The sequence below is a fragment of the Malania oleifera genome, chromosome 12 (assembly GCF_029873635.1).
Source record: "Malania oleifera isolate guangnan ecotype guangnan chromosome 12, ASM2987363v1, whole genome shotgun sequence".
Lineage (NCBI taxonomy): Eukaryota > Viridiplantae > Streptophyta > Magnoliopsida > Santalales > Ximeniaceae > Malania > Malania oleifera.
The window spans coordinates 87,692,608-87,764,696 of NC_080428.1; the positions used below are offsets into that span (position 1 = coordinate 87,692,608).

The 72,089-nt window shown below is 36.9% G+C and overlaps 3 protein-coding genes across 4 annotated transcripts in view; 2 read left to right on the forward strand and 1 right to left on the reverse strand.

Moving 5' to 3' along the window:
• Positions 1 to 18,162: 18,162 nt before the first annotated feature.
• Positions 18,163 to 27,833, reverse strand: LOC131144464 (probable protein S-acyltransferase 7). 2 transcript variants are annotated; one of them, XM_058093134.1, is made up of 6 exons: positions 27,464 to 27,833; positions 26,681 to 26,881; positions 26,163 to 26,345; positions 24,932 to 25,240; positions 19,209 to 19,442; positions 18,163 to 19,113 (listed from the first exon to the last, which is right to left on the reverse strand). In XM_058093134.1, exons 2-6 carry the CDS (start codon positions 26,795 to 26,797, stop codon positions 18,673 to 18,675), a joined length of 1,284 nt encoding a protein of 427 aa, XP_057949117.1. In that variant the 5' UTR covers positions 26,798 to 26,881; positions 27,464 to 27,833; the 3' UTR covers positions 18,163 to 18,672. The 2 variants fall into 2 exon arrangements, with proteins under 2 accessions (XP_057949117.1, XP_057949116.1); XM_058093133.1 differs by having other exon boundaries at positions 26,681 to 26,911; positions 27,464 to 27,817.
• Positions 27,834 to 41,474: 13,641 nt separating this feature from the next.
• On the forward strand, positions 41,475 to 58,858 carry LOC131144060 (zinc finger BED domain-containing protein RICESLEEPER 2-like). Its single transcript, XM_058092407.1, has 4 exons — positions 41,475 to 41,659; positions 56,660 to 58,202; positions 58,304 to 58,610; positions 58,755 to 58,858. Exons 1-4 carry the CDS (start codon positions 41,475 to 41,477, stop codon positions 58,856 to 58,858), a joined length of 2,139 nt encoding a protein of 712 aa, XP_057948390.1.
• Positions 58,859 to 64,990: 6,132 nt separating this feature from the next.
• The window catches only part of LOC131145025 (DNA replication licensing factor MCM2), an 11,419-nt gene continuing 4,320 nt past the window's right edge, over positions 64,991 to 72,089 (forward strand). Inside the window, exons 1-15 of the mRNA XM_058094052.1 lie at positions 64,991 to 65,272; positions 65,385 to 65,563; positions 66,718 to 66,893; positions 67,012 to 67,201; positions 67,404 to 67,623; positions 67,707 to 67,914; positions 68,015 to 68,149; positions 68,257 to 68,448; positions 68,537 to 68,709; positions 68,794 to 68,982; positions 69,091 to 69,207; positions 69,615 to 69,699; positions 69,780 to 69,932; positions 70,045 to 70,170; positions 70,273 to 70,455. Of these exons, the coding sequence (XP_057950035.1) occupies positions 65,031 to 65,272; positions 65,385 to 65,563; positions 66,718 to 66,893; positions 67,012 to 67,201; positions 67,404 to 67,623; positions 67,707 to 67,914; positions 68,015 to 68,149; positions 68,257 to 68,448; positions 68,537 to 68,709; positions 68,794 to 68,982; positions 69,091 to 69,207; positions 69,615 to 69,699; positions 69,780 to 69,932; positions 70,045 to 70,170; positions 70,273 to 70,455 (2,568 nt within the window). The 5' untranslated portion in view covers positions 64,991 to 65,030. The remainder of the gene's footprint in view (positions 65,273 to 65,384; positions 65,564 to 66,717; positions 66,894 to 67,011; positions 67,202 to 67,403; positions 67,624 to 67,706; positions 67,915 to 68,014; positions 68,150 to 68,256; positions 68,449 to 68,536; positions 68,710 to 68,793; positions 68,983 to 69,090; positions 69,208 to 69,614; positions 69,700 to 69,779; positions 69,933 to 70,044; positions 70,171 to 70,272; positions 70,456 to 72,089) is intronic.

Here is a 72,089-nt window from a genome sequence, read left to right on the forward strand (position 1 = left end):
TATGTTAAAAGCAGCAAGATGATTATATATTTATATATGTATACAGTATTACACGATATCAAATCCTTGTAGAAATTACAGACAGATATATATATATATATATATATACAGTATATATACAGCATAGCACGGTGCCGTTGCTAGTTTTAGACACGTGTAACCACATGACTCAAATAGCATGTGGATTCCGTCTAACTGTGCTATGAGAGATTTGCAATCTCCCCAGCATGTTGGGTTGAGGTATCCGGTTAGACGATGACAGAGGTTTGAGATAGCCCGGAGTGATTGCAAAGGGCCAGGATCTACATAGATCATTACAGATTGGCGGATGTTAGAGATTGACTTACCTGGACGGCCGACTAGAGTAAGTTCAGCCTATGGGCCGCACAACCCTATCATAAGGGGATATATCATGGTATACAGATCCCAGGGTATAGCAAAAGTTCCTATGTACAGATATATCACACAGCAGAAGTTTATACTATTATATTAGTAGTACCTTCAGATAGCAAACTCAGATACACAGTTATATTTTAAAATTACATGATAGATATATATTCTGTACAGTTTACCAGTTTTCTCATAACAGTATTATTTTAGTATTTTAAATGATTAACTCAGCTGCCACACACTAGTAATAGCATATTTCCACTTACTGAGCGTTGTCTCATTCCAGTGACTTATCATTTTTCAGGAGATCCAGCTAGGCAAGCAGATTAGGCTCGCGGGTAAAGGTTGAATTGTGCTGCCTTTACAGAAAAGGGTAGGTTTTTGAGATACCAGAGTTTTGGGATAGTTTTCAGATTATAGTGACATCACTGGGTATTTTGTATTGTAAACATATTTCAGAACTCTATAGTTTTCTGATATTGTATTGTATATAATAGTTCCCAGTTTTGTGTACCGCTGCTTAGTTATGTATGACAAGCAGAGTTTCCTCAGTACTCTTTGGGCCTGAGATGTTGTTAGCAGTATTCAGACAGATGACATGTAATAACCCAAGAAAAAAAAATGAATAATAATAATAATTGTTAGTATTAAAAAAGAAAGTGTTTCTCTGTTAGGATCCTTGATTCCATGTTTGATGCCTAAGAAAGACCTTATCTAAGCGAGTGCTCAGAGACCATTGCGGCTCAGTCGCTCCCTGGAGGTCGGCCTGGTCAAAATGGAATTTCATAGGATAAACAGGGTAGACACTGTTTATATACGTAAATAAGTACATAAAATAATGTTTTGACTGACATAATTTGTAGAAATATATGATAAAATAATAATAATGTAAGTATCATATGCGGGGCCCACAAGACTGTGTGGGGCCCACATGAGTCCCGAAACCGTATGGAGGTTTACACGAGTCTCAAAGCTATTTAGGATGTATAAAATCGTATAACAATTTTTCGAATTACGTAGGATCCATTCAGGTCTCGAAGTTGTGTGGGGCCCACATGAGTTTTCAAAATTCAAATTTAATTCTTGTTCAAAAATAAATAATAAAATAAATAAATACTAAAAATAGTTTAAAAGTAATAACAATAATAATAATAATGATAATAATGATTAAGAAAAATAATAAAATAATTAATTAACTAATTGATTAATTAATTAGGTAAGTAGTTAATTAATAATTTATTTAATGGGAATGGTGGCAAGCACTCCCACATGGCCTCCATCCCCATCCCATACTCAACCCATACCTTACCCATACCTTGCCCATTCTTTAATTTTTAATAATTATAATTTCACCCATCTCCCCACACTTTTACAAATTCCATTTCTTCCCCAAAATTTTCCTATAAATAGGGAGCTCTCAACCTTCATTTTTCACAACAATTTTCCAAAGAAGAGAAGGATTAGTGAGTGAAAGAATTTGTGGTGGAGAGAGAATATTTGAATAAATTCTCAATCACCCACTTTTTCCGATCTCATTTCTTAAAGATAATTATTGTGTTCGTAGCACACGGTAAAAGAAAAAGGTAAGTAAATTTTGATTATGTTAGTTTCTTTTTATTTTAAATTCATACCCGAGTTTATTTTGTACGTAAATTTTAATTATGTTACTTAGTTCCACAAAATTTCCATGAGTTTATTTTTACTCATATTTAATTATACCAGTTCTATCTTTAATATACTTGCATCTATTTTTGGGTTAAGAAATGTTCCAATCCCCTCGGGTAAATTTTCAGCATTTCTTTCTATTCAAAAATAAAATTATATATATATATTTAACACAAAAATTGTGTGGCATGAGTTTATTTCTACGTTGCATTTTTATGAAAATATGAGTAAAGATGAGATTTTCACGATATTATTTTTAAATTGCATAAATTATAATAAGATGATTTTAAAACCCCTTATGGCAACGAAAGTTCAAAGTTACAGATGCTCGGTACCGCAACTTAAAGTTTATACGGATCAGAGTGCACCCACACTGTTTACAGAGTGGTTATTTATGTTAGTGGATTTCTCCTGAGTGCACACCTGGTTCCGGACCAGGACTTAATAAGGAAAATCTCACTTAAAGTTTACGTACGTTGATTTAGTTTGGTCGGCCAGCCAGCTAAGTCCAGTCTTCGGACCGCACAACCCAGTCATGGGGGTAAACATGACTTACGGCAAACAGGCCTAAGGGTGGGTTTTTACAATATATGTTTATACATATTTAATTACGTGTACAAAGTTACTGATAATTTGAAGGAAAAGTGTAAGTTTACGTGAAAAGGATCATTTTGGTGCTTATATGACGATCTAAGGAAAACGTATAAGGAAAAGTATATGTATGTTTATCATTAAATATTTTTACAGTTTTAAAGTTAAAAGTTTAATTTAGTAGTTATAGTATATGATTTAAAAATTTACTGTTGAAATTGATGACAAAAGTTTTATGCAGAAATTGTTAAATTTATGTTTATTCTAAAAGCAATCTTGAAGTTATAGTATTCATTATTGTTTTACGAAATTCTTTAAAAACTCATTTTGGCCACACACTAATAATAATCTTATTTACTTACTGAGCGTCGTCTCATCCCAATCATATTTTATTTCAGATAACTCTAAAGGACATGTCGGAAATCAGGCTTAGCAAGCATGCGGGTGGGGATTAGAAAAATAAAGATTGACTAGAAATATTAGTATGATTTCAGATATTTACGTTTGTGTAATTTTCTTCTTTTGAAATAAGTGAGTGTAATATGGATGATTAGTGCTCTGGTGTAATAAAAATTGAGTTTATTTGCTTCCGCTGTAAATCAGTAGTAAAAAGTTAATATCCCAGGCCCCTCGGGGTCGGGGTGTTACATGACATTTATTATATTCAGAAAGAAAGAAAAAAAATATTGAATAAATAGCAGGTCGTTACAGTTTGGTATCAGAGCTTAGGTTGCTAGGTTCTGTAGACTCTGGAATGCAGCGTATATAATACAAGAATACAGGAAAAGATTTTGAAGATTTGTTCTGTGGTCTTAATACAGGATTATCGTGGTGGTTTCTGTATTTTTCCTGAGGTGACGATTTTATGAAAATCATAGTAAACTATCGACAAGTCGTGTGTTTGGGTCACAGGATTGGATTTTGGGGTAGGAACAAGGGAAATAGTTGACAATGAATTTAAGGTTTCAGTTGGATGAAGTAAAGTAGATCTGTATAGGATCTTAAAATAGCATTTTGTGTATTTTTAGGATGGATCCGGGTAGCAGTGGTATAGATGCTGCAGGTGACAGACCAGGACCCTCCAGTATGGGAGGAGAAGATATAGATGTCGTACTATACAGCGTCACTCAGCAGGTAATGGCTGAGATGGCTAGGAGTGGAGGAGAGCGTAGCTGCACGATCGAGCAGTTTACGCAGATGAGGCCTCCTTCTTTTGCTAGAGGACCTGACCTAATTATGGCTGAGAATTGGGTTTAGGATGTCGAGGAGATCTTGGCAGTACTGCTATGTACAGATGAGCAGAAAGTGGCATTTGCGACATTTAAACTAACAGGAGAGGCAAAGCACTGGTGGAGATCAGCGTGTATGATTGAGGAACATAGGTCGGGTCCAGTGCCAGTTTCGTGGAGTCAGTTCAAGGAATTGTTCTTTGAGCGAAATTTCTCTGCTATCATTCAAAGAGCAAAGGCAACAGAGTTCCTACATTTGTCTCAGGGGTTGATGACAGTGACATAGTATGCTGCATGATTTCTTAAGTTATACTGTTTCGCCCCACATTTAGCACCAAACGAAGAGAAAAAGGTTAGGAAGTTTGAAGAGGGATTGAAATAGAGTTTATTTGAGCAAGTTATCGGCTTTCGAGCTCAAACGTTTGCAGAGGTGGTGGATAAAGCTAATATTACTAAGAGTGGTATGCAGAGGAGCGTTGCAGCTCAGGGTCAGAGGAAGAGGTCTGCGCCTTAGGATTTACAGGTGATCTCTATCCGAGGGCCATGGAGAGGAGATCGCTATGGAGGTGGTCAGGGACAGATGACGGGCCGTGGTGGTTTTCATGGTGGACGAGTTGCCTACCTGTCCTAGATGTGGCCGCAGACATCTAGGTGAATGGAGGATGGGTGAGGACGTCTGCTATCAATGTGGGAGACCTGAGCACAGATCTTGGTCATGTCAGGGATTGACAGCTCAGGCACCAGCTCTCAGACCATACCGGAGTGGTTATTAGGTGCCCCGTGGAGGACAGTAGAGGAATACGGCACCGACGAGAGTGTACGCGTTGACGCTGAGTGATGCCGATGCAGCTGGAGACATAATTACAGGTACCCTTACTGCTTTCTCATTTATAGCTATTGTTTTATTTAATACAGGTGCCACTCACTCTTTTGTTTCTGTGGTGTATGCTAAATTAACGGGGTATGAGGCACAGTTATTAGATATTGAGTTAGCTGTAGCTACGCCGACTGGGTTAGTGGTGAGATGTAGAAAGGTACTCAGGAGATTTCTAGTAACTATTTAGGGAAAGATATTGCCAGCTGATTTGGTGATATTAGATATGCAGGGGTTTGACATCATTCTGGGTATGGATTGGTTGGCAGATAATCATGCTAGTATTGATTGTCATTTAAAAGAAGTGATTTTCAGACCTCCAGGGGAGCCAGAATATAGATTTTTTGGTTCGCGGGTACGTTCTTTGCCACAGCTTGCGTCAGCTGTTCAAGTGAGAAAATTGATCCAAGAAGGCTGCCAGGGATTTGTTGCTTACATCAAGTAATTTCTGAAAGAAGAATTGAAACAAGCAGATGTCCTTATAGTTAGAGAATTCTCAGATGTATTCCCAGAGGAATTACCTAGTTTGCCACCAGACCGTGAAGTTGAGTTTACTGTGGATCTTCTACTGGGGTTAGTGCCAGTATCTAAAGCTCCTTACCAAATGGCCCCAGCCGAGTTAAAAGACTTAAAAGATCAATTGCAAGAATTACTAGATAAGGGATTCATTAGGCCCAGTGTGTCACCCTGGGGAGCACCAGTCTTATTTGTGAAAAAAAAAAAAGATGGAACCATGAGGATGTGTATAGATTACAGGGAAATAAATAAACTGACAGTTAAGAATAAATATCCTCTTCCCAAGATCGACGATTTGTTTGATCAACTTCAGGGGACCCAGGTTTATTTTAAAATCGACCTGCAGTCAGGTTACCATCAGGTGAAAGTGAAGGCAGAGGACGTCTCGAAAACGGCGTTTTGAACTAGATAAGGGCATTACGAGTTCTTAGTGATGCCATTTGGGTTGACTAATGCACCAGCGGTATTTATGGATTTAATGAATCAAGTGTTCCATCTGTACCTGGACCAGTATGTGGTTGTATTCATTGATGATATACTGGTCTACTCAAGGAATTTTGAGGAGCACAAACATCATTTAATGCTAGTATTGCAGACATTAAGAGAAAGAAAGTTATATGTGAAGTTCAAGAAATGTGAATTCTAGCTGAAACGGGTTTCTTTTCTCAGCCATATGATCTCTGTGGCAGGAGTATCTGTTGATCCGAGTAAGATAGAGGTAGTGATAAATTGGGTAAGGATAGGAAATGTTCAAGAGGTTAGGAGTTTTTTGGGATTAGCAGGCTATTATCGGCGCTTTGTGGATGGTTTCTCCAGTTTGTCAGGTCCGTTAACGCGACTTACAAGGAAAAATGTAAAGTTTGAATGGACTGATGACTGTGAGTGGAGCTTCCAGGAGTTGAAGCAGAGGTTGGTTACAACCACAGTATTGACCGTTCCATCAAGAGAGGATGGGTTTGTGATATACAGTGATGCATCCCTAAAGGGGCTTGGGTGCGAATTGATGCATCATGGTAGGGTCATTGCATATGCTTTTTAAAAACTTAAAGAATATAAGAAGAATTACCCTGTGCATGATTTGGAGTTAGTTGCAGTGGTGTACGCTCTTAAAATCTAGAGGCATTATTTGTATGGTGGGAAATGCGAAATCTTCACAGATCACAAGAGTTTGAAATATTTCTTCACATAGAGAGAATTGAATGCACAATTCCTAAACTATAATTCATATATCATTTTACGTGGGTTCCTGAAATACCACCCATTGAGGTCCTCAACCCTTGCCTGCAGGGTCCCAAAACACCCTATTCTTGAAAATATAATATCCTAATTTTACTTCACAAAACTCCAGTATATTCGCATATAATACAAAATATGGCCTCAAATGAACTGGGTAATACTGAAAATGCTCAAATAATCCACTCACCCTAGTTTTGGGATGGTTCCCAAACTTCTCAAATCAACATTTCGCTCTAGCTATGTTGTAGAGAATCTCCTCAAGATCACCTTGATAGCTTCTGATCGTCGAATCGGGGAGAGACGAAGTCCGATTTCTAAAGAGAAACCAGAGCAGCCATGTAGAGAGAGAGAGAGAGAGAGAGAGAGAGAGAGAAATGTAAAAATAAATTTATTTCATTAAAATCTGTTTTAGGGTTATATATAAAATGTTGTCCACGTGGCCTCGTCGACCAGTCCAAGCAGTAGTCTCATCGATGAACGCCTACTCCTTATCGACGAGATTCAGGCCCTAAAAATAGCTCTCTTAGTAATTTCACGTCGACAAACCCAAGAAGGATGCTCGTCAACGAGCGCCCTATGTTCGTCGATGAGACCCTGTAAATCCCCTTTAAAAATTTTCCTATTTCTCTCTTTTCTTTTATTATTTAATTATTATAATTCTTCGGGCATCTACACATACTAGAAGGTCCCACATCATCACCACCTCCAGCATGATGGTTACTATTTTTAGGGTCCATCCTGAAAATAGAAGAGAAACAATCTTAGAATCCTATTACCATAACACGTCTATGCACTTATCTATCTAAGAACCATAACATATCCTCTTATACCATTCATCTTTACATCCTCATTCCTGGTTTAAGATTCGGTCTTACCACTAAGAAACAAGAACCGACGATAGTTTATCATGACTTTTCTGAAGTTGTTACCCCAGGAAAATCACAGAAACCACCACGGAATTCTTGCCTCCAGGCTGCAAGACAAAACCCTAAATTCTAATCTTAATCCTCACCAAAATTCATTCCTATACTCTGGTATTGTTATCCGTTGTACCCTAAATTCTGTAGAACCTAACAACCTAGGCTCTAATACCAAACTGTAATGCCTTGTTTTTTTTTTTTTTTTAATAGTCCAATACCTATGATACCCTAATAATAATAATAAAGTCCACCCGGACCCAAGGTGGGGTACCGGGGATACACCTGTCCATATCCATTTTTATCTATGCAATGGAAAATAAAACCCAATTAAACTTTAAATACAATACCAGAGTACTACTATCCCCCAAAAATATACATACCGACCCCCGAAAATCATAAAATCCTCAAAGTCTATAAAAACATATACCCAGTCCCAAAATAAAAACATACCCTCACTAATAGAAATCTACTCCTCCTCTATCTCGAAGCTCGGTCCGCCTAACATCCCAAATTTCCTAAAATATTAAGATCTACGGGGTGAGACACTTCTCAATAGGTGAGAATAAGTTATTAGTAGTGTGTGGCAATGAGTTTTAGTATAACACATCATTTTCATAAAAATGTCAATTTAACTTAGGGATCATGGAAATTTGTTCTCATATCCATATACATACACACATACATACATACATACATACATATACATATATATATATATACATTTGTAACCATATATTTTTCTCAAAAATATAATCATGCTCAAATAAATATTTCTGTGTGTAATGCCCAAGAAAAATAATATGTGTGGAAGTGTAAAAATAAAAAATTATTATTATTATTATTATTATTATTATTATTATTATTATTATTATTATCATTAATTAATAAAATATTATTAAACTGAATTAATTAAATAAATAATGTAATAAGATATATATATATATAATATTAATATAATATTATAATTATATATTATATACATAAACTAACAATCAGGAAGAAGCTTCCTGATTGAAATTGAATCTTGATTCAATTAGGAACAAAGAGCCCCCCTCCCTCAACGTTTCTTCACGCTCTCTCTCTCTCTCCTCTCCCTCTCCCTCTCTCCTCGATTTTCTCAGCCAAACGTGCGCCGATTGAAGAACGAAAAATACCATTGAGTTTCATTATCCGCCACCGACATTTTAACTGGAGTGGATTTGTCGTAGAAGCATCGTAGGCACCACTCCTAGGATAAGGTAAACCCACTCTCTCTCCTCAATTTTTACCCAATATTTAGCCAAACTGACAATCAGAAACCACCACGATGGTCTAGGAGCGTTTCTCTACAAGTCTAACGGAGTAGATTTTTAAATTAGACTTTCCAGGCACCACTCTCTAAGGCTAGGGTAAGATTTAGGGAATTAAGAAAATTTGATGTTTTTGGGAGTTTAATCATTTATTTGGAATTTATGGGCTTAGGGAATGTTAAAATAGTATTTTGCCTGAGATTGAGTTGATTAAACTAGGATTTATGAATTTAGGGTTAATGTGAGCTCCGCATGCGCAGTTTTGGGATCCCTGCAGGCGTAGCTTTGGGAAAACAGGTAAGGAGATTAAGTTAAGTCGTATTTTTATTAAAATTGAACCGATTAAACTGCTATATATATATATATATATATATATATGATCTCAACGGTTATTTTGAAAACCGACCGTTCAAAGTAGACTTTATAAATTTTGAATATATGATATGGTATTTTGGATCAAATGAACGGTGGAAAATTGGGTTTTATCTTACGAACCTCAAACTATGCTTTCCTGGTTGTTTAAATGGCTATATTCAAATATTGAAGTTGTGTGGTAGGTGAATAATCGGTATGGGTTATGATATGACTGAATTTGGGTATGGTTGTGAAAAATATTGAATTGTTTATGAAATATACTGGAACTACCTTTGTAAAATACTAGGTTTTATTTAATGGCTACAGGTCGGGTTTCACTTAAAGGCCAGGGGCCAGGTTATATTTAACGGCCGAGGGCTGAATTTTATTTAACAGTTGTGAGCTTGGTTTTGTTTGACGGCCAGGGCCGGGTTTTATTAAATGGCAGGTTGTAAATGAAATGGGATTTATATTACAGTTTTTATAACATAAATTACATGATATGGTTTGAGAACCCTGAAAACCAGTTGTATTGTGAGCATGGTACCGTTGCTAGGGAATTATTAAGACCATGTGCAACCACACTATACTGAGAGGTGTAGGGTGGTCTCCGCCGTTTAGCCTGCGTAAGGATGAAGTACCTTTCCTGGGGGTCGGACCAAGAAATCATAAGACTAGCATTCCTACAACTGAGTTTTGGATGTCTGTAGATGTACTTGCAGATGGTTACTTTGACTGTGTCTGTAACGTCCTCAAGATTCTCACCATTATATATATATATATATTAAGTGTTCTGATACCCCCTACTATAGAACCCGAGGCTCGGAAGGCACCGGGGTAAATCTGAATATATAATCATACCTATGCAACGAAAACATAATTCATACATCTATACACATCATATAATACTAGGAATCTGTATTTCTAAACCATAACTATATAATACATCTCTCTCCAAAATATCTGTCCCAAAATACAAAACCCTACACAAACTTACCCTCTAAACCAAGGTAACCAATATACTCTCTATCCGCGAGCCTGGTCTGCTCGCCCAACTGGCTCACCTAAAAAATGTTAAAGTCATGGAGTGAGTCGACGCTCAGTAAGTGGAAATATGTTATTACTAGTGTGTGGCAACTAAGTTAGGAATACTGTTTAAATAACAACTGAACTATAATACAATAGTAAACCTGTAAAGCATATCTTTCTTTTCGCAATTTAAAATATAATTATATCATTTGTATTTTCTACTTTTCATACTGTTAATATCATACTATACTCATCATATACTGTAAAACTGTATACATATACATAACTGTGCTTTATCCCTAGAACTCTGTATGTCATAATTTGACCCCTCATGACAGGGTTGTGCGTCCTGTAGGCAGGACTTAATCTGGTCGGCCCTCCAGATAAGTCAATATACTCTACTCTACCTCAGCCTGGTCAAACTGCATACTCTCCTAGGCGCGGGACTGGCTGCTACCTCGTCAAATCGGCCCCCTCCACCCAGCGAACTGGGGAGCTGCATACTCTCCGAGCATGGTCAACGATACTCACACTATCTAAGATATGTGGTTGCACTCTATTTGTATCTAGCAATGGTACCATGCTCTGTATTCTTTATCTATACTGTATCTGTCTGTAATCTTCCTCAGGGATCTGATACTATATATATACATATATACTCTTTTACTGTTTTCATCATATTTCCAAAATTACCATAACGCTATATTTCTGTACTGTAAACTTTGTAATCTCTATATTCTATATCAGTAGCATCTTGATGCTATCTCTGTATATCTTTCTGTATACTCTATAAGAACCTGAACCGTGATATATGGGTCTATATAAATAAGAGAGGGGCAACTTGGGGATTTAGTAGGATTCGTCGACGAAGCCAGAGTTCGTCGACGAAGTCCATGTAAGTCTTGTCGACAAAGTTCAAAGGCTCATCGACGAGGAGAAGGCAAGAGATTTCGGGAAACCAGGGATCTTAGGCTCATCGACGAGGCCACCGCTTCGTCGATGAAGGCAATGACAAACTTGTCGACGAGGACGCCAATTCGTTGATGAAGACGCTCGAGTCAAAGGGCTATAAATAGAAGTTTCATTACTTCCAAGCTAAGAAAACTCAAATAACTTCTCTCTCTCTCTCTCTAGAACTCTCCCTACTTTTCATCTCTCTAGATTTCTTCGACGTTTGTTGTAAGAATCATAAATCTGAAGTTACCACGCGGATCGTGGAAGGATTCTCTACAAGTTCTACGAATCAAATTTTCGATTCGATCGATTTCAAGTTTTGGTGTAAAATCGAGGTAAGGCTCGATTTTCAATTCTGATCTGGTAGTTTAGTAGAGAACAGTGTTGTGAATATCTTTTGTACTGTTGATTGTAGGTTTTGGAACTCGGTTTGCTGTTTAGGGGCCTTAGAGTTCGGGATTTGCTGTTTGGGAAAAGTTCAGGGGAATTGTGTTTATATCAGTTATTTTTTAAATCAGACTCGGTGGAACTGTGGTTCACGGTCCTGTGTGTGTTTTGGCTACTCATTTGGGGGGATCTAATGGGGAAAACTATGGGTTTTTCATGATTATAGTTTTGGAAAAAAGGAGGCGACGAGTTGCATCCCTGGTTTTGTTGAAAATTGAGCGTATATGTTGATTTATATTGTGTTATAGGGATGGTCGTGCCTTGACTTGTTTAAACTGTATTTTTTTGAAAAACCATAATTTTAGATTACCAAATGGGTGTGGTTTATTTGGTTATATGAGCATGCATGTGTGTGTGATTGGTTGAAATGCTAGTAGGAAAGCGGTTCCGAATTGTTCCAAGTACTAAGAGTGTCCAACTCTATATCCGAGGGCATATGAAATCGTTGGTCATAAATTGGCAGAGGTCCGGCTCTATATCCGAAGGCGTGAACCAATTTCGGTAAATCAAGCCGAAGGGTGTAGATCCACCAGTTTAGCGTTGGTACGATGCCATAGGAGTCGGGGACTAGCTATGTGCCGGTGGCGCCGTGTTCACGGGTTGGCTATGGGCCAATGCCGTATGTCGTGGGCCGGCTTCGAGTCGATGGGTGTGACAACACTGGGATTGCTAATCATGTGTTTGTGTGCTTGTATGCACTGTGTAAAATTAGTATTGGAACTGCATTTAACTGCATGTATGTTGCATCATGATAACACTCAAATGTCGCACATCGATATAACTTGTGTTCTTCCTTACTGAGAAGTGTTTCACCCCTATTGTACGTAAATTTTTACAGGTCCTTCGAGTAACCGGTACTAGCGTCCTAGTGTAGGGAGCATAGTGGCCGGTGTATTGCGATTAGCGCTTGGGTAAGTGTTAGGACTATATTTTGGTGGGTTGACATTTTGAGATGTATTGGGCACCCGTTTGTACATTTGTGATATAGCCTTGTTTCTACTCTTATGTAGACTCTGGTATGGTACTGCATATATATATAGAATGATCTTTTCCCGCTGCGTACATTTTGTTATGATTGGATGTGTATAGGGTGCCTGGGAACCCCACGGGGTCGGACCCTCATCTCTTGTCTTGTATTTTTGGATGTTTTGTATAATACAGGGACTGGTTGGTTTACATTTTCACCCCTGGGTCCCGTTTTCGGGTTTAGGGCGTGACATACTTTGTCTATATACTCTGTCTATGTACTCTGTATGTTATGGTAATAGGAAACATGGTAAACTATAAATATTATATATACTGTTCTGAATAAAGCTGTAATATACTGATCTGAATAAAACTGCAATATATTGTTCTGGGTGAAAATCTGTAATATATTGATCTGTATAAAACTATAATATACTGATTTGAATAAAACTGTAATATACTTGTCTATATCTGTGTATTCTGTATAGTATGATGTACTGTAGAAATTGTGTAAGTTCTTCATCAAATAATTATCTACTCGGGCCACACAAGCATTTAAAACTCATATTCTGTAAAACTGGGTAAAAAGCTGGTATATACATATGTGCAAAATCTCTGTTAAGATTATAACAATTCCTAGCATAGCATATTTCCCTTACCTTATCTCTGAAAAGTCTCTACTATACTCTAGCTCTATACCCGCAGGGTTCTCCACTCAACACCCTGAAAATCAAATCCCCCAGAACAAAATATCGGTATTTCTTCGTGTATTGTATTTCTTATAACTGAGGGAAAGACAAATATTGAATAAAATGCCTTATCCTGAGATTGGGACGAAATCCAAACCAACTCCAGCAACGATCAACTCCAGCAGACTTGTAGAGAACTTCGCCAGAAGGGTCATGGTGGCTTCAGATCGTTGATTCGGTGTGAAACAGGGCCGGAATCGAAGAGAGAAGGAGAGAGAGATGTAGAGAGAGAAATAGAGGGTTTCCTGTGCTGAAATTTCATCAAAAATTTGGGTTTTCACTATTTATAGAGTCGAATTCGTCGATGAGACACGTCACCTCGTCGACGAGTCCTTTAATAATTTCGTCGACAAACTTCCTCCCTCATCAACAAATTTCGGACTATCCAAAAACCCTTCTCGGTATCTTCTCGTCGACGAACTCCCTGTGTTCATCAACGAAGCCCTGTGGAAAAATCTTTCGGGTTATTATCTTCAAAGTGCAATGTCATCGACGAATGCTCGCCTACTGCCTCCTTCTGTTTCTATTTCCATTTTCCTGTCTCTTTATTATTTAAATATCATTATTTTTCGAGTGGTTACAGTGTCTGGGCTAAACCCCCAGGGCATAAGTCCAGCCTTCGGGTCCCACAACCCATACCATGGGGGAAGTAAATGGTGTTTAGTCCCAATGAGTGTCTTTTATGCATATCTGTTAATTTATGTAAATAGTGTTATTATTTATTAAACGGGTTTATACTGAAGAAGCAAATGCATATTTTTCAACTGTAAAGGTGTGAGTATTTTTATATGAATTAAAATGCATGAATGTTTATAGCGAAGTAAACTCTCCGCCCGAGGGCTTGCTGAGAAAGGCGAGTACCCTGATAAGTATTAGTTGTAGCCATACCAGGTTGTATAACTTATTAGAGTAAAAGGAAGCTACATGTATGGGCGTGTAATCTCCCCTATCCTCGAGAACTTTTGCTGATAAATAAGTTTGTGTGTGTGTGTGTGTGTGTGTGTGTGAGTATGGTCGGAGAATGATTTTATAACTGTGGTTAATTAACAACTAATGATATTTTGTATACATTAAAACTCATGTTGGTCACACATTGATATTAACTTAATCTGCCTTACTGAGAAGTGTCTCACCCCAATATGCAAATCATTTTTCAGGACCATCTCGAGATCGAGCTTAGTGAACTCCAGGGTGGGGTGAAAGCTAGTTTAGTTTTTGTGAGTGTCTGTAAGAACTCTAATGTATTTAAGTTATGTTTGAAATCCTTGGATATGTAATATGGGCATATGGACTGAGTTAGGTTTCTTTCTTTTGGCTTGGATGTAATATGGATAGTGGGAGACTTCTATGTATGTTAGCAATTTAGAACTCTGGTAATGTTTTAGGAGAATGTATCATTTATTTCCATTGCTTTTATGTGATGAATATGGTATCAGGTACATAGACGTTACTAAAGTAGCACCTCGGGCCCTACCTGGCGGGTCAGGGCGTTACACTATGTACAAAGTAGCATATCTTTCAAAGTACAGTTATATGAGTGTAATGCATCTGTAATGAGGAAACTCATTCATATCATCATCATGTAATAACCCCACATGACCGGGTTATGCAACCCAAAGGAGGGACTTAACCCTGGTTGGCCTACCAGACTAAGTCAAATTACCTTGTCTATAGTACGATTGGCCCGCCGCAGCCTGGTCCGGACTTAGGGGCAGTCAACATCTCTCCAAAGGCTCAATCGACTTCCATTACCAATACGCTCCCCAAGCTGTGTGGTTACACTAACACATATCTATATAAAATCTCATTTCATCATATTAGTGTAAAACATATCTATACATATCTCATATCAACATAGTTGTTTGCATCTTATATGTTTGTATCTCGACATAAACCCCATTTCGTCATATAAAATATTCACAGATTTATTTTTCAATAATCGAAATCATTTCTCATGTCACATAGATTTTCAATAATATTTAACCATATAATAATTATCCAGTAAAACATTGGACATTTCCAAAAATACCATTTCATATATATACATATACCCAATAAATCAGAAAATTCACATATAATATTTTCATATCATACTTCAATTTAATCAAATGGACTTCTCAAAACTCCTGACATAATTTATTCTCCTTACTTGTTTCTCAAGGAAATGCTCGCAGGGATCCCAAAATCAACGCTTGCGGCGTTCGCACAAAACCCTGGATTCCATAAATTCTAATTTTATCAACTCAACCCCAGAATGCATACCATCTTAATATTCCTAGATCCATACAATCCCAAAAAAGTAATTGAACTTAAAAACAACTCCCTTACCCTAATTTTGGAGTGGTGCCCAAGAACCCCAAAACACAATTTCGCCCCAATTAATTTGCTAAGGGTCATTCCTAGGACCCCATAGTGGCGTCTGATCGTCGAATCGAGCTGAAATTAGAAAAAAATCGAAGAGAGAAGGGAGAAGTTGTTGTAGGGTTAAGAGAGAGAGAGAGAGAGAGAGAGAGATTATTTTTTGTTTAAATGAAATAAGCTTGTAAGATGTTCCTTTATTCAGCACTGCCAGACAAAACCGTCGACGGTTTGGATTTTTAACCCCTCCGTTTTTCACCGTTTTACTGTTACTGAGCTACGATTAAACAAAACTGTAGACAGTTTTCTGTGCTCCCACAAAACCGTTTACGGTTTGGTTTACACCAAACCAAATTTTCCTCTTTTCTTACTTATTTTTATTCTTATTATTTTTCGGGTCTCTACAAGTGAGAAAACCAAAGAAAAATAAAGCTTTTTATATTATGCAAGTACTCAAAGTCTCTCTACTCTCATTTAAAATCTTTGTGTTTTAACTTGCTTATTTTGACAAATAATCTAGAAAAACTATCATGCAAACTCCAGCTTATTCTTGGAGAGTTATTCTTGTGCTTTCATTTGTATATAATTTCTTGCAAGAAAATTTTCTTTTTATTCAACTTTTGTGATTGGTGTCACTACCTCCGTCAAAGCAAGTGTATATTGGTGTTCTTTTCACTATTAAAGTAAGGAATTTAGTAGAACCTCAAGGTAATTGGCCTTAAGAGAGTGAATGTAGGTGGAGACAGCTAAACCAGTATAAGGAATTTTCATCTCTCTTCCCTATCTTTTCAGTTAATTACTTTAATATTTGTGTAATTTGCTTGTGTTGTCTTGATTTGTTTTAAATTTGATATCAAGCTCTTAAATTTCACTAAAGCAATTCATTTCACCTCTTGGATTGCCATTTGGGCCAAGACTCTTTACTAATAGGACCTTCACCCCTATTTTGCAAATTCATCCATGCCTACAACTTCTGCTCTATATATTCATGTTTTGCATTAACCATGTCAATCTTAACTTGTATTTTTACCTTCTCTTAGTTGAAATCAAATTACTCAAACAAAATTTTAGATCAACCAACTCCTCATCACTTACACAAGACAAGTGAGATGGATAATGAATATCATCCCCCCCCCCCCCCCCCCCCCCCAATCCCCTCATTAATTAGTTGTCATATCTTCCACCTCCTTAATTAGCTCTCTTTTCACAACTCTCATCAATGTTTGTTTATGAGTCGGGCTTTTGAAAAGAAAGAACAACAATGCATTGCATTCATGACAACATGTCTTTTGTTTTATGCATTATATAGGAAGTAACATTTTTCCACATTCACACGAGAAGCATGAACAAAATATTTTTTTCCTATTTCTACGAAACATTTTTCCTACTTTTACTTTGGTTGTCTGATTTGACACATTTTTCCTAATTTAGAAATAAAAGATTCATCTTTTTCATAGTGAAACTAGTAAAAAAAAACGAAAAATAAAGTAATAATCTTAAAATTTCATGCAATCAACGAAGAATTCTTTTGCCTTTATAAGCTTACTTTGATTGTCCGAGTAAGACGTCAATCGATCAAGACGAAAATAAACTTCTCTGTAATGTAAAATAAAAAGCTATCAAAACATACTTTTGGAAAGTTGATTTTATGTAAGAGTGCGACATTATATAGGTACAAAGCAAAACCGTCTTTTAAAATGGTTGGTTCCCACTACTTAAACCGACTTTCCATAAATCAGTTTCACCTTACATAAAAATTTTAGCATGTTGCATATATGGGCAACAAAACTGACTAACGGAAAATCATTTCTTACAGCATAAACAACTTTCCATAAGTCAATTTAGGTTATGTCATAACAACTTGTAATTTCAAATGAAACCGACTTTTGAAAAGTTAATTTTCGTTGTACGAACCAACTTTCAATAAATTGGTTTCAATTTAGCACAATTCTATAAATAATTCTCCTATGAGACTTTTGGGAATTGTTAGAAAAGGAGCTACAAGGCCTTCAGTTCTCTATAAAGTACCAATTTAGAGAACGTAATCAGGTGGCGGATTACTTGACTCGTCAAGGCGAAAGAGGCAACACGAGAAGAAATTTTGTTAGTGATGTGATGCCGAATAAAATGAGATGTCTAATTCAGATGGATAAGATGAGTATTCCAAGCCTTCGCTTTTAAATGTCATCATTTGATTCTCCTACGTTTTCCTCAGGTTATGTTTTGCAGGTATTTGTCTTTAGTTTATTGGTTAGGCTTGTTTTGATTTTGTTGTCTGGGATGATTTTGTTGCTTGTTTTGTAAATCTCTAATGGCATGTTTGTAATCACGGTTTTACTCCGCCAAAAGTGAGAACTATTAATAAAATTGAAATTTTTGTTAAAAAATATATATATATCTTCTTGAAAGTCTTTTTTTCGTTTTTTGGTTGTTTTCTAGCTTCCTCCATGGCAGCCAATCCAATTACCATTGCGTAAAGTACACTCCAAATAGTCAAATGAGGGGCGTGTAATATTTGCGGAATGCAGGGTTCGGTAAAATATGAACTGCGCTCCACAATAACTTCCCTTCAGAGTTGAGATCAAAGAAACCAACTTGACGATTGTAAATTAAATTAAAATACTAATAATAATGTCCAGCACAATGAGTCACACCCCCAGCCGTCAGAAGGCCACAAAAGATAATATGAGCCTCCCAGCCTTCTTCTGCCATTAAACATTCAAGTAGAACTTTCTTCTTCTTCTTCTTCTTCTTCTTCTTTTACAAAAACAAAAAACAAAAAAACAAAACAAAAAAAGTTTAGTGGGAAATCTGATTTTCCCTGGCACACACTGAAATCCAGTACAAGCACACAACTCATCCTCCAAGCAATCATTTATAAAAATAGTCTTTAATATACAAAATGCACCTCTCCTTATCCCCAATCATATCAGCACTTCCTCCTAGGGGAAACTACCCTAATTAAGGCCATCATGTTTCAATAACAGAATTCTAACCCCATTCCAAGGTAAGGGTTCCAATCATCTTATCCGGGTTAGCAAGTTCTTTGTTGGTTCTACAATCAGTACTGTAATTTTAGGCCATGGATGGGAGACAGTTTTACTTTTAGTGGCCTCCATGATTCTTATCCCTGCCAGTTGAACCATTTTCAATTCCAAACTCAGCAGCCAACATTTGCACATCAGGTGTGATCTCCCAGTTGCTTTTGCGATCCCAGTTCGAATGTCTCGATTCAGGCCCACACCTTTCCAATCCACCTACACTTTCTATCTGGCTCTGTAGATCTTCAAGATCCTCAGCAGCAACAGCTTTCCTTTTCCCCATCTCCATGTCAAAGCTCCTTTTTGGCATCTCCGGGCTCACAGGATGGCCCAAGGACATAGAGGCTTCAAACACAGAAGACAAATCTCCCTTCACTTCTGCCCTGAAGTCATTTTTGGATTTCGGAATTTTAGAGAAGAAGATCTCCCCAATATTACGAGCACAACCAAGGTTATAGGGATTTGTCTTCCCATCATACCGATAACGGAAATTCTCATATGTCGTCTGCATAAACCATAACAATTTATCTTCTTGAAAAATGGACAGCCAAGGAGAACAGAAAGAATAAGTGATAAACAATATATAGGCAAAAACCTAACCTGGTTTGTGAAAATTAAGTAGAGATGGAACACAGTTAGACCTCCAACAAACCAGGCAGCAATGAAAGTATATAATATCAGAACTCCTGCAAAAGGGGCCTTCACGAGAGCCCTCCAGAGGTTACAATTGTATGTGTTCATTACTTCCTTGATGTTTACCCAGCAGAAGGCAAAAACATACAGGCAGAGCATGGTTGTCGAGGACACGAACATGAAAAAGAATCTGTAATTCCTCTATAGAACAATTTAATCTATTAGGCCAGTGAGAAGAAACAAACCATCTGGACAAGGTAGAGTAACCAGAATTCATCTCTCAAAACTGACTTGAAACAATAACTATACATTATGCATCTTGTATGTCATGCATGTGGAAAAAACCTAGAGTACATGCATAATAAACATTTAACTCAGACCTCTAAAAGCACAGTATAATTCCTTCTCTGTAGCTACTTTTAAATCAACTTCCAGAGAACATTACTAAATCAGATAGCAAAAAATCACCCAATCATAAACCATTGCTGTTGAACTCCCAAACAAGTCATCAAATCAAAATTCTTAGTCCTAACTCCTAAGTGTTACATTTTAACGCATCCATCATTCAAAAAATGGACTGTGCAATCCCAATATAAGTTCTAAATTAGAGGACATAAATAAGTTTTTAAGAAGGGTTCAAGCACGTAGAATCAAATGTGACGAGCACTGTAACAAGTGTGAATGCTCCATGCTGAGAGAAAAAATCTGGCAGGCACATTTTTAGGCACCAGATTATGCCTTGCACAAAGATATTCAAATGAGAGAGATTTAGAAGGAAACAAGTTATGCCTGGTCATCTTACTCCAAAAGTCTTCAATGAAATTGAATAGAAGGCATGTTAAATAATGTAGCAGATGATAAACAATTGAATGTGATTTATTATCCTAGATTGGAGTTGTTGTATTGCCCTGATTTCATGACTCAATATCGCTATGCTTGGGGCTGAAGTTAAGATTATTATTCAACTCCTCGGAAGGAGTGTTTGCAACACCACAGCAGGCACATAAGATATGGGTCTTCAGTCCACAGGCAATCTGACTAGGCCTCCTAGCATTGGTTCCCAAGCAAGTAAGGGCTTCATCAATCCCAGGAGGGGGTTGCCACAAACCAGTAGTCCCACTCTCTTTTTTGCCTTGCCCAAAAAAAAAATGCATGTGATTAATTAGCATCAACCACTACCACAACACAATTTGGGGGTGATAATGTGATATTTGTCAGACATATAGCCAACAAGAACCTCTAAAAAAGGAAAAGAGACGCATCTCTAATACAGAAGAATTTACCTAAGACACCTTTATTTAATTATCAATCAGCTTTGAATGTGAAACCCCATTTTATTTTATGGAAACTTCTCATTTTTGTTACCCTAGGGTAGGTTTGCTTTGTAGACTAAAGATTTGTGACTGGATAGGCTAGGATAAGTATCCTATTCCATGTATATTCCATGTTTGGTTTGTCATCTATAACAGGCAGGGTAAGAACATGAATGGTGAATTTTCTTTTTCTTTTTTTTTATTTTATTTTTGGTTTTTATGCCTTTGGTTTGCTTTGGCCTGAGCTGCCTTGTCAGGGGCACTGGCAAGTTCTAACCTATGTGCATCAGCTGAGAAGTCCCCCCTTAGCTAGTTCCATCATTTACTTTTGTTGCACGAAACATGGGCTAATCGTGACAGAGTGCCTTACCTAAGCCTAGCCACTCTTAGCCCAAGAAACAAATGCACCTTATTGAAAAATTTATTTTTTATGATCTTATTCACTTTACAGTTCTCAATCATCCATCTTCCATCTTTGTCCACAAAATTCTATTTTCTTATTACCCAAGCCTAAACATAAAGGATCAAAACCAGTGTTTTAAAAAAGGGTGGTGATCAGCATAACAGCAAGTCAGGGTGCAACTGTCATGACCATTGTGGATTTTACTTAATGCATAACAAATACCACAACCATGAATTCATTTTTTGCATCAGAAAACTTGCTAAAAGCATAGATATTACCTCTTTCTATCACAACACCCTACGTATTAATGCTTTGGATGCTCTTTAGTAAATTTTTTTAGTCGGCTTAAATATATAATATATACTAGAAGTACTTTATTTATTTATTTTTGCTACTTTTCACTACTTATTGATTATGAGTGAAGTTTAAACTAAGAAATCATAGATACAAAGAGTTCTAAGAACCTCTAAAGTACCATGTAGTTGTGCTCTCTTCCCACCAAGGGCAACTAAACTAGCTATAGTAATCTCTTCTTGGAATGAGCCTGCTAGATACATGCAGGTGAATCTCTAAAGTAGCACGTATTTGTAAACTATCCAAAATTCTCTAACCTAGCATGTGTTGTGATCTCTTCTCACCAATAGCTCTACAAGAATTTTCAAACTAGCATGTATTTGTAATCTCTTCTCCTTTCTTAATACAATTATTTTTAGTATCAAAAAAATAAAATAAAATAAGAATTATTCATATTCCAAAAATAAACATGTATGCGAATATAATGTGTTTGTGGGCAAAAAACGTATATCAAGCCTTAACAATTTGAATGCTAGTTAATAAAGAAATACATACTAGATATCAAAGTAAACAGACCTAAAAATTTTTAAAATGTATTTTTAAAAATACTAATTAAAATAAACCACCTTAAAGTTGACTTTCTAGGCTTCAATGTAGGAAATAGGGTGAAAAAAATGTAAAAAAATGTTTAAAATATCAAAACTCAAAAATCTATTTTGGGCATTCAGATACTATAGCAGCGGGATGAAGCAGTGTTTAATGGCCGCAGCAGTACAATCACAGTATCAGTCAATACAGTCTTGGAAGCCATCAATACTGTTACATAATGGCTGTGTATCAGCCATTATACACTGATTTATTTTTTATAAGAAAAAGAATTATGTTAACAACAGAACCAGATTCCCAAGAAGTGTGTAAAATACAGAAAAGAAATTACAAATACAGCTAAAAACCTACAAAAGTAATTACAAAAACTATGCACCAATTTTTAAAACTATGATATTTCAATCATGCCTGTACGTTGATTCTACTTAATATCGATATATAATATAATGATTTTAACAAACCAATCTGAGAATTTGTTCCCCACTAGGGTTGAATCCCAAGGATTGACTCAAAGAAAAATATTCAACTATCTAAATAAATTGGACAGCCCTGAACTTTTCTTTTTCCCTGCATTTACTGTCTACAAGATACTATTTTACGACATCAACAACCAATGATTAAGTCCCATGACAGCCTCCAACATCGATTAAATCATTCTTTGTCACTGGAGCAATATTTGGTCTTCATCGCAAGTGCCCAGGCCGTCTTAATCGCCTCTTTCCTCCTTATCTTTTACAAGTGAGTTTAGCTTAGTACAATTGTTATTTCGCCTAAGAAAAGGAAGAATGCACAAGGATACGACATCTTCCAAACTGAAGCAAAACAGTAAATGAGAAAACAAAAACAAAAACAAAAAGGAAAGATGCCTAAATCAAACTAGTACAGCCAACCAATCACATTGAATATCCAAAAAAGGCTCACTCTCCCAAAGCACCCTGACCCAAAAAACCCACAATGAAGCTAAAAAGAAAAAACAATCTGGTCCAAAACCAAATCAACAGCTAAAGCCTTATCTCGAAAAATACAAGCATTCCTCTCTAGCCAAAGCCCCCAAAAAACAGCAAAAACTACACAACACCATAAAATCCTCAAACCTTTATGCCCATGTATCCTAACATTCTCATTTCAAGTACATTTACTTTTGTGATCTTATTTTCTAGTTGCTCTAACATTTGTATCCACATAAAACAGATGGTATTACACTTTCCGTATAAAATTTTATTTGTAATTTTAAAATCTTTCTAAATCACATAATATGCCAGTTACACTTCTCCATTTTACCCAATATACATTACGCATCACATAAAACGAGACATGCTATAAGGAGTAAAAAAAGGGTTGAGATAGATGGGCAGCAGTTCAAGGAAAGATTGCTAAAAATGATTGAAAGCAAGAAAAGTTAGAGCTAGCACCAATCAAAGACAAGACAGAAAGAAAAAAAACAAATAAAAGATGGTTTCTATATGTGCCAACAGAAATCAATTTAAGCATCAGTAAAAAAGAGCAACTTGATTTATGTGGAAGGTGCTGACATGGGTTCAGAGAGTCAAAAGTCAAAACAATCAAATAAAACGAATGTAACAAAAAAAAAAAGGCTTAAATAGGCTGAATATGATGGGAGAAGAGATAATGTAGCCAAGTAGTTGATATGAAGGATTTGTTTTGGAATTGTATATTTTCTTTGCAATAAATTTACTTAAACTATATTTCTTATATGTCAATATTCCATGAGGATAACCTCATGATATCAATAATTGGGCCTAAATAAGAGACTGCAAGTATTTTTTTTGCTTGGACTCTCTGTGCTGGTCCAAGAACATCTTTCGGTGATTATTTCATCCACTACAAAAAAAATATTCTATCAAAGGAATTCTGCCTCAACAAACAAAGCTATAGAGCCAATTATGTACAAGCTAAGTACCAGACACACAAAGAAAGCAGGGCCACATTCATATCAAACACAAGTTTTGCAATGACATTCCTCAAGCCATGCATGTCAAACACGCTGTAGGCATTTATTTTTCTTTTTTATTTCCATCCATGCTTTTCTATTCTTTCTACTAATAGTTTGGTGCTTTCTCTTCTTCATCCACTGCTCATATCATGCAAAATTTTGCCAGTAGTTACAATGTTACATTCTATTGAAAGACTAATTCTTTATGTCTCATGCCCATAGCTGATTTATACATGTATGTGTCAAGCTACGTCATTTAACCATTTGCAGATCACTTCATAACTTGAATATTTTTGGACATTTTTGGACCTTTAAAATATAAATGGATTCTTTTTTGTCACTTCATAATTTTTGTGATACCCATGGTTTGGGAATCCAAACACCCACATTTTAAAATGGGAATGGGGTTGCTGGTGTGGAAGAGCTTTCTAGGAATATGTATCAGTCCTGGAATGGGATTCCCAAACATAAAATACGAACCAAACATGGGAATAGCCTGGAATCAACAAGGATTCCCAGGAATGGTTAGTTGAATCCACACACCAAACACCACGTAAAGGTTTTAAGCATACAGAAACTGTTCGAACAGCATCTGGTTGTGTGCCAAGTAACAAGCAAAAATTAAAATTACATAACAAAAAAACAATTGCTCTTAAAATCAGATCTTCTAGAACTCATTAATAATTTTACTTTTTTATTAAAAAAATCATGGTTTGGCGACAACCTAGCCCACCCTCGCCCACATTTCCCTACACCCAGGTGGTACAAGTGCAACACGTCGCTCGTAAAGGATGCCCCAGTACCCGGGCTTGGGACCGGCTGTCAGCTACCCAGCAAATATTCGTTTTGTTTGGCCAAAACGGATCTGTAAGTACTTACAAATTTCTAAGGAGTGTAATCTTCATTTGCATTTGGAGTGTTACAGGCTGTAAGATATTCCCACAAACAGGCCTACTTAAAGGCAATTTTTAAGCAACTTTCCACTTAGAACAGATGCCTTTGGCACCTTGTTATAATTTTACAGATCACAATGAGCCAAAAGACTCTATGAAGCAGCAGTAAGCAAATTTATACTTAACTGTAAAATGGAGCAATTTAAAAATTTTAAACTAGAACACACCTTCCCAATACATTGCCCCACCCAAGGGCAATGGTGATCAAAATGCTCGACACAATTATTGCAGATAGAGCAATGAGAGCATCGAGGTGGACGATATAGCATGCATGTATGGCAGTATTTGACCTTGACTATGGTCCCATTGACAACCACATCTTTTGTAGGTGGCAAAGTTGGAACACCACTCTGACTTCCTGCCCACTCTGCAGATAAACTAGAGCCCTCGCCTTCATCTTCTGGTTCTGGAGGATGTGGATTACGAGGTATGATGCCAGGATCTCTTCCCGAAGTAAGGAAAAGAAGAATAATGATCTGCAACGGTAAGCAAAAGCGGATAGTAAACTAGCAGATAAATGGTAAAGTTAATTAAAGCTGCATTATAGAAAAAATGCCCACAAGTAAATTATAACAGATTCTACTGGTTATTTTTACTTCAATTAAGTCATATTATGAACTTGTTAGTTTTTGTTGATCTTTCTCTATTGATATTTAATTTCTATTGTCATTGCGATGGAAGCAAAGTCAATTTCGTATTGTGACTACTATCAAGAGTTCACAAAATTTACCGTGCAATTTTTTTACAGTAAATAAGTGGTTGAATACGTTAGAAAGCTTCCATATGGACAACAGAAAATGCACCATGATTGACACACATTAAAATAGTACTCATTTGACAAATGAAGAAAGAAAACATGAAGCAATACTGAAGCAGAACATTGACAAAGACATTGAGGTACACCACATTGCCCACATAAGAACTGCACTGACATGGTGGCACCAAACAAATCTGGGAATCCTGTGCAGCTATGGCCAGGCCAATGCATAGTACATGCACCCAAACACGCCATGCATAATAGATTCACAATGCAGTCATAAATTTTTATTTCAAGGCAATAGATGAAGTATAAAAAAATAAATAAATAAATAAATAAAAGGCAAATGAACTTGGTTGTTAAATTTCACTAGAGCTCAAAACTGATGCAATCACGTCAACTTTAGGTTTCGTCTTTTCCTTTTAATTTTCACTTCAGGTTGTTCTAGTTCATTGCTTCATCAAGGAGAGAAATGGCAAAATTAAACCATGTGCAGAAGATAAGTGTAGCTTCCTCCCTTCTTTAAACTTTACTAGAAATGCCTTCGTCTGATACTACTGTGTTGCATGCATTTATTAGCAGATCTTTAAGAATCTCAAATAGAAATCAACAAACAAATCAGAATAAGAGAAAGAACCCACATAAACTGTGAATATGGCAGAAACAGCAGCAATAAGATTGCCTAATTGGTGCGGAAATTCATTAATGAGCCTTTGAGAAACAAAAAGGCAAAATAAGATCACTGGAGTCACAATTAGAAGCACTGTGAGTAATAGCGATCTCACATCTGGACCAAATATAAGTCTGCCTCCAAGGAAGAATCTCTGCAAGAGATTTTAAAAGCATTGGTCAGTATAACTAAATAACTATGACAAGATACTTAATAAAACCACAGCAATAGCATTTGTCGATTCAGAAAACTGCAGTGAAATTCTTCTAAGTTTAATGGCATTAGTAACAAAGGCTGAAACATGAAAGGTTGGCACATTCCCTTCCAATACAAGAAAGAAAAAAGTTTAATCCTAAAATAATATTCTTTCTCATCCAAAAAATGAAATATTTCAGAAATTAGAGGTTCTGTAACACCAATAAATATCCCAAGCAAGTTACACGGAGGGGGAAATGCACAGAGAAAAAGAGAAGAGTAAGGGCAGCTCACATTGCTTCCTTTCCAGACTTGATAAAGTCGGACAGACGGACCATTTGAATCAATGATTTTCCTGTTGGAATCAGAAAGATGAGGAGGCTGAGGCGCTGTGTACAGCTTCCCCTGCATAGTAACCGGATCTTGGTCCTACAAATTCTCTGGCTCAGCTTGACCAACGCATTTGGGTTTTAAGCCAATGATGAAATCAGCAATCTGCAACGACGACAGCCAGTAACATCTCCACTGAGAATGATCAACCAGAAAATTAATTTACAAGTAGAACAGTTGTATTGTAACAGAGGACAATAAAATCAAAAATATGAAACTCAAAACAACAAAAATAAACAAATAAATACAAAAGCTCTTGAATCTGGCACGTAAAAGACTACAATACAAATCATATGTCTGTTTTATATTAAAAATAAAGAAAGAAATAAACAATGACCGGAGTACGTATATCGAGAGATGAATTTCTAAATACCAACGAAAAACACAATGTTTAAATAAATGGAGAGATTGACAAATAAGGGGAAAACGTAGCTAGTTAGAATTCTGGAAATTATATATGAAAAGAAAAGTAGGCAATCGTCGAAGCATAAAAGCTGCAGAAAATCATGAATAAGGAACAACGTAGATTCGTAGAGAGCCGTGAAAGCAATCTTCGAAGATAAAATAAATTTAATAAAAAAAAACTAATTTCATATTTTAACAATGTGGATGAAGAGAAACCTAGAAAATGGACAGGGCAAAAAAAAAAAAGCAAAGAAAAGCAGAAATGATGATATCATGATTTACCTTTAGAAGAACAATAGAAGAGAAACAGAGTGATAGAGATGAGACCACCCCCCCTAGGGTTGAGCTGGGGAGGGCGAGGGGAGACAAACTTTCACCGTAATAGAAGAAATAAAGGGAGGATTCGCATTATGAACCCATGAATTCTGAGAGCCACGGCGGAGGAGGAGGAAGAGAGGAGCTCTGGCTCTCGCCCTCTCTCTCTCTCTCTCTCTCTCTCTCTCTCTCTCTGTGGAAGCAGTTACTGTACGGATCGGCCTCGGCTCGTCCCCGGTACCTATCTGCAACGCGTGCGAGCACAGGCTACAACGGAACAGCCTTGCCATTTTTTCTTTTTTTTTTGCCCGCGGCGATTTTCCGCCAAACGAGTCGGATCGCCGATTTTGACGATGATGTTGGGGTGTATTCTTTTTGGAGGGCCCACAATAATGCTGAAGCTAACCCAAACCCGAAGCCCGGCCCAGCGCACCGAGACCTTTGGCTGTGTGAAGGTTTCAGTCACTGCCGCTGAGTTTGCGCCCCAAACCCCGACCCAACTGAATGTCTCGTTATATAAATATATATATATATATATATGGGAAGGATTTGGAGTTTTTTCTCATTTTATTATTAATTTAAAATAAAATATTAAATAATACTTTGTTTGGAAAAAAAATTTCTCAATCTAGTATTGACGTAATCTCGCAGCTTAGTACTGCGAGATAACGTGCAGCATTTCTGGTGGTGACGCGTGGCAAAGTGGGCGAAGCAAATATCGCAAGACCAAGTTGCGAGATTTGTCACGCGTCAGCTCACGTATCATTTGCTAAACAAATCTCGCAATTTAGTCCTACGAGATTTGCTTCGCCCATTTAGCTACCATTTCTCCTTCAATTTTCTTTGCGTTGCAGAACGGTAAAGTAGAGACCAGTGCAGTAGAGCAGAAGGGGTCGGACGCTTGCAAGTTACCGTTGCTAGTGAACGTTGCTAGCTTACCGTTGCTCGTAAACGTTGTTGGCTTACCATTGCTCGTGAACATTGCTGACAACGAATTGCTTGAGGAGGAAGCTTATAAAAGGGGGAGATAGGGTAAGTTCTTTGAAAACCTAAGCTCATTAATTTTTGAATTGAAAATACGTATTTTTTAATTGGTAGATTTGTAAGTGTGACTCATAAAATCATGGGTGTGTGTATAAATTAATACGTGTCACCTTCAATTTGCTGATTGAAGGTATTATTTGGAAACGCCCAAATTTGAGGAGCCATGTATTTTAATTCCGTTCAGTTTTCCATTTAATTTTTCTATTGCAATATTTATTATAAGTGTATTGGAAATTTAAATATATATATATTTAATTTTCTAAACTCAATTGAGTAGACCTGGCAAAATGGATAAAAATCCGTTAATCCGAACCGTATCTGATCCGTTTTAACCGACTCATAATTATCCGTTTGCTAAATGAGTTGAATATGAGTTTTCATTTTCATATCCGCCCCCTTAGCGGGTCGGGTCGGATTTATCTGACGGATATCCGCCAACCCGCTTATTAAATACAAACCCAAACCCATAAAAGCCTGCTACCCAGCCCGCTATAGCAGCCCACTGCTCCCAAAGCCCAAAGGCCCAGCCGCCCAAGTGCTTCACACGCACGCGGCACGCCCTGCCCCACTCCCAGTCCCAGCCCCCAGCCCAGCCCAAGCCAGTTCTAACCAGATTGCCAGCCCCAGATTCCCATTCCCATTCCCATTCGAAGAGAGCCCTAGCCGGCTAGCCCTCCCTCATCGTTTGAGCCTTAACCTGAGCCAACAGAGACTCGGAGAAGGAGAAGAGAACCAGTCGGTAACAGAGACTCGGAGAAGGAGAAGAGAACCAGTCGGTCACCGACTGTCGGTGGTCGTACAAGAACCCTTCTTCTTCGACAATTCAACCCTTCGAAGCCCTCTGCCCTCCGAGTGTCCGACGACTCTGATCCTTCTTCTTCAGCGCTTCGAACCAGCAGCACCTTTATTCAGAACCGGCGGGGGGGCTTCAAATCTCACTTCTTAGAAGGTAGTCCCGAATCCCAACTCTGAGCTCCAACCGATATTGGGAGTGTTAGCAGTTACTGTGTGTGTGACGCCTAGTTCCCAGTGCTCATCGTGAGAAAACAAGTCTTGAAGGGCTCGTGTCATAATGTGTTCATAAAATTAATTTGAAACATTTATGTTGAAATGCTTCTTGGTGTTATTGAGATTTTCGTCCTCCTTAAATTACAGAATTTGTTACTCCGAATGTAACAAACACAATGCAGTATATTTATCTGGCCTTGATTGGGGCTGTTACAACATTTCTGTTCAAATGTTTTTGGATAGTTGGGGGAGCGCATCATTTGCTCCTAACCAATATTGCTGAAAATTTGTTCAATAAATCATCGGTGATTGCTATTGTCTGCTAATTGTTTGTTGTTGCGGTGCACTGGGTCTTTAGAGCGTGAATATTTCGTAAAAAATATTGCTGAATGGTTGAGTGTACTCGGTGCTTTGGATGTTGAAGTAAACAAATTTGAATAATTTATTTTGGGTTGTCTGTGTATTAGATATGATAATACACAGAACTGGGAGTATTTTGGGAGAAAATCTGCTGAAGGCCGTGAAGCACCAAGCTGCTATGTGAGCAGCTTGTGTGCGCAGAGAAGTAACAAGCTGCCATGAAGGCCATTCAAAAGAAGGGGCAGCAGCTGGGAGTATGGGAGTTCGGCCAAGGGAGTTCTTCCAACTTTCCTCTTCTTCCTCCCTTCTTCTTCTCCTCTCCTTATTTATTCTTGTTCCGTTAGTTTTATTTACATTTATTTTACAGATTTCAACGATTTATTGTTGGTTTGAGTTGTTCTTTTATTTTTAATTGTTCATTTTAATTTATTATTTTGAATAATTTCTGGTTGGACTAAGTGTCCCTTTATTTTTATTTAGTTCATCGTTATGAATGAGTTTTGGTTGGTTTAATTTCTAGTTTGATATGATAAGAGGAAAAGTACACAAATATAGTAATTCATAAAAAGTACAGAGGACTAAGGGAAACTAAGTGTATACCTTTGTCATTTTAAATACTTTGACATGATGACATCTCTGCATTGCTATTGTTGTAGGCCTGCATAGTAGCATTGTTTCTGTTTCAAGATGAATTTAATCCTTCGCTGGGCAATGAAAACTTTTAATCCCATTTCTTAATTTTTTGCAGTGCATTACAAGGATTTGAGAAAAAAATGTCTCAGTAGCGAATTCAATTGATCAAAATGATGAAATGAGTGAAGAAGAAGTTCAGTTGCCAGATTCATCAAACACAGAACCTACAAAAGAAACAACTCCACGGGTAAAAAGAGCTAGGAAAAAAACATCTAGTATTTGGACAGATTTTGAGTTGATTGAAAATTGAGATAAACAATATGCCCAATATAAGTATTGTCCTAAGAAATATCTCTACCATAGTAAGAACTTTGGGACATCAAACTTACATTGTCATATAAAAAATTGCATGGGAAAGAAAAATAATGATCTGAAACAAATGCTAATGAGTCAAGGTGATGGAAAGTTGTCTTTGCATACATGAAAACTTGATCAAGTTGTACAACATAGGAAGTTGGCAATGGCAATTGTGAGACACAATTTGCCCTTTTCTTTTGTTGAGTATGAAGGAATTCATGAATGGGCTTTAGAATTAAATCCAGAGACAAAATTTGTGACAAGAAATACTACAAAAGCTGATGTTATGAGGGTTTTTTTCAAGGAAAAAAAGGACATTCGTGAGCTTTTATTGAATAATTCTAGTAGAATTTCTCTTACTTCGGACTTATGGACTTCGTTAAATACTGATGGCTATTTATGTTTAACTGCACATTTTGTGGATAAAAATTGGAAGCTTCAGAAGAAAGTGTTGAGTTTTTCAAGCATGCCTCCTCCACACACTGGTCTAGCACTTAGTAACAAAGTCATGGACTTATTGGTGAACTGGGGTATAGACAAGAAGTTATTTTCCATAACATTGGACAATGCTTCATCCAATGACTGTTTTGTAGAGTTTTTGAAGTCTAATCTGAACTTGAAAAATGCTTTGGTAAGGGAAGGACAATTTTTTCATGTTCGTTGTTGCACTCATATATTAAATCTCATTGTCCAAGATGGCCTAAAATTATCTTATTTCACTGTGGACAAAATACGAGATTATGTCAAATATGTGAAGCATTCACAACATCGAAAGAGTAGATTTCATGAATGTTGTGAAAAGGTGAGTGCGCCACGTGTGAGAGGATTTCACCAAGATTGTCCTACTAGGTGGAATTCTACTTATATGATGCTTGAAAGTGCTTTATACTATAGAGATGCTATTTGCCAATTCAGGTTTAGTGAGGAGAATTTCAAGTTTTGCCCAAACGATGATGAATGGAAGGAAATTGAGAAAATTGCTAGTTTCTTAAAGGTTTTTTATGACTTGACAAATCTTTTTTCTGGGACATCTTATCCAACTGCAAATTTGTACTTTCAAGGAGTATGGAAGGTACAAGTAACTTTACTTAATGCGGCATTGGGTGATAATGTCTTTTTAAAGAATGTGGCTACTCAAATGCAAGGGAAATTTGACAAATACTGGTCAAATTATAGCAAAATTTTGGCAATGGCTGTTATCCTAGATCCTCGTTTCAAGATACAATTTGTATCTTTTTGTTTAAAAGAAGTGCAACCAATGTTTTGGAAAGATAGAGTAAACGACATCCAGCGTGAGATGCATTCACTTTTTGATGAGTATGTGAAACACCACTCCCCTTCAACTTCTAAGAAAATGCATTCCTTTGAAGCAACTATTAGTCATGATCGTGGTCATATGACACCTATTGCAACATCAGTTGATGTGACACAAAAAGTAAGATTTTTTTTTAAGTACAACTTTTATTTTACTTTTATTATACATCTATAGAATTTTTATATTTCTATTGTTATATACTTGTTTTTAGGGTTTTAAAGCTTTTGCTAAGGAAGATGAAGAAGCTCCTATGTTAGAACTAGAAATGTTTTTCAGAAAGAGGATGGTAGATTGTGATAAAGAATTGGATATTTTGGACTTTTTGTAAAAACCCCCAAAAAGAGATATAAAAATTAATGGATTGATTTCCAAAATAAAATAAAATAAAATAAAAAAATAAAAGGGGCTTATTTTTAATTAATTAGCATTAATTTAGAAATGCTAAAATATTAAGCATCTGAGACTGAAGTAGGATTTCTGAAATTTAGGGCTCGGGTGAGCGTCGCGGGTATAATTTTGGGACCCGCGGGCAAAATTTGGAAAATTAAGTAGGGATATTAAATAATAGTTAAACATTAATTTGAGGAATATGGGGCCTAAGGAAGGTTAGATGAGTATTATTTTGAAAAAATAGATTAATTAATCTGAGGAAAAATGTAAATTTCAGGAGTTGAATTTCGAGCGCTAAGGGCGTAAGATTTGGGTCCTAAGGAATTTCTCAATAGCCAGGTAAGGGAATAAACTAAAGCAGTAATTTTTCATACAAATTATTATTGATTATGAGTAAATTTATTTTCAGAAAAGCATATGTTATATTGCGTATTACGAATGAAATGTACGATTGGGAAAATACTGCTATGATGATTAAAATGTATATGTATGTATGAGATGTAAGAAATTCACGATTTTAGAATATGAAGTATGACTTTTAACAGCATATGTGTGGCATGAATATTATTTTATGTGAAATGTATTATGATGTGAAAGATTTTACGAACAAAACATGATTTCAGGTATTATGAAAATATGAGTTATGTTGTGATGGTTTTGACGATTATGTGATAAATGATGTATTTTCAGTATATATATACCCGAAACAATTTTGGCGCGAGACCATATATTTATGTTATCGACACGAGGCCGTATTTATGTTTTTGGCGCGAGGCCATATATTTATGTTATCGGCACGAGGCCGTATTTATGTTATTGGCGCGAGGCCATGTATTTATGTTATCTGCACGAGGCCGTATTTATGCTATTGGCACGAGGCTGTATTTATATTATTGGCGTGAGGCCATATTTACTATGATTTTGGCGCGAGGCTATATATATGATTTCGGCGCGAGGCCGTATCTATGTTTTCGGCACGAGGCTGTAATGATATTATGTATGATCATGTATTATATGTTTTAATAATCAGGATGTTAGTTTAGTTCAGACCAGGAGCTCAGTACCGTAGCTATGAGTTAATTTTGGCACGAGGCCTTATTAGTGCTACCGTCCCACGAGGGGATGAGAGATGGATAGTCGATGTGGCTTTCAGTAGAGTGTGGACGTCCACCTGGTAGTCCGGACCAGGGTGTGGCGGGCTCATTGTACTTACAGACATATTTGATTCGGCAGTGGTCGGCCAGCCATTGTCGGGTTCCGCCTTCAGGCTGCACAACCCATCATGGGGGGTAATACATGACACCAGCTAGCTAGTCATCCTGGGTTTGTTTTCAGTACTACAGTTATAACAGATGATTTTATGTATGTTATGATTTATTAACAAATGTGAAAATATATGTTTACCCAGTACGATATGATGATGTTTATAGAATTATGAAATGTACTCTATACGTATAAATGCATTAAATATTCATGTTACCACACAGCTGTATTTAGTTTATTTTCCCTTACTGAGAAGTGTCTCACTCCCAAACTTAATTAATTTTTCAGGAGCCCCTGAGAGACCAGCGGGTCAGGGCCGCCATTGAGCTAGTGAGATTACCCTATGAGAAGGGTAAGATTTTGTAATAGGGTCAGAGTTATTTTGTGTTAGACCCTATAGATATTTTGATGTATGTGAGGATGTATAGAATGCTCTGGTATTATGTTTTATGATTGGATGTTTGAGATTTTATGTTTACTGTTGCTAGGTTTTCCGTTGTGTTTGACAGGTGTCCCCGCTACCCATGGGTTCAGGTCGACCATTTTATTTATTATGTGATATTTTATGTTAAGAAATTGAGGAACGTTACACTTTTGGAGGAGTCATGAATATAGGTATCCGATTCTTTCTTGAATGGCAAGAGATATCTTATCAATTCCAATATCAACTGTTGCATCGGAATCAACATTTAGTATTGGAGGAAAAGTGATAAATATGTCACGTAGTTCTCTTACGCCTGATAATGCTGAAACTATCATTTTAACTCGTGATTGGCTGTCTAGTTGAGAAGGTATGCTTATTTAATTATATTTCTATGTTATTATAATTACTATGTATTATGCAATATTTATTTATTTATTTATTTATATTTTGAATTTTGAATGCAGTTAAAGATTTTGTAGATAAGGAAGAACTAGCTGAAGATATTGCTCAAGCTGAAAGAGCAGGTCGTACCTCATCTAGTGTATCATCTTGCTCTATTTGACCTTATTTGAATATTACTACACTAGCACAGGCTGTGCAGCTAGTGTTTCTATTTATCTTTGAAAATTATGTAGTCAATAAATTATTATTTATTTGTTGTTTTAACTTGTAATGTTGAATAAATTATTTGTAATTTTTTTTTCCAGTTTGATAACTTGTAACTTTTGAAATGCTAATTAATAAGTTCAATTTATGTTATTCGATTCATAACTTAGATTATATTTTGAATTCTTTCATGATAGGCACACGAGGAGAAGAAGATGAAAGCTTTGATGTCACAAATGAAAGCATTTCAATTAATTCAAGGCATTCAAATGATTTTGAAGTTATTTGAAGGATGGATTGAGATTTTTTTTAGTTTGTTGATAGTTTTATTTTGAGAGATTCACACGATTTGAAAATAGTTGTATTTAAAGAAACTCACATGTTGTAAGAACAATTATAATGTTTAGATTTTAGACTCACACGAGTCACACAGTTTGAGTTTTTATTTTGAGTTGGATTGAGATTAATTTATTATGTTTTATTGCTTACAGTTTTACTTGCATGAATTAGGAATTGTTAATTAGTATAAATGATTGAATGATTGATATAGTTACTAAAAAAGTTAATACACAAACTAATTGCAAGTTATCATATATAATTTAAATTATTATGACAAAAATAAATTATTAATAAAATTATATTTGAGAATGACGGATTATCCGCCCATCCGCCATGAATTATCCGACTCGAAACCGCCTAATCCGCCACTTAAACAAGTCGAATATGGATTATGATTTTTTCACCCGATAATCCGCCTTATCCGCCATGGATAAACCGACCCGATCCGCTTTACCAGGTCTATAATTGAGTTATTTAATCCTATGGTAGATTAAATTCAATTTGAGTTTTTAGTTTGATTAATTGAAAAATTATTAAATTTATGATACATAAAAAGAGATAATTTGAATCACTTCCTATCCCATACAAATATTGGTAGGTTTTTATAATTAAAATTAACTTGATTAAGTGAAACTTGAATCTTAAAAACATACTGTATAATTGAATTTTTATCAAATAATTATACGATAAATTGAAATCAAGTTAAATTTTGAACGTAAAATTTATATAATTCAATCAAATTTGAATACAAATTTATTTTATATATATATATATATATATGTTGGATATTTTCATAATATCTGTTTTTTTTTTTTCTGAAAAGCTTATTTATTGTATTTATTCATAATTCTATGTCATATTGGCACTATTGTGCACTATGGTAGTAATAAATCATATATAATTATGGTAACTATGGTGGGGGGGGGGGGGGGGAAGGGAGGAGGACAATAAGAAACATGCATTGAGATAATAATTTTTTAAACTCAATTGAGTTATTTAATCTTATAGTAGATTAAAAGACGTAGAAAACCATCCTTATTATGCGAAAACGTTAATATTTTAATATTTAAAAGTAATTTATTTGAAAATGTTTAATGCATATTGCTTAAAAATTTAAATTATGCTCGACCCAAAGGACAAAATAATTAGAAGAGTAATTAACTATTTAATTGATGCAACCTTCTAAATTGTACGAGTAAAAATTACCTTCAGAGTAAAAATAAATACATTTTATATTATATACTAATATTAATAGTTTGTTGAATTAATTTATTTTCATTAAAAATTAATGAAATGTTATATTCTATCGTGTCATTAGCGATAAATTCAAACATAGTAGCGGGGCGAGAAAACAATTTTAAAAATAACCAAAAAAAATTGCTTGGATATTTTATCTTATGACACAATATTAAGTTATGTATTAAGATTGTTGGTACTTAAGTTATAAAGTGAATGGGTGAAATTTAGTTTTTTAGTTTAGAGCTTTCATTTAAAAATTAAAAATCCAGCAACTTATTTTTAATATAACTTATTTAATTCTTAATCCAACAAAAAATTAATAATAAATTTGAGAAAGAAAAACCTAAATTTTTTTTTTAAATTAATAATTGTATGTTATGTGTCAAAATAATTGTAAACCGGGTGACAAATTGATCTGAATGCCTCCTACATGTCTTATGCAGTTATGTGAATTGCATACTGATAGATATTATAGGTTCTCGCATGCTCAAACTTAAGAAATGTAAAATGTATAAAAAGTGAGGATGATATTGTCTTGGTCAAGGACGAAGATTTTAAAGAAAGATGGCGAAGTTACTTTAGTAAGTTGCTTAAAGAAAACCAAATAGAAGGCTTAAACTTAGAATTGTCAAACGAGAAAAAGACTAAAAATATAAGATTTATTTGCAAAATTAGAGTTAACAAAGTTAAATTTGCACTAAAAAAGATGAAAAATGAGAAAGCTATGGGACCAGATAACATCCCAATTGAAGTTTGTAAATGTTTGGGTGATAACGAAATTATATGGTTAACTAATTTATTTAATACAATTGTAAAAACTATGAAAATGTCAGATGAATGGAGGAAAAGTACTTTAATACCTATATACAAAAATAAAGGAGATATTCAAAATTGTAATAACTATTGTGGAATTAAACTTATGAGTTATGCGATGAAACTATGGGAAAGAGTAGTTGAACAAAGATTAAGGTTAGAAATGAAAATCTCAGAAAATCAATTTGGTTTTATGCGTGGGAGATCTACCACAAAAGCTATTTATCTTTTAAGAAGATTAATGGAAAAGTTTAGGGAAAAGAAGAGGGACTTGCATATAATATTTATTGACCTTGAGAAAGCATATGATAGGATACCTAGGGAAGTTCTATGGTGGGTTTTAGAAAAAAAGGGTGTATGTTGTAGGTATACCGATGTCATTAAGGATATGTACGATGGAGTAATGACTAGTGTAAGGACTATAGATGGAGAAACTAGAGAATTTCCAATTACCATAAGTGTACATCAAGGATCTGCTTTGAGTCCTTATCTTTTTACTTTAGTGATAGACCAATTGACTAAGAGTATTCAAAATGAGGTTCCATAGTGTATGTTGTTTGCAGATAATATTGTATTAATTGACGAAACTAGGGATGGAGTAGAAGTTGAGTTAGAATTATGGAGAGAAGCTTTGGAATCTAGAGGCTTTAAGATAAGTATAAATAAAACATAATATATGAAATGTAATTTTAGTAATGATAGAAGGAATATTGGAGACAAAGTTAAACTTGATGATGAAGAAATAAATAGCACTTGTAGATTTCGATACCTTGGATCTATTATGCAAACTAAAGGAGAAATTGAAGATGATGTAATGCATTGAGTTAAAGTAGGTTGGGTAAAATAGAGAAGTGCTTCAAGTGTGTTTTGTGATCGTAGAATACCCTTAAAATTGAAAGAGAAGTTTTTTAGGATAGCTATAAGACCAGTTATGCTATATAGATCGGAATGTTGGGCAACGAAGAAACATAATATCCAAAAAGTAAAAGTTGCCGAGATAAGAATGCTTAGATGGATGAGTGGTATAACATTGAAAGATAAATTAAGGAATGAACATATTCGTGGTAAGTTAGGTGTAGCTCCTATAGAAGATAAGATAAGTGAGGGACGACTCAAATGGTATGGACACTTGCAACGTAGGCCTTATAGTGCACCTGTGAGGAAGAGTGACTTAGTTACTGTGGGGGGCAATACAAGGGGTAGGGGAAGACCTAAAATAACTTGAGAGGAGATAGTGAGTAAGGATTTAATATCCTTGAATCTATCAAAAGAAATGGTCCATGATCGCATAAATTGGTGGAAAAAGATTCATATAGCCGACCCCACTTAGTGGGACTAAGGCTTGATTTTGTTGTTGTTGTTGTTGCATGTTCATACTGGATTATTACATTGCTTGCAAACGTTTCAAGAGCATGGTAAAAATGGGAAAATATTCAAATTACATATGGTATGCTACCGAAATTTCGGTAAGACTTTTCCTAGAAAAGTATTAAATGCATGTAAAAATATTTTTGAAGTGAACATTTAGGGAAGATTGCATGCTCATGAACGTAGTGAAATTAATTCTTGATTACTATAAGTAACACATATCACTTATACATACAAATCGAGTTTTGCATAGGTCTTTTTTATGTCCCGAGCGTCGATCTAAATGGCAGGAAACTCAAACAGTAATCCGGTTACGGTATTGTTGTATATAGGGGGACATTATAACCAGACCAGCTGGTGTTAGTTATAGTATTCCGCCAGTTTGACCAATTCGAATTGGTCATAGGTGTAAATTAACTAAATTGTATATGAAGATTGATTACGCACCGAAACTGCGTAATTGGACGTTTAACCCGAGCTTTACAGTTTATATTTTTAATTAAATATCCAAAATTATCCAACATTTTAATAAAGTGCCAAAATCATCATTCTTGAACTTTATTGCACTATTTATGAAGTTTTGGTAATTTTTTGTCGCAGGAAAATTCCCAGGAACCAAAACCGACACCTGTCGTATTTCATGCATAACTTTTCCATCCAAGCACCGATCGAAACGATTCAAATTTTTGGAAAAATAGGAAAGGATCATCTACAACTTTTGTGTTTTGAGTTTTGTGAGATACGGGCTCCAGAAAAGTCAAATTTGTGATGAACAGAGAACAAAAAAATATAATAATTCGGGTCCTCTAAAGGGTCAAATCTCTAATCCGAGTCAGCTCTTTCCAAACGGGTCAAATCCAATTGGGTCGATTTAGCTCTAGTGGGTCATAGGGCTTCAAACCTCTTCTATTTATATATATATATATATATTTTTTTTTCCCTTTCTCTGGTGTTGGGCGCTGCCCCCAGCCGGCTGCACCATTCTCCCCATTCTTCTTCTTCTTCTTCTTCTTCTTTAGTTTGTTTTTTTTCTTTTCAATTCTACTTGCTCTTTCTCTTGTCTCTCTTCTTTGTTCTCTTTCCCTCTTTTCCTTCTTCTCTGTTTTTCCTCACACCAGCCCCTGCTCTCAACCTTCAGCAACAACCATCACCCGCAGTCCATCCCAGCAAGCAAGCCCCCATCTGCAGCTGGGGTAGCCCCTGTTTCAGCACTGCTGCATCTCTGTACGTTTAGCAGGTAGCAAACACAACAATAGAGCTCCTTTGCAACCTCCACACAGCAGCCACACCAGCTCCATCATAGCAGCTCCACACATCGGCCTTCCTCTGCAATCCTGCTGCGCAGCTTCTCCAAAAGCACCAGAACAACCACAAGCTGAGGGCCATCACAAGACAGCAAACCAGCAACCGTAGCCTCTGCTGAGAACACTCGAGAGCAACCATCATCCCTTGCAAATTTCTCTCTCTCTCTCTCTCTCTCTCTCTCTCTCTCTCTCTCTCTCTCTCTCTCTCTCTTATTTGCTTTTCTTTCTTTTATTTTTAAAATTGCAATTGAATATTTCTTTTCCTTCATTTAGTTATCTATTAGAGTTTTTGAAAAACTTGTTTGAATGAGTAATAATTAATTTTAATTTGTTTTAGTGAAGTTTAATTTTTATTTGTTTATGTTTCTCTTAATTAATGTTACCATTAGATTTGAAGAATTTAATTTAGTTTCTTTTATTTATTTATCGTTCGATTTAGTTAGGTTCCCTTTGTTAAAGTTCTTATTTTTATTTTTTGGTATCATTCAAAGTTTAGATTTTTGACGTGTTTGCATTTTTGTTTGAGTTCTTGGTTTGAATTATTGGTCCGTATTAAAGGTTTGATTGTTAGTGTGTGTGTGTTCGATTGAGTTTCCATTGCATGTTTTAATTCCTTATTCGTAGTTGCTATCTTTAATAATGCATGTTTAGGTATTTCCTTAAGAAAATTAGGATTTCCATATTTTTTTATTTAGTGAATGTTAGCTTTAGGGTTTTTAAATTACGTGTCATTTAATTCATCAAAAGTGAAATTGAACAATCTTGAAAAACCCCGAATCTGAACCAAGTTCAGTGCATTTTTGTTTTCAATTGAGAGAACATAAAATCTGAGATTAAACGCATTCATTGAGGAGACGATCTAGCCCTTAGGCTTAATATTACACGACGTAACTCCTATACTTGGGATAGCTTTCGAGCTGCTCATTTTTAAAGTGAGTCAAAGATATACAAATATTTGCATATTGATCCAAATCAATATGCATTGTGGGTGACCGCAAAATACCCTATGCGAGGGCATAATGATATAGTCCTCCATGAGGCTGTTCCCGTAACTGATGATTACGGTCTACACATTGTGTTGGATGCACACTGCGTAGGTACGACATATTTAACTGTGCAGTTATATATCGAAATCATTCCTTACATGGGCGTCATAGCAGATAGCCAGACGGGAACGTCTATTGAGCATGTGGTTGAGGCAGAGGAAGAAGGTATTGAACCATACACGAGTGCGGATGTTGGTGGGATGCCAATTGTGGATTTGAACGAATGTCCGGGATCATCATTCGATCCACAGACGTACAAAATACCTATTCTTCGCAGGGATGATCATGTAGTTTGCGAAGAAGTTCTAGCAGAAGGTCCAAGATCATTGTTCATCATTGCGAACAACGCGTTAGACAAGGGGATGAACATTAAGAATGATATTAATTTACAAAATGACATGTACAAGCAGGAAACGGGTGAAGGGATGAATGAGTTCCCCCATGATGTCAACCCACCCCCCCCGGTGAAATGAATGATGTCGCGTACAACGCTCAGTTTATGGACAAACCTCTTATGTACGGTCTAATTGACGTAGATGCTGTAGATTTGTCACGTGATGAGGAGCTTCCTATACGGGTGACTTGTTGTGATGAATCGTCTGAGTTGAGTAAGGGGATGCTATTCGAGTCGAATGATCAGTTGATAGTCACAGTGTGAATATACCACGCTCAAACGCACCATGACTTCCACATCGTGCAGTCTACCCCATTGTTATGGGTTGCAAGGTGTAAGGACTCTGATTGCGGATGGAGAGTGCATGCAATGTATTGGATGAAACACCGATTATTCGAAATCACCCAATATGGTGGTCCGCACACGTGTTTGAACGGACTTCTCTCGCAGGACCATAACCAGATCACGTCTGTTGAATTAGGTATAATCCCAAGAGGGGGGTGAATTGGGTATTTTAAAATTCGTTGAATCTATTTACCACTTAATCTCTACTTGTGTATTTAGCAATGAGTTATTATTACCCAATTAATTTTAGTTAGACACTAGTTTACATTTGAAAACATGGTATCTACAACTACAACATTCCTTTGGCGTACAAGCCAACGAGAAAATAAACAAATCTCATACACGCACGATGTACAAATCTATAAGACCATATTAAATAAGATATGCAGTTTCAGGACTTCCAAAATGTATAGTCTGAAGGTAGGTTGGAGCTTCAACTTTTCTAAACTATTAGGAGAAAAGAAACATATATATATGTCACGACCTGCTCATTTTTCCACTTTTTTTTTTTATAATGATAATATCAATAACACATTTCCCATATTCCGGTTCAGCAGGTCATAATCCACCTGGACCCGTGGATACTAGGGATATATTAGAATATACAGCAGAAGCTCTAGCAGTAGAAAGCATATAATTATATACATCTCATTATAATGTGCATTACAACATACCAGAGTCACTATACCACTGTATTTCTTTATATACATCCCAAAAATAAATCTAGGGACATTTCCCACAAAATCTAACTATCCCTACAAAAAGAAACTTACCCTTAAAAAATGGCAGATATCCAACACTAGGTCAGCGGGAATTTTCCCGCTCTTCTATCAGGGGCTCATGAAAAGTTTATAAGATTTAAAGGTGAGACACCTCTCAGTAAGGGAAATAAACTAATACCAGTGTGTGGCCACATGAGTATTTTGTGTTCTACATATATCATATATAACATATTCAATAATTGTTTTGTCAAATCTAGGAAAACATGTATCTATATCAAATCATGGCAGAACATACTGCATTTTCATAACATGTCTCATCTCATATCATAATAATAATCACATAAAAACATTCCTAGTAGGTTAGCTGGCTGTTGTCATGTATTACCCCCACATGACTGGGTTGTGCGGCCCGAAGGCGGGACTTGACAATGGTTGGCCGACCACTGCCAAGTCAAACAGTAGTCTATAGGTCCGATGGGTCTGCCAGACCTGGTCCGTACACCATGGGCAATCACAGCACACTTCTTTAATAACCACATCGACCATCCTCACACCACTCTGTATAGCGGCGTTAACACAAATATCATGATCACGAAGACCATTGACACATAGCAATGGTACCGTGCAAGTGCTAGCCTAGAGCAAGCCAACTAAGTTCTGATATCATATACATATACTAAAATCGTGATACATGAATATCTCATATCATTAATTATCAAATCAATCATATCATTTGCACATATACGTATATCATGAAAATCATCAGCCTATACGCCGGTATTACACATCTTATCATAGCTCGGCCCGTACGCCGGCAAATCATATAAAATCTCGGCCCGTACGCCGATTTTTCCATCATAAAAATCCATATCATCCACATTCCCAGAAAACAGTATTTCACAACATTTTTACTCATGCCACACAAATGGATTTTCACATATTCAACATACGATCATTTTCACAGTATTTTACAAATATAAATCATATATATATATATAAATATATTTATTTTTCCTGAAACCAGATGCTATATATATATATATATATATATATATATATATATACATGCATTTTCTCAAAACGAAACTAACTTAGTTTATCCCCTTATCTGATTCCTGGAAAGCCCCTAATAAAACTGCCTCGCACCCGCAGGGTTCCTAACTTAACACCCTAAAAATGAAAACTCCTAATATTAAAGTTCAGTATTTTCGTACGTACAACATTTTCTATAACTACCACTAAGTCAAATTCGGCTTAAAAGCCTTACCTTAACTTAGGAATGATTTCCTACGTTCCCAATTCAACACCCCTGGAAATGAAAACTCCTAATATTAAAGTTCAGTATTTTTAAGTGTATAACACTTTTCTCAACTGTCACAAATCTAAATATTGAGTAAAAGGCCTTACCCTAGCTTTGGGATGGTTTCCAACTTGCTTTCACCAATGATCGGCTCCAGCAAATTTGGAGAGAACTTCTCCAGGAGCGTCGTGGTGACTTCGGATTGTCGATCCGGTGAAGATCTGGCTCGAAATCGACGAAAGAAAGAGGGAGAACCAAAGAGGAGAGAGAGAGAAAGAGAGAAAGTTAGCTTCTTAGAGAAGCTTAAAAATCCAGATTTTTTTATTTATAGACAGGGGATTTCGTCAACGAGACATGTCACCTTGTCGACGAGTCCTTCATTAAATTCGTCGACGAGGCCCTGTATTCGTCGACGAAATTCAGGCTACCCCAGAACCTCTCTTGGTATTTTCTTGTCGACAAACCCCTATGTTCGTCAACGAATTTTCTGATGCACTCGTCAACAAGGCCCTATATTCGTTGACGAGTCCAGGCCATTTCCTTGAAATTATGGTTATCCCCCAAAATGCAATGCCGTCGACGAAGTCAATTGTCTCCTTCTATTTTTGGTTCCTATTTTCTCTCCCTCTTAATTATTCAAATTCCATTTTTTATTCGGGTTGTCACATTCTCCCCTCTTTATAAAATTTCGTCCTTGAAATTTACTATTTACGTAATTTACCATCCCTTAGGCAAAATGGTTTACTTATTTTATTACTTACCCTCACTTATGGCGGAGGAATACCGTGGTTACATTTAGAGTCCTGGGAGTTTACATATACAAAATAAAAAAAATTGTCCCCAAAACTAAAATGCTACACTATTTAAACCATTACATGTACATGCAAATTGGTTAATGTACCTGCAAAAGAAACTACTTAACCACTTACTTTTTATCCACTCATACCTCTTGAAATAAATGCGGATACCTCTGCTTCATCTGCTCCTTAGACTCCCAAAAAGCCTCTTCTACCGCATGATTCCTCCATAAAACTTTTACCTGAGAAATTTTTTTGTTACGTTGCTCCTGTACTTTCCTATCTAGAATCTGTACTGGTATCTCCTCATACACCAGTGAATCACTAAGCTTTAATTCATTGTAACTGATGATATGAGAAGGATCAGGGACGTATTTTCTCAACATAGCAACATGGAATACGTCGTGGATCTTGGATAATACAGGCAGTAAAACTAACAGTAGGCTACCGGTCCCACTTTATCTAGAATCTCCAATGGACCGATAAACCTAGGACTAAGTTTACCCTTCTTCCCAAATCGCATAACCCCTTTCAACGGAGCTATCTTCAAAAATACATGATTACCCACATCAAATTCCAAATTTTTGCAGCGATTATCCTTATAACTTTTCTGTCGGCTTTGAGCTGCACTGATATTGTCTCTAATAATTCGAACTTTATCACTCGCTTGCTGCACAAGCTCTGACCCCACTACTCGCTGCTCACCCACTTCATCCCAAAACAAAGGAGAACGACATCTCCTATCGTATAGAGCCTCGAATGGTGTCATGCCAATGTTAGACTGATAACTGTTATCATACGCAAACTCTACCAGTGGCATGAACTGAGTCCAGCTACCCCCAAAATCTAATACACATGCACGAAGCATATCCTCTAATGTCTGTATCGTCCTCTCAGTCTGTCCGTCTGACTGAGGATGGAACGTCGTACTAAACGATAACTTAGACCCCAGTGCCTCCTGCAAACTTTTCCAAAATCGTGACATGAATCATGGGTCTCGATCTGACACAATTGATACTGGCACCCCATGAGAACGAACTATCTCCTGAATGTAAATCTCCGCTAAATGGTTGAGGGAGTAGCTGATCTTGATAGGAATAAAGTGGGCAGTTGTTAGTTTTACCATGATCCCAAGAGGGGGGTGAATTGGTATTTTTAAAATTTAACCCCTAGGTATTCCTCCTAACGGCAGTATGTTCATAATCCTATGGTTAATCTAATGCGAATAATATAAATATATTAGAAATTAAATGAAGCAGTTTAATTAATTGCACAAGCACTAGAATGCAGTAAATAAAGCGTGACACGCAGATATGTTATCAAGGTTCAGCCAACTGCCTACGTCCCCGCCTTGGCTAACTAGCACAAGGATTATCACACTAACTTGCTCACTTAAACGGGTGGAGCGGCACCTATACAAACTAGGTCAAATTATCACAGGGCTGACCTCAACCTTAACCAGGTCAATTAGCACAGGGCTGACCTCAACCTTTACCAATCCTTACCGGGCTGGATTACCGCCCCCTCAGGCCACGCCTGGAATCTCTCAGATATACAAACAAAAGGTACAGTATAAGAGTGTTTTCACGTAAAGTAGATTTGTACCACAAATGCACACAATCACAAACACTACAGATGATTTAAAATGTAAGCTCAGTGTGGTCTAGATAATTCAACTCTCAAATATATTTTCTATCAGTGCTATACGTACGTGAGAGTGTCAACAAGCAATCTTTGTATTTCTAGATATTCTCAATCAAGAAGCTCAAACAAAGATATCATGCAATATTCAAATATCCCAAATAGCAGAATATGTCAATCACGTGAATAGTGTATATGCTTTGTTTGCAAGATGTATGTAATCTTTGTATTTCAGCAAATGATGTAGGCTCGAATGGATATTGCCATAAAGATTAATATAACACACACAAATATCTTTTCACAAATGTATGAATATGAATACCACAAGATATTTGAGTACTTTTGAAAATATTTTTGCAAGCCAAAAGTTAATACAAACCTCCTAAGCTATTGCAATGAGAATGCAACACTAGGAAGTTTAACACAAGTCTTCTTAGGGTAGGCTTATTAGAAAAGCCACCTAAGAATACTTAGGTTATGCTCTCAAAGAAAAATCGATTCAAATATACAACAAATGAGAGAGCAAACCTTCTAAGCAATACCACTCAATACACTTACAAATAATGTAGATAGATGAAGAAGGTAAGCTTGAGTGGATTTTGAAAGATTATGAGCAATGGGAAATATTTAGCTTGAGAGAGAAATTTTGATTTTGGTTTTTGCTAATCACTTCTTAATTCTCCCAAATGAAACAGTATATATAGACATCCCAAAATATTTGACTGTTGGGGACCTATTAGGGATTGTTGGAAAAGTTTAATGACACTTAAACCATTTTAACCTTGTTTAAAAATTATTTATCCGCGGTAAAAATTATGGCAACCCGAGAGGTCCGGTCGACACGATCAGTTTCGGTCGACCAAGACTCATACGGTTCTGTCGATCAGGGGACTTTTGAACTAAGGGCTCGGTCAACCAGAAGAGGGAGATTTTTTAATTTTTCGAGGTTCGGTCAACCAAGCCATTCTGAACTGGCTGGTTCGGTCGACCAGACAGTTGGGAATTCTCCTAAGGACCCTTCGGTTAACCAGGTAGTTGGAGTACAAAAAGGGTTGGTCGACCAGATGGTTAAATTTCTTACTCAGGGAGGTTTCAGTCGACCAGGGCCTTTTGAACTACCTGGTTCGGTCGACCAGGTGGTCAAAATGTTGACCAAAAAGGGTTTCGGTCGACCGGGGCTTTTTGAACTATTCTGGTTCGGTCGACCAGGGACTTGGTCAATTGTTGACCCAGGCCTGGTTTCAGTCGACCAAGCCAAAATGAATTGAATGTGCTGGTCGACCGAAAGTGCACCATGTGTGCATTTCGGTCCAATCTTGAAGCATATAAATCATATTCAAGTGCCTAACAAACAAATATGTATATGTGTGTGTTCTAGGATCACTTGGGGTCCAATTTGAAGACACCAAAAAAGCCTAATGTCGATCGACCGAAGGATACGCCCTAAGGTCATGCTAAGGTCATTTTGCATTATGATTTGATTTAAGCTTACAAGATAAACCATGCATGTGTTGTGTGTGCTTATTGGAAACCAAATGTCCTAATTACTATTACAGACCAAATAGACCACTAAATATATTACAACTGAAAATACGAACTGGTCTTCAAGCTTTGAGCTTTCTCGTGCCATTGATGATATGCTAATATGAACCTGCACATGAGTTAAATATTTATTAAATACAAGAGTATTTGTCATTATCAAAACCAAGCGTGACCTATAAGGTCAACAGCAGTCTTTGTCAAACGGTCAACAATCACCCAGATGGCATTCTGGCCATGTAACGCTGTCGGCAGTCCTAACACGAAGTCCATAGATATATGATCCCACTTCCACTCTGGGATAAATAATGGCTACAACTGCCCTGCCGGCCTCTAGTGCTCAGCCTTTACCTGCTGGCACGTCAAACACTGGGCTACATAATCAGCGATCTCTCTCTTCATACCACTCCACCAATACGACTATCGCAGATCTCTGTACATCTTCGTACTATCGGGATGAACCTTATACAAAGATCTGTGGGCCTCCTCTAGAATGGTCTTCCTGATCTCGATATCAGTAGGAACGCATAATCTGGAACGGAACCGCAAAGCTCCGTCATCTCCAATACTGAAATCCTCCCCCTTACCCATATGTACTCTGTTTATCACCTCTGCTAACTCTAGATCTTCCCTCTGGGCAGTTTTAATTCTCTCCTGCAGAGTAGGCTATACCATTAGGCTGGCAATACATACTGGGATATCACTCTCTACTAACTCTATGCCGAGTCTCTCTAGATCCATCATGATCGGATGTTGGATCCCCATAGCCGCCTACACCGGCTCCCTGGATTTCCTACTCAACGCATCAGCTACCACGTTCACTTTCCCCGAGTGATAACTGATGGTACAATCAAAATCCTTAATCAGCTCCAACCATCTTCTCTGCCTCATATTCAGTTCCTTCTGCGTAAAGAAATACTTTAAACTCTTGTGGTCATAGAAAATCTCACACTGCTCGCCGTACAGGTAATGCCTCCAAATTTCAGTGCGTGTACCACTATAGCCAATTCAAGATCATGTTTAAGGTAGTTCTTCTCATATTCTTTCAACTGCCTGGACGCATATGCCACTACCCTGCCATGCTGCATCAATACACACCCAAATCCTTTCAAGGACGCATCACTGTAGATAGTATAACCCTCGCCCCCAGATGGGATGATCAATACAGGCGCTGTGACTAATCTCTGTTTCAGCTCCTAAAAACTCTGCTCACAGCTGTCGTCCCACTCAAATCTAGCATTCTTCTTCGTCAGTTGTGTCAAAGGTCCTGACAAAGCTGAGAATCCCTCAACGAAATGACGGTAATAGCCAGCTAACCCCAAGAAACTCCTGATCTCCTGTACATTTGTCGGTCTAGCCCAATTCACTACTGCCTCAATCTTTCTAAGATCCACAGAAATACCGTCTTCAGATATAACATGCCTCAAGAACACGACCTTCTCAAGCCAAAATTCACAATTACTAAACTTGCCGTACAACTTCTTTTCACAAAGTGTCTGCAAAACCTGCCTCAAGTGCGTCTCACGCTCCTCATAGCTTCTCAAATAGACCAGTACATCATTAATAAACACAACAACAAACTAGTCTAGATACTGGTGGAAGACTCTGTTCATCAAGTCTATAAATATTGCAGGAGCATTCGTCAATCCAAACGGCATAACAAGAAACTCGTAATGCCCGTATCTGGTCCTGAAGGCCATCTTCGAGACGTCTTTTACTTTCACTTTCACCTGATGGTATCCGGATCTGAGGTCAATCTTCGAATACACCTGTGTACCCTGAAGCTGGTCAAACAAATCGTCAATACGGGGTAGAGGATACTTGTTCTTGATTGTCACTTTATTAATCTCTCTATAATCTATACACATCCTCATGGTCCCGTCTTTCTTCTTCACGAATAAAATTGGAGCTCCCCACGGGGATACACTGGGTCGTATGAAACCCTTATCAAGCAGATCTTGCAACTGATTCTTCAATTCTACCAATTCTACTGGAGCCATTCGATTAGGTACTTTAGAAATCGGCGCTGTACCAGGAAGTAGATCAATATAAAAATCTACCTCACGGTCGGGTGGCAAGCCTGGTAATTCACCTGGGAAAACATCTGTAAACTCCTTTACTACAGGCATGCTAACAAGTTTCGACTCATTCTTTGACATCTCTTTCACCACCGCCACAAACCCATGACATCCACTTAGCAATAGTCTTCTGGCTTGAATAGCTGAAATTAGCTGAGGCGGGGATTGCACTCCCGACCCTACGAACTTGAATTCTGCTTTCCGTAGAGATCTAAATATCACTTCTCGTGCTCGGTAATCTATGCTGGAAAAATTAGCTGCAAGCCAATCCATACCAAATATAACATCAAACCCGTGCATGTCTAGCACTATTAGATCGGCAGACAAAGTCTTTCCTTGAATATCAACTGGACAACCTTGTAGCACCCTACTACACCTCACTACCGACCCCGTCGGTGTAGATACCAACAATTCAATATCTAATGATCGTGTTTTAGCCCCACATAATTGAACACACCCCAATGACACGAACAAGTGTGTAGCCCCAGAATCAAACAAAGCAATAATTTTAAAAGAAAGCATAATGACTGAAACACCCCGAACCCTTAAACCCGGGCCTGGTACATTATACTTGATCATATCCCTGATAAATCATGATCCATAACATATGCAGCGGAAAATATAAACAAAATCTCCATATAACATAACACCAGAGTTTACTAATTCTAACTGTAATCCATATTAAATCATCAAACACCTACATTTCCATAAATCTACATAACTCCCAAAATAATTCAGTATTTTCATAATCATTCCTTACTCAATAGTCTTAAAACATAAAGACATAAAACTTAAATATTTACTTTACCCTTTTTCTTATATCTCCCAATAATGCTATAAAAACCTTGAGCTCTTTAAGCTCGATCTCGAAGAAATCCTGAAAACAAAAATAAATTCATATTTAGGCGAGACACATCTCAGTAAGGGAAAAAACAATATATTAAAGCAGTGTGTGGCCAACATGAGTTTATTTATAACATAAGATTTAACATTTGAAAATCCTTAACATCATTTCTGAAATCATTCCCTAATCCTAATCAAACACATGCAAATGTTTAACCCACGAGATTACCCAAGGATAGGGGTGATTACCCGCCCATATAAGTAACACCCCTCTGCTCTTGTACATTTAGCAACCCGAAGCTCACGATTTAAGCATACCAGGGCACTTACCTTACTCAATAAGCCCTCAAATGTTAAACTGATCTCATACTCACGCGTTCAATAATAGTTTATCAGCAAAGGCCCTAAGGATGGGGAAATCTACCTGCCTATACAAGTAGGTTCCCTCTGCCCTAATACGTTATGCGGCTACTGCCACATCTGTAACTACCAGTGCACTCGCTTTACTCAGCAAGCAATCAGGTGAAAGGTACGCCTCGCCCAATCATAACATGTTTTACGTACATACATACTTCTAATATCATAATACATCATTCTTTTCTGTCATTATACATTTATGCACATTCATTCCTGTTCATAACTTAACTTTGCATTTCATTTCACTTTAAGTGACTCTTTCCCATTTACATCATTTACCTTTGTCATTTCATTTCATTGTCATTTCATCGTCATTTCATTGCATAACATTTCATTTCATTACTTCGTACTACAGCTGGTCTTTAACCATCATCAATTAGTCTACGTAGAAACGTGCTAGATCTGCTAATACTGCTCCTTTTAGCTGTCATCAGTTAGTCTACACAGAAGTGTGCTAGATCTGCTAACATGACTGTCTTTCAGTTGTCTTACATTTACATGGTTGCATTTAACATATATAGGCAATATTATCCATATCATATTTTATTTTTATTGTTTTACTTACTTAGCCTGCATCTCATACATTTAACATATATTTGCACAGAATCTCATGCCACACAATTTTGCAATAAAATTCATACACTACCTGTAAAATAAGCCAACCAACATTTAATGTTTATATACTAAAAATACCTTTCATTTCTTACTTAATTATCCTTAAAATATTTCTTACTTTCATCAGTTCATTTTCGCATATACATATCTAATAAACAACCCTAAACTCGAAGGAAATATAATTTAAACAGTTGGTATTTTACCCATACCGAAACATATACACGTACATATAACACAATTTATTTTTCCATTAAATTCATAAAAATTCTGATTTAATATATATTTTTCCCGTTACCTAGTTTCTTAAATTACGCCAACAGGGACTCCGAAAAATACCTACAGCCCTCACCCGAACCCTGAAATTAAATTCCTAATTCCAATAAATTATTCCTGAATAAAATAATAATTTAATACTTCATAGGGCCATAATTCCTAAATAAATAAAAATATCCTTAAATTTAACCAAATTGCCAAATTTCCCAAATCTCACTCTCGCTTTGGAGTAGGGTCTAGAAAATTCCAATTGATAAATTACCTATGTCAAAATGATGGTGACGACGACTAGGACCTCGTGGTGGTGTTCGTTCGTCGATTTAACCACATATTAATGGCAAAATTAAAAAAATGGGGAAAAATTACTTTTCCCTAAGAGCAGTGTCTAAACCATTCCCATGAAAAATATGCTCCAGTACAAATGTCGGCAGCGGAACCAGGATTCCAACGGCACCTTCCGTTTCCCGATCCGTCGCAAACTCACCGAGTAATTGAGAGAAGGAGAGAGACGGAGACGGACGCAGGAAAAAATAAAAAAAATTCAGGGGGGGGGGGTGCAGTTCTTCTTACTTTAACTTATCCTTTATCATATATATATATATATATATATATATATATCTTATCATATATATATTATATATATATATTATAATAACTTATTTATATATATTATTCTAATTAGTTTTTTTTAAATCCAATGTAAAAATAATTAATTTAATAACTAATTATTTAATTCACCTTAATTTAATTTAATTTCTTTAATTTTTAATTTTTTTTCTTTTTCCCACGCTATTCCTTTTATATATTTATCTGTTATTTTATTTATTTATTATTATTAATTTTTTCAAGTTATTTTAATCATTTTAAATTTTCGGGTCTTTACAATGACCATACCTGTCACCACGTCACCTGACGTCTCAGCCTCACCCGACGTCAGAGTAAACACCCTGACTGGAGTTGTATTCCTCTACTAGCCCCCACGTGACGCCTGATAACCTCCCCGATATGATCTACAAGCTGGAACTGCATCTGGTGGGGTAGGGCAGTCTCGTACCATATGCCCCGGTTTACCGCAGCGATAGCACACCAGAACTGCATCTGGTGGGGTAGGACAATCTCGCACCACATGCCTCGATCTACCGCAGCGATAGCACACTACACCACCAGCTCGACACTCTCCCCAGTGCCTCCTACCACAAGTTTGATAGACTGGAGGACCCTGCCCTGCTTGCACCTCGCATCCTCCTGTCTCCTCTCTCCGTCCTCTGCCATGGTTTCCTCTCCTCCACTGACTCGGTCTATAACCCTGCTGGTAGCCTGTAGATGCAGATCTCTTCCTCTGTCCCTACTCCTCTGCATCAAGACGCTCACCAATCTCTGCCAAAGCCGCCCTGTCGACTAACTTAGCAAAGTCCTGGATTCGCAGTTCCACTACCTACTTGAATATACTCCGCCTTAAGCCTCTCTCAAACTGCCTCGCCTTCCTCGCCTCATCAGGAACAATATACGGGGCGAAACGAGAGAGCTCGATAAAACGTACTGCATACTGCTGGACGAATAACTGTCACTACTTCAAACTCAGGAACTCTTCTACCTTAGCCTCCCTGATAGTGGCTGGAAAATACCTATCAAGGAACAAATCTTTAAACCGATCCCATGACATGGCTATCGGAGTCACCCTCTACTGCTCTAGCAGTCTCACTACAGTCCACCACCTCTCAGCCTCTCCTATCAGTCTATAGGTGGCAAAGAGGACCCCCTGTTCCTCAGTACACTATAGTACAACCAAGATCTTCTCAATCTTTTGCATCCAGTTCTCAACGGCTACAGGATCAACTCCGCCTGAGAACGCTGGAGGATTCATCTTTGTGAACTTCTCTATGGTGCACCCATGGCCTACAGATGGACCACTCTGCTCCCTCGAGCTCCTAGCGATCTCAGCCATAACCTGCTAAGTCACGCTACGTAATACCGCGTCAGAGTCGATCCCAGTAGAACCCGAAGGCCCTGTTCCATCACTGCCACTGGCATAGGCACTATTTCCTCTTGGATCCATCCTTGAAACAACAAACACGACTCAGAAATCCTATCCTCATATTTTACCCACTTATCTCAACATTTCCAACTCATTTCTAATCCCCTGTCCTACATTCTAGGAACACAACCCGACAATAGCTTACTATGGTTTTCCTGAAATCGTCACCCCAAGAAAAATACAGAAACTACCATGGAAGTCCTGCTTCTAGACTATAGAACAAAACCTCAAATCATTTCCTAAACTCTGATATTGTTTCTGCTGCATTCTAAAGTCTACAGAACCTAGCAACTTAGGCTCTGATACCAAGCTGTCACGACCTGCTCATTTTTCCACATTTTTTTTTTTGTATAATGATAATATCAATAGCACATTTCCCATATTCCAGTTCAGTAGGTCACAATCCACTTAGACCCGTGGGTACCAGAAATATATCAGAACATACAGCAGAAGCCCTAACAGCAGAAAGCATATAATCATATACATCTTATCATAATGTGCATTACAACATACTAGAGTCACTATACCACTGTATTTCTTTATATACATCCCAAAAATAAATCTAGGGACATTTTCCACAAAATCTAACTATCCCTACAAAAAGAAACTTACCCTTAAAAAATGGCAGATATCCAACACTAGGTCAGCGGGGCTTTTCCCGCTCTTCTATCAGGGGCTCCTGAAAAGTTTATAAGATTTAGGGGTGAGACACCTCTCAGTAAGGGAAATAAACTAATACCAGTGTGTGGCCACATGAGTATTTTGTGTTCTACATATATCATATATAACATATTCAATAACTGTTTTGTCAAATCTGGGAAAACATGTAAATATATCAAATCATGGCAGAACATACTGCATTTTCATAACATATCTCACCTCATATCATAATAATAATAACATAAAAACATTCCTGGTAGGTTAGCTGGCTGTTGTCATGTATTACCCCCACATGACTGGGTTGTGTGGCCCGAAGGCAGGACCTGACAATGGTTGGCCGACCACTGCCAAGTGAAACAGTAGTCTGTAGGTCCGATGGGTCTGCCAGACCTGGTCCGTACACTAGGGGGGATCACAGCACACTTATTTAATAACCACATAAATCATCCAATCTCACACCACTTCGTACAGTGGTGTTAACACAAATATCATGATCACAAAGACCATTTACACATAGCAACGATACCGTGCAAGTGCTAGCCTAGACCAAGCCAACCAAGTTCTAATATCATATACATATACTAAAATCGTGATACATGAATATCTCATATCATTAATTATCAAATCAATCATATCATTTGCACATATACGTATATCATGAAAATCATCGGCCCGTACGCCGGTATTACACATTTTATCATAGCTCGACCCGTACGCTGGTAAATCACATCCACATAGCACGGCTCGTACGCCGGCAAATCACAGTCACATAGCTAGGCCTCGCAAAACGGGTAATGACCTGTCGGGTCACCCGGATCCGCCCGTTTAAAACAGGTTCGGATTTGAAGAAGTTAACCCATTTAATATTTGGGCGGGTCACGGGTTAACCCGTTTATAAACGGGTTATCCGGGTTTGGGTGGGTCACCCGGCGGGTGACCCATTTTTTTGAATCCCTAATGGCTTTAGCTAATTTCCAGCGCCAGCCCAGCTTCAGCTTGCCTTCAGCCTTCACTTCAGAGACTCACGCTACAGCCTGCTGCACGCTGCACTGCAGTCATGACTTCACGCACATGGCAGATGCCTTCGGCCGCCCTTCAGTCTCGGCCTCTCCTGAGTCTCCTCAGTCCTCATCTCTGACCTCTCAACTCTCAACTCTCACTCTCTCAAATCTCATTCTCTCCTCTCCTCTACTCTAGATCTGGTGCGCTGCAACGTGCCGGACGGCCCCGAGTCCCGACCTGTCCTCTCCTGAGTCTCCTATCCTCTCCTCTGGTGTGCTGGTACTTCCCGGACCTGCCGGTGCTGTGAGTTGCTCGAGTTGTCGCCTCCAGGTCTCCTCCAGGCTCCACGGACCAGTGACCACAGCGACTGTCAGTTAGTGTATCAGCTCCAAAGGTGAGTTGCAGAGGTGAGTCAAGATTTTTTTATTTTTTAGGGTCTTTGTATGACTGTATCTGTTAGACTTGTTATTGCCTTACTTACTTATTTATTGGCTTGTTGGCTGTTGGGTTTCATGGATGATGCCATGATGGATTTGTGATGAATAAATAGATTTGTGATGAATAAATAGTACATAAATAAATAGTACATAAATAAAATAAATTAAGAAAACAAGAAGAATCCTACCATGTTCAGAAGCTAAGTAGAATGAAAATCAAGTAATAATAAAAGAAATTTTTATAATAATGCTTTTTGTGTTTCCCCTACAGAAAATAAAAAAATAATTTGTTGTCACACACACACACACCCAATAACAGATTTGTGTTTATTGTTTAAATATTTCATTATTTTGTTTATTTTATTATTTTTCGGAGTCTTAGCTATTTTTCTTTGTTAGGGAATTAGTCTGGTGCGAAAGCCCAAGACACCCAGCGTATCCAAAAAATTATTCTTTGTTAGGGATAATACAAATTGCAAATAATGGATACCATAAACTTTGATTTTGATGATGAGTGTAATATTACTCCATCTTCAGATAAATCTGAAAAGAACAGTTCTTCTATCAATGATGGCACTAACAAAAAGAGACAACGTAGAAAGACATCAGCTGCTTGGGATGAATTCTATTTGTTACCTATAGATGTTGATGGAAAACAGAAGGCAAAATGTAAAAAATGTGGGGCTGAATATGTTGCTAATGCTTCAACCCATGGGACGGCAAATTTGAGACGCCACATTAATAATTGTCCATTACGTGATAACTATGATGTGAAGCAGATGCACATGGATTATGGAACCAAACTTCATGCGAAAAAAATTGAGCAAGATGTTTATCGTGAGAAGATGGCAATTGCTGTAATAAAACATTGTTATACTTTTTCATGGGTTGAGCATGAAGGAAATCGAGATGTGCATAAATATCTTAATCCTGATGTTAAACCAATTGCTAGGAACACTGCTAAAGCTGATGTATTGAAAATACATAAAAGGGAGAAGGAGAAACTTAAACTTACACTACAGAGTGCTTTTGGTAGAGTGTGTTTGACTTCTGATTGTTGGTCTTCTCCTACGACTGAAGGATATTTATGCATTACAGTTCATTTTGTGGATGAAAATTGGATATTGCATAGTAAGATTATTAACTTTTCTCACATGCCACCCCCACATTCAGGAGTTGCTTTGTTAGAAAAAACATTTAGTGTATTGAAGGAATGGGGTATTGATAGGAAGATATTTTCCATCACATTGGATAATGCAACTGCTAATGATAGTATGCAAGATATTCTTTCAAGTCAATTGTCTTTGCAAGCACCTTTAGTAAGTGGCGGTGAATATTTTCATGTAAGGTGTTGTGCTCATATTTTGAATCTTATTGTTCAAGAAGGTTTAAAAGTGATTGAACGTGTTGTGTATAACATTAGGGAAAGTGTCAAGTACATTGAGGGTTCAGAAGGAAGAAAACTTAAGTTTGAAGAGTGCATTAAACGAGTTGGTATACTTGCTTCAATCAGTTTGCGCTTGGATGTACCAACTAGGTGGAATTCAACTTTCATGATGATAGAAAGTGCACTCATATATCGACGGGCTTTAATTCATTATGCTTTACTTGATGCAAATTATAAGTATTGTCCGTCAAATGAAGAGTGGAATAGAGCTGAGGTCATTTGCAATTTCTTGAAGCCATTTTACGACATGACAAAACTCTTCTTGGGTTCGGATTATCCTACATCTAATTTGTATTTTTCAAATATATGGAAAATTCAATTGCATTTACTTGAAACAATGGAAAATTCGGACTGCATTGTTAATGGTATGGCTGCAAAAATGAAAGAGAAGTTCGATAAATATTGGAAGTGTTATAGTGTTGTTTTGGCATTTGCAATTGTTCTTGATCCTTGTTACAAGCTTCAATTTGTCGAGTTTTGTTACTCAAAGATTGATTCATCCACTTCTCGGCAAAAGTTAAATCTCCTTCGTCAAAAGTTGTACTCTTTATTCCAAGATTATGCAAACAAATCAAAAAATTCTTTGGAATCTACTGCTCCATCTACTGGGGGTACTGGTGGTAGTGACAATCTCATTAGAGATGAGCTTTCGGTAACTTCATTTATATTTTCTAATTTTTCATTTCTTATTTTATATATTATTTTTAGCTGTTATATTTATATTGTTTGTTTTTCTATTCTAATATATGACAGGAATTTGAATTTTATGAAAGCCAATATTGTGCTACTACAGAAAAATCTCAGTTAGATTTATATTTGGAAGAGCCTAGGCTAAATCGTGTGGAACATGCTGAAATGGATATATTGCGGTATTGGAAAGATAATCGATTTCGATATCCTGATTTATCTCTTATGGCGCGTGATGTACTTACTATTCCTATCACAAGCGTTGCATCAGAATCTGCATTCAGCATTGGAGCCCAGGTTCTTAACAAATATCGAAGATCACTTTTGCCGGAAAATGCAGGAGCATTGATAACAACTCGAAATTGGTTGTTTGGTTACACAAGTATGCATTTTTTTTTTTTTTTGAGTTCTTCCAATATTATTTCAATAATTTCAATACTTACATTTTATTTACTTTCATATCCTTTGTCAATTGTTATTGTTTCTTGTTTGTTATCTATTGATTTTGTCATTGCAGTGGATCCAAGTGAAAAAAGAGAAGAAGCTGAACAATTAGAAGTCAAATTTGAAAATCTTTTGATTAATGATTTGGGAGAAGCTTCGACAAACAATCATGGCTAATTAAGTTTTTTTATTATCTTTTGAAAATTGTAATCTTGTGAATTTTTATGGAACTCATTTAAATTTGGTTTTGTTTCTAAATATTTAACTGTTATATTTTTTAAGATTATGTTTTGATTGTGGAACTTGAATATTTGATTCATGTGTTATGCATAATGCATGAATTAAAAAAATATGAATGATGAATGAACTTATTAAATATTTTACATTTAGCTCTATATGTAAATATTACGGGACTCATTTAAATTTAGATTTATATATAAATATTTTATGCATGTATTATGCATGTATTATTTTTTTAATTTTACATTTTAAAAAAAATTGTATTCATTAAAGGGATGTATTATTTTTTACATTTTATGTTTTTTTCATTTAGAAATTAATAAATAAAATGCAGTTTTTTTTTTAAAAAAATATCATTTATATGAAAATTTTAAAAATTTTAAAATAAAAAATATATATTTTTAAACGGGTGACCCGTTACCCGCCCGTTTATTAAATGGGCGGGTTAGGGTTGACATGTGTGTGATCCATTTAACATTGGCCCGTTTATGACCCGCCCGTTTATGACCCGGCCCGTTAGTGACCCCCCCAAACCCGGCCCGCCCACTCGTTTTGCCAGGCCTACACATAGCATAGCCCGTACGCCGACAAATCACATCCACATAACACAGCCCATACGCCGGCAAATCATATAAAATCTCAGCCCGTACGCCAATTTTTCCATCATAAAAATCCATATCATCCACATTCCTAGAAAATAGTATTTCACAACATTTTTACTCATGCCACACAAATGGATTTTCACATATTCAACATACGATCATTTTCACAGTATTTTACAAATATAAATCATATATATATATATATATATAAATATATTTATTTTTCCTGAAACCAGATGCTATATATACATATACATGCATTTTCTCAAAACAAAACTAGCTTAGTTTATCCCCTTACCTGATTCCTGAAAAGCCCCTAGTAAAACTGCCCTGCACCCACAGGGTTCCTAACTCAACACCCTGAAAATGAAAACTCCCAGTATTAAAGTTCAGTATTTTTGTCCGTACAACATTTTCTATAACTACCACTAAGTCAAATTCGGCTTAAAAGCTTTACCTCAACTTAGGGATGATTTCGTACGTTTCCAATTCAACACCCCTGGAAATGAAAACTTCAAATATTAAAGTTCAGTATTTCTAAGTGTATAACACTTTTCTCAACTGTCACAAATCCAAATATTGAGTAAAAGGCCTTACCTTGGATTTGGGATGGTTTCCAACTTGCTTCCACCGACGATCCGCTCCAACAGATTTGGAGAGAACTTCCCCAGGAGTGTCGTGGTGACTTCGGATTGTCGATCCGACGAAGATCTAGCCTGAAATCGACGAAAGAAAGAGGGAGAACCGAAGAGGAGAGAGAGAGAGAGAGAGTTAGCTTCTTAGAGAAGCTTAAAAATCCGGATTTTTCTATTTATAGACAGGGAATTTCGTCGACGAGACATGTCACCTCGTCGACGAGTCTTTCATTAAATTCGTCGACGAAATTCAGGCTGCCCCAGAACATCTCTCGGTATTTTCTCGTCGACGAAGCCTTGTGTTCGTCGATGAATTTTCTGATGCACTCGTCGACGAGGCCTTGTATTCGTCGACGAGTCCTAGCCATTTCCTTGAAATTATGGTTATCCCCCAAAATGCAATGTCGTCAACGAAGTTGACTGTCTCCTTCTGTTTTTGGTTCCTATTTTCTCTCCCTCTTAATTATTCAAATTTCATTTTTTATTCGGGTTGTCACAATATAAGTGCTAAAAATGACAAATAAAATAAGATCAAAGTTGAATGTAATTACCTCAACAAGACGGATCAAGCACCCAGAAAATGCTCTGATCAAAGCCACTGCTGATGATGTGACGTCCCGATTTTCGTACATATTTTTTTTCCTCAATGGTATATAAATAATCACACATCATCCATAACATTCACAAATCGGCCACGTCAACAATCCTACTATCATTCATACAACCCGACCCGCATTGGGTACCGGGTAAAAAGTTATTTTATTTATTCAACCTAACAACGAAAGACAATATATTTATAACATTCATAATACAATATCAAGAGTATTAACATACATATTTACATAATATTATCTCATCCCCAAAAACAATACAACCCTAAGGAATCACACCTCCCTAGTCCAAACTCACCCTGTATATTAGGGTTCCAACTCCTTATGATCACAGAGCCCTATCACCTGGCCTATCTCTGTTTCTTGAAAAATTTAGATAAATTGGGTGAGACACATCTCAGTAAGAAGGAAAAAATTATTTAAAATGTGTGGACATATAAGTTCAATTATAATACACTTTACTTTTCAAATCATCGTTTCATCTGAAAAAATACACTAATATACACATTCTCATAATCATATAGATATACAATACAAACTTTTATAAACTTTAAAATCATTTCTCAAATTCAATAATTTCCAACACATATTTACCCTGAAGTTCCTAAGAATAGGGAAGGTTACCCGCACATACAGGTAGCTTTCCTCTGCCCTAACACATTATGCAGTCAGGAATGGCTACATCTGATACCTATCAGGGCACTCACCTTACTCAGTAAGCCCTTAGGCGGAGAGTTTCACTTCGCCTCAATTATTTATTTTATAAAACACACACTCTTTCATTTCTTATAATCATTTCCCATTTTCACTAATTACATATCTATGTATACATAAATTCACATTTGTGTACTTTACATAATACATTAGATCACATACTTCCCATTCTCAACATATTCACGATTTTCATATTGAGCATACCTCCCCAACAGCATCAGTAGGAATCTCACACACACACACAGTCTCCATACTGAGCATACCTCCCTAACGGCATTAGTAGGAACTTCACACACACACACATAGTCTCCATACTAAACATACCTCCCCAACGACATCAGTAAGGATTTCACACACACACACATAGTCTCCATACTGAGCATACCTCCCCAACGGTATCAGTAGGGACTTCACACACACACACACACAGTCTCCATACTGAGCATACCTCCCCAACGGCATCAATAGGGACTTCACATGCACACAGTCTCCATACTGAGCATATCTCTCCAACGGCATTAATAGAGATTTCACACACACACACACACACAGAGTCTCCATATTGAGCATACCTTCCCAACGGCATTAGTAGGGACTTCACATACACACATAGTCTCCATACTGAGCATACCTCCCCAACGGCATCAGTAGGAACTTCACACACAATTTCCATATTGAGCATACCTCCCTAACGACGTTACTAGAAACTTCATAACACAATTTCCATACTGAACATACCTCCCCAATGACATCAGTAGGAACTTCACAACACAATTTCCATACTGAGCATACCTCCCCAACGGCATCAGTAAGAACTTTATACACACAATCTCCCTACTGAGCATACCTCCCTAACGACATCGGTAGGAAAGGAATACCACCCACCCGCAATTATTGTGCGGTATTGGCATATCATCAATCGTATTTCTAGTATATCTCAATTCAGTTCATTATAAATATTCTCATCATTTTCTGTGCACTTTCATTATCTCATAATAATATATATCATATTTCACGTATTTTTACATTTTTCAAAATACTCATATCAGTAATTTGTACAAACTCATTTTTCATGCAAACAATTTCTACTCACGTATAAATATCACATCAATCGTTCTCATTCACTATTTTCTCAAAAAATACAAATCATTATATTTCACATTTTTCAACATACATCGTATGCCGCACAATTTTCATCTATTATTTATAAAATATTAATTTCACATTCCAAAATAACACAATTTAAAATACTCAAATGTCATACAATTTATCTGATATTTATATTATAATAATTTTCAGACAAAATATCATATGCTCATTTTCACGTATTAATTCAAATAGTAATTCTGAAAACACTGTTATAATTTATTTCCCTTACCAGGCTTATTGAGAGTTTCGTTAACACCCCAATTCCTACGCCCTTGGCGCCCGAAATTCAACTCCTTCAATTTGTAATTTTTTCCCAGATTAATTAACTTATTTCCCCCAAAACAATACTCAACTAATCTTCCCTAAGCTCCATATACCCAAAATTAACATTTAAACCAATATTTGACATTCCCACTTAATTTTCTGAATTTTACCTGCGGGTCCCAAAATTACACCCACGGCGCTCATTCGAGCCCTAAATTCCAGACATCCTACTTCAACTCCAAATGCTCAACATTTTAGTATTTTTAAATTAATCATAATTAATTAAAAATAAGCTCCTTAATAACCCTCGTACCTCAAATTTGGGATTTTGCCCACGACGACCCCACGAGAATTCTATCCCGCTATACTTGTAGAAAATCATCCATAAATTTTTGTGGTGGTGTCCATTCGTCGATTGAGTTTATATATTGCAAGAAATTAAAGAAAAAGAGGAAATTGACTTACCCCAGAAGATACGTCTACGCCGCTCCTACCACCTATCCGTTCCGGTAGAATTGACGGCAGCGGAGAATGGAGTCCAACGGTATCTTCCGATTTTTGATCGGGTGAAAATCCGCCACGAAATCGAGGAGAGAGGAAAAGATAATGAGAGGAGAGAGAGAGGACCTGCACGCGCAGGAAGAAGAAGAAGAAAGAAGAAACAAAGAAACCAAAAGAAAAGAATAAAATTTGAATTTCCTGAAGCTTCTTGTTTCAATAGAATATAATAATAATAATATATTTAATTAATATTAATAATAATATATTTTATTACTAAAAATAAAAATAAATTTTAATTATTTTTTTTTCTTTTTCCGATTAATTAATTAATTAAATTTTTATTTTATTTTTTTGGTAATCACTCTATTAATCTTCTATAGCCTTTTTTCCTTTTTTTTTTTTTTGGGTTATTACAAATGATCACCATTAGTACTCTTTAGCCATTAATTAAATAATTATGTCTTCAGAAGAAAGAATAAGAAGAAGAAGAAGAAGAAGGGGGGAAATGATAGTTAGGAAAGTAGACATTGAAGCCGCAAGGATGGTGCTACCACACGTCTTTCTAAGTAATGCTTGCATGAAATTCATACTGGCGAAACAAAGTAAGTACCACGAATTCTACATGCACAAATTGTATGATCTACTATAATCAAGACAAATAAATAAGTGACTTGAAATTCCTTATGAGATCTTGAATTTAATAAGTGTTGATAATAAGTATTAGATTGGAGAAGTCCTCAAAATTATAAGTGGCATTTGATTGTATTTAAATAATTGTTATTATTAATTTTAAATATAATTTAAATTAGAATTATTAAGATTTTTAGTTAATAATTTCAATAATAATTATTTTTAATTAAAAGTAATATTGTTATTAGCAAACATTTATAACATATGTTTGTTGTATTAATTTATGATAAAAATTATTTTTTAATGAAATTAAAAATTTTAATGTATTCTATGTGAAAATTTAAATTAATAAATGATTCTTATTCATCTAACAAAATTTAATTTATTATTATTATAATAAATAAATATATAAAGAGAATTCAAAAATTTGAAACAATTCATGTTACAAATTGTAGTTAAAAAAGATTTTTGAAAATGACATACTTTGGATTATTAATAAAAAAAATTGAATGCACAGTAAATCTCGCCGCTTGATCTAACGAAATTTAAACCAAAAAACGAGATTTCAATGGTAGTCCAATTGAATGTTGACGCGTTGCAAACAAATCTCGCTACTTCATCTAACGAGATTTGCTTAGAAAAAAAACTGGTTTTGACACGTGGTAAATTTTGGTCCAGCGAGATTTATATAAATCTTGTTAGATCAAAGAGTAAGATTACGTGATTGGGTGAGTGAAAATATTTTTCTGAACAGAATATTATTTAATATATTATTTTTAAATAAAGATAAATCATGAAAAAACTACTGCAGTGGCCTGGGTCATTTGTTTAAGGGTCAACTTACGTGTCATGATTGTGGGCCGCCACGTAGGGGCCAAAATGGCGCCAAAGTTTCCCGCCAAACGCAGACTCGGAACGTGGGTTTGCCCTAAAGATAATGAAGGGGTTATTATCGCCGAGAACAGAGCCACTTGGCATTGGATTTCATATCTCAAATCAAACAATGGCGGACTCCGACAATGTGAATTCGTCCGGAAATCTGCCGACGACACCCGAATCTCCCACCTCTGCTGGCTTCAACACAGATCAACTCCCTCCAAACACCAGCCGCACCTCCGAGAACTTCTCAGACGAGGACGACGACGAAGCCGCCGTTGATCCCCACGTCGTAACAGACGAGCCCGACGACGGAGACGCTCCCGAGGATGAAGATGGAGAGGACCTCTTCCTCGACAATTTCATGGAGTACTTACTCTTCCTCCCCGTCCTCTCCCACCCGCCCCAATGGAGCGGTTCTTTTCACCATTTACGACCTTCTTATTTTCATCTTTCCCGAATGAAAACACTTCCCTTGCAGCGATTATCGGAGAATGGAGGAGCACGACCAGTACGAGTCCGTGGGCCTGGACGAGTCGCTTGAAGACGAGAGGGATCTGGATCAGATCATGGCCGATCGAAGGGCTGCTGAAATTGAGCTCGATGCCAGAGACGCTCGCACTACTCAGCGCAAACTTCCTCATCTTCTGCGTGATCAAGGTTCGACTGATCTCACTTCCTACTCTAGTGTTGCGCCCCCCCCCCCCCCCCCCGCGGCGGGGGGGGGCTTCTAGTCGGTGATCTGATAAAAGCTATTGCTAATTAAGACTTTTGACAAATAGGAATCAAACGTGCTTATTATTTGGTTCGCCGGTCAAAAAGGAAAACTTTCGATATAAGTTTCTTGTTTTAACATGAAAGTAGTTCTGTTTGTTCTGATCAATTGCTTGTTTTCTTATTTTTCTTTTCTTTCCCTTCTATTTTTTTTCGGTTGCAAGGCTATCCTAACCGAGGTGTGACTATTTGTTTCTTAATCTAAAGGAAGTTATAACCTTATTTTGTTCATTCTGCTTTTAGTACATCAAGCGCTACACGGAGTTCATGATTTTTTCCTCTTTGCATCTTGTACTGGCTGTATGTATACGGCCTCTTCATGGGTGTTTCCATATTAATGAGCCCACTCTGTTTCATCTATCCTATATCCATGTCCATGTCCATGCGTCCAAGGTCCACTCAAATATGTGGGTTTGGTTTAAGGTCTTCTGTTTCCACTGCCTAATGCCTCTCCTTTTTTGGGCATTGGTTTCACTTTGGTCACAAACCTACATATGCAGTTGGTAAATGCATATGCAAAACTTGCATTTCACGCAGGGGGCACTGATGCAATAGCTCTACCATTTATGATTAGTACGATGCCATTTAAAGTGGGTAGCATAGAATTTAGCTGGCTTCTGTGCAATATGAATTATTAACTTCCCCACTGTCTTAACAGTTCATAGTGGTAAATAGTTTTCACACTGGAAGTGAATTGTGCCGTTGTTTTCCGACTGAAACTAAAATTTATTACAATTTTTACTTTCATGTAAAATTGAGTTTCTCACCTATTCTTAACAATTAATAGATATGTGTATGTTTGCCTGCATCAGTGGTGTAAAATAAAGCCTCTGACTTTTGGTGCTGATTGCTTCATACCATTTAAAAGTTTGACTTCTACAGCATGCAATTGCATCCAAATGCATTACATCTTTCAAGAGTGCACTAGTTACCTATGCTTTGGCTAATTTCATTGACATTTTTTCATAAATTACTGGCATGTAGTTGCTGACTAATAGTTAGAAGCATTATGACACGAAGCTTTGAGAATTTGGTTGCAGACACAGATGATGACAACTACAGGCCGTCAAAAAGGTCTAGAGCTGATTTTAGGACTCCAGCTATGCCAAGAAGCTATGACGATATTGATGCAATGCAGAGCTCACCAGGAAGATCACAACGACATTCAAGGGAGGACGTGCCCATGACAGATCAGACTGATGATGAGGGTTACGAGGTTTCAAGTTCTCTTTAGCCTTAATCTTCTAGCATTCTCAAAACATTTTTTCTCTATCATGTGAGATAACAATAATGTCACTGATCAACTATTTTAACCTATGGAATTTTCAATGTAGGACGAAGACAATGATGAAGGTGAATTTGAGATGTACCGTGTCCAAGGAACTTTAAGGGAGTGGGTTACAAGAGATGAAGTGCGTCGCTTCATAGCCAAGAAATTTAAAGATTTCTTGAGATCATACGTGAACCCCAAGGACGACCATGGTAGTCCTGAATACGTGCAGCTGATAAATGAGATGGTATCGGGTAAAAAAACCTCTTTACTACCTTAAAAAATATTCATTTAAACATTATATTTTTAGCTTTTGAACTTATAAAAGCAAACACTGTATGTTTGTAATTTGCATGTTGGTTTTAGCGTAAGCTACATAATCCACTGCAGTTGCTCTGGATACATTGATTACATTCTTTTGTCTGCATCTAAATTCTTTCTATGCTGCATCTGCAGCTAACAAGTGTAGCTTGGAGATTGATTATAAACAATTTATCTATATTCATCCGAATATTGCCATTTGGCTGGCTGATGCACCTCAGTCTGTCCTTGAGGTCATGGAAGAAGTTGCTAAGAGTTTTGTCTTTGACTTGCATCCCAACTATAAAAATATCCATCAAAAAATCTACGTTCGCATTACCAATTTGCCAGTTTATGATCAGATACGCAACATAAGGTAGCGTCATACAAACCTTGTTGGCAGCTCCTTCTATTTTTTGTCGATATTGAGAACTTCTATCTGCGTCTTTTGCTTCTCAGGCAAGTCCATTTGAACACCATGATTCGTATTGGGGGAGTTGTCACCCGACGTTCTGGGGTTTTCCCCCAGTTGCAGCAGGTGAAGTATGATTGCAATAAATGTGGGATGATTCTGGGGCCATTCTTTCAGAATTCATACTCAGAAGTTAAGGTTGGTTCTTGTCCAGAATGCCAATCGAAAGGACCTTTTACAGTCAATATTGAGCAGGTGAAGTTTCTCATCTATCAATTTATCCTACATTTTTCTTACTGAACTAATGAGGCCTTAGTGAAAAATGCATAGTTGTCTCAACCTGTTTTTGTTGCAGACAATATACAGGAATTATCAAAAAATCACACTCCAAGAGAGTCCTGGTATTGTGCCCGCAGGTCGACTTCCAAGGTATAAGGAAGTCATATTATTGAATGATCTGATCGATTGTGCTCGCCCTGGTGAAGAAATTGTATGTCTCTTCTTGAATTTGCATATTTTCGCTCTTTGCTTTAGTGAGTCAGTGACTCAGTGATCATTGTCTGATTTTATTTCTATTTTCCATGGGAAATATTTCAGGAGGTCACCGGCATTTACACAAATAATTTTGACTTATCTCTGAATACGAAGAATGGATTTCCTGTTTTTGCCACTGTGATTGAAGCAAACTATGTTACAAAGAAACAAGATCTATTTTCTGCTTACAAACTTACCCAGGAAGACAAAGAAGAAATTGAAAAGCTGTCTAAAGACCCTAGGATTGGAGAAAGGGTTTGTTACCTGGAATAGTCATTTTGTCAATTATCTCATTAAATTATCAGGAACTCTGCTTATATTAAAAAAATTGTGTCTGTTTCAGATTATCAAGTCCATTGCCCCGTCAATTTATGGGCATGAAGACATTAAAACTGCAATTGCTCTTGCAATGTTTGGGGGCCAAGAAAAAAATATCAAAGGGAAACACCGGCTTCGAGGGGACATAAATGTACTTCTTTTAGGTGACCCAGGCACTGCTAAATCGCAGTTTCTCAAGTAAGGTCTACCTTCATAATTTCGAACCGTCTCTTCTAGGTTTATTATGATAACTAGTTTGATTTTTAAGAATTTATTTTCAAGGTATGTTGAGAAGACTGGGCAACGAGCTGTTTATACTACTGGAAAAGGAGCCTCTGCTGTTGGGCTCACAGCAGCTGTGCACAAGGACCCAGTAACACGAGAGTGGACCCTTGAGGGAGGGGCTCTTGTCTTAGCTGATAAGGGAATCTGTCTTATAGATGAGTTTGACAAGATGAATGATCAAGACAGGTAAGGAAATGGGCATGTATTTATTAGGCTTATTAATTATGTAGTTTGAACCACTTCTCAGAAAAAATGTATCTCATTTGAGCACTGAAAATATATACTGATGACCAGGGTGAGTATCCATGAAGCAATGGAGCAGCAAAGTATTAGCATATCAAAGGCTGGGATAGTAACCTCTCTCCAGGCTCGCTGTTCTGTAATTGCTGCTGCAAATCCAATTGGAGGAAGGTAAGCAAGTGGTTAGACATATTAAAAGTGGAAACAGATTAAGGAGCTGTATGTATATCTAGCATAGATTGCTCTAGGCACTTGAGGCTAACACAAGCGATCAAAAGCCTACCTGGTAAACCAACAGGCCATTAAATACCTATTATTTTCTCTTGTATAAATTTATGTTGAAGACAAAATACTTGGCCCATCTGATGGTAAGCACTTTCAAGTCAGCTGTCCCCCTGTATATCCACTGTATCCATGAAGCATGCAATTTTTTTTGTTGAGCTGGTGTATTAGGTGAGCTAGGTGTGCTATGCTAATCCACCAATCTTATGGTTTAGGCCCTTTGTGGCTTTCTTTGCATAGTATACTCATCCAATTTTGCTTCTAGCTATAAATCTGATCAGAGTTCATGTTTTCAGGTATGATTCCTCGAAGACCTTTTCGCAGAATGTTGAATTGACGGATCCAATTATTTCTCGTTTTGACATACTCTGCGTTGTTAAGGTTGTCATTTTACAGATTCCATTATTTTTGTTTTTTTCTCAAGTGTGGATTGCTTTAAAATTGAAATCAACCAAATGCAGGATGTGGTTGACCCTGTCACAGACGAGATGCTTGCAAAATTTGTAGTTGATAGTCATTTTAAGTCACAGCCCAAGGGTGCTAACATAGATGAAAAGTCTTTCAGTGAATCTCAAGAAGATATTCAGGCCTCTGCCAGACTCATTGATCCTGAGGTTTCACACTTTTTCTTTTACATTCTCTCCTCAGTTGCTTAGATTTGAGCTTCATCTCGTGATTAATTGTAGTTTTCATTCCCCCCCACCCATCGCTTCCTTTTTTTTCCAGATACTTCCTCAAGATTTGCTAAAGAAGTACGTTACTTACGCAAAACTGAATGTATTTCCAAGGTTACATGATGCTGATCTGAATAAGCTGACTCATGTATATGCTGAATTGCGGAGAGAATCTTCGGTAGGTTCTTGTTGTTCTTGTTGACATTGAGTCAGGTGCTATTGTTTATGCTGCTGATCACCTAATGAAGGAAAATCTTCATTTTTTACTGTTTACATGTAGCATGGGCAAGGAGTTCCTATTGCAGTGAGGCACATAGAATCAATGATAAGGATGTCTGAAGCACATGCAAAAATGCACCTCAGGCAGCATGTCACACAAGAAGATGTGGACATGGCAATTCGCGTCTTACTTGATTCATTTATTTCAACACAAAAGTTTGGTGTGCAAAAAGCTCTGCAAAAGGTACCAAATTGCTCTACTGCTTCATTTTTCTATTCAGTAATCCTTTCAAGTTTTGTCTCTCCTCTTCTATGCATGTTCTTCTGAATGTACTTTGCTTAAAGCAATGTGTCCTGTCAGAGCACCAATATTTAGTTTTTACATTTAACTTAACCTCTTTTTGAACTTGTCATTCATTGTTAAAATTCAAAGGCAACAAATTCAATTTTACAGCTTCGATTTGTAGAAATGTAAAATATGGATTCCCTTGAGCTCATCCATGTTAGGAATATATGAACAAATTCCCGAAACCTGTGAGAAACAAATAGAGAAAGAATAACGCCAAAGAAAAATTCAATCACACGCACAAGATAGTATTTACGTGGTTCGGCAATTTTGCCTACGTCCACGGAGTTGCAGGGATTTCAATATTATCAGGAAGAAAGCACAGAGAGTGCGGCGATACAATTCTCTCGCTCTCACTCTCTCTCAAGAATACAACCACTCAAACCCTAATCACCCAAAAGCACCCTTTTTATATGTTGCGCCTAGGGTTCCGTTCCGAATGGGCTCCAAAAATTTTCCCCGGGGCCGTTGCCCCCGGACCCCCACGAGTACGGCTCACGGCCTAAGCCTTCGCTCCATAGACTAAGCCTTAGGATAGAAATCTCTAATTAAACAGAGGTCGGGTTGTCATCCAAATTAAGACACAACTAGGTTCCACAAAAGCCCAACAAATCTCCCACTTGGAGACTAGTTCAATCACCAATATCAATTGCAATCCTCCTGAAAAACAATCCCTCATCCTTGCAACTCAACCTCCTCTCCTTAAGCTAGAAGACCAACTGAAGCTGCACACAGCTTCAGTTTCTCAATAGTAACACCCTTAGTCAACATGTTTGCTGGGTTCTTAGATCCACATATCTTTTCAAGTATTACCAGCTTATCTTCAATAAGGTAACGGATAAAGTGGTATTTTGTTTGTATGTGTTTCGACTTTGAATGAAAAGCCGAATTTTTGGCAAGAAAAATTGCACTCTGACTGTCACTGTGTAGAATGCCCATCTTCTGCTTCTTACCCAGTTCCTCTAAGAAATCATGTAGCCAAATCATCTCCTTTCCAGCTTCAGTTGCTACAACATACTCAGCTTCTGTAGTAGATAAAGTAACAATCTTTTGCAAATTAGAAGCCCAAGATATAGCTGTACCACCCAAAGTAAATACAAATCCAGTAGTACTCTTTCTACTATCATTATCACCAGCAAAATCAGCGTCTACATAACCCTGCAGTTTCAAACTTGCACCAGTGAAGCAAAGACATGTATCTGATGAACTCCTCAAATATCTCAGAATCCACTTTACTGCCTCCCAATGCTGCTTTCCTGGCCTACTCATGAATCTGCTCACGACTCCCACTGCATGTGCAATGTCTGGCCTTGTACACACCATAGCATACATCAAGCTGCCAATAGCTGAGGCATAGGGCACCTTGCTCATATGGTCCCTTTCTTCTTCTGTCTTCGGTGACTGTTCCTTGCTTAGTTTGAAATGACTCCCCAAGGGTGTGCTCACTGGTTTAGATTCATTCATGTTGAATCTGCTGAGAATTTTCTTCACATACTCTGACTGTGAAAGCTTCAATGTACCAGTAGCCTTGT

What these genes read in the sequence shown, in the direction of transcription:
- LOC131144464 (XM_058093134.1), bottom strand. Translation starts at nt 26,797, where the DNA reads ATGCAGGGGAAGCTGTACACAGCGCCTCAGCCTCCTCATCTTTCTGAT. An exon ending in CTGCCATATTCACAGTTTAT is followed by an intron (nt 25,241 to 26,162) that starts GTGGGTTCTTTC and finishes TTACCGTTGCAG; the next exon opens with ATCATTATTCTTCTTTTCCT. An exon ending in ACTTAATTTTCACAAACCAG is followed by an intron (nt 19,114 to 19,208) that starts GTTAGGTTTTTG and finishes TGGTTTATGCAG; the next exon opens with ACGACATATGAGAATTTCCG.
- LOC131144060 (XM_058092407.1), top strand. Translation starts at nt 41,475, where the DNA reads ATGAATGATGTCGCGTACAACGCTCAGTTTATGGACAAACCTCTTATG. An exon ending in TCATTAGAGATGAGCTTTCG is followed by an intron (nt 58,203 to 58,303) that starts GTAACTTCATTT and finishes AATATATGACAG; the next exon opens with GAATTTGAATTTTATGAAAG. An exon ending in AACTCGAAATTGGTTGTTTG is followed by an intron (nt 58,611 to 58,754) that starts GTTACACAAGTA and finishes TTGTCATTGCAG; the next exon opens with TGGATCCAAGTGAAAAAAGA.